The sequence below is a fragment of the Hippoglossus hippoglossus genome, chromosome 9 (genome assembly GCF_009819705.1).
Source record: "Hippoglossus hippoglossus isolate fHipHip1 chromosome 9, fHipHip1.pri, whole genome shotgun sequence".
Lineage (NCBI taxonomy): Eukaryota > Metazoa > Chordata > Actinopteri > Pleuronectiformes > Pleuronectidae > Hippoglossus > Hippoglossus hippoglossus.
In genome coordinates, this window is record NC_047159.1 from 16,294,041 (window position 1) to 16,366,129 (window position 72,089).

At 42.0% G+C, this 72,089-nt stretch overlaps 1 protein-coding gene across 1 annotated transcript; it reads left to right on the top strand.

The window, feature by feature from the left end:
* Window positions 1-4,071: 4,071 nt before the first annotated feature.
* Window positions 4,072-37,193, top strand: si:dkey-40c11.2 (drebrin-like protein A). The gene is made up of 16 exons (XM_034596066.1): window positions 4,072-4,459; window positions 22,823-22,878; window positions 23,007-23,119; window positions 24,549-24,623; window positions 30,024-30,167; window positions 30,451-30,528; window positions 30,663-30,814; window positions 30,955-31,009; window positions 32,608-32,682; window positions 32,778-32,886; window positions 33,036-33,566; window positions 34,058-34,486; window positions 34,616-34,714; window positions 34,811-34,950; window positions 35,876-35,927; window positions 36,042-37,193. The coding sequence occupies exons 1-16, from the start codon at window positions 4,368-4,370 to the stop codon at window positions 36,176-36,178; spliced, it is 2,337 nt and encodes a 778-aa protein (XP_034451957.1). The 5' UTR covers window positions 4,072-4,367; the 3' UTR covers window positions 36,179-37,193.
* The last annotated feature ends 34,896 nt before the right edge of the window (window positions 37,194-72,089 follow it).

Sequence of the window (72,089 nt, forward strand, 5' to 3'; positions counted from 1 at the left end):
GTCACAGATTTACACAGGAAGGATGTGATGTGGATCAGGAAGGAACTCATTAAATTTTGATGCGACTCAAGATCAGGTATAGGGCGTTTCTCATCTTGTTTGTTGATTTCTTGGAGAAAAGCTCTTGGATCTTGATGACAAAAAAAATATTTGAGTGTGTGAAATTTGGTGCAGAACCAAATAAATATCGTGATTTAGTCAATTTGAATGTGGTTTTATTTAGGGCCTGTTGGGTGTTGGTGGAGGTTTGTGCTCTCTGAGTGCCATTCTAGTTTTTTAAAGTCATCCACTTGGACAAAAAACAGGAATGAAGGTCAGTCTGAGTCTGAAAATCGTCTTACAAAAATTCAACTAAATCAAATGGCACTTTAAAAGGTTGGACACATTCCAGCAGGTCATAGTGTGAAACAGTAAATTCACCAGACACTGGGATAATGTCATAGGAAGGCTATATTTATGGCTACTTGAGCAGGAGATTTTAACTGTTCTCACACACGCGAAATATGACAGCACATACCCACACATAATGATGCACGGTAGGTCCTGGCCTCTCAGAGAGGAGCAGTGGGAGCATATGATTAGTGAAGTGTAAAGACAGAGGATAACGATGAAGGTTTGACCCTTGAACTCAAATTGACCTTTTAACACAGCCCATAAGGTCTCGGCACATAAAACCGTCACGCAAGCCTTGATTCCCCCCAACAAAACAAGATTTGTACAAAATCCACGTCAACAAGGAAGTGTTTTGTTTCGAGGAGGACCTTTATTTTGTCAAATCAGAGGGTTTTGCTTTGTATGTTGTATACGATGCCACTAAAAGGGGGAACAGTCACAAGGACCCCAATGAGTCCATGGAGTCAAAGAGACATGTTGATGAATGGACTCTGAATTAAAGAGTGCTCCGAGAGGATGTTGCCTGTGACCGGACCAGTCAACACTCTGTCACCCACACTCTCTTAGATTAGTCTACGGCAGGAAGGCAGGAAGCAGAACAATTAGAGAAGTAAATGAAGAGAAAATCCCCATCAACACACACACACACACAAAGGTCCAAAATCCCCACTGGACATACAATCATCCCCACATTTAGACCCCATCTTCAACAAACTGCCGCCGCACCCCAGCAGAGGAAATGCCTAAGTCCTCTGAAGTGGAGCATAACAGCTCGGCAGTTCACATCCACAGCGAGTGGGGCTGAGAGGCTGGGAGGGCAGGAGAGCCTCTAATAGCAGGAAGTTGTAAGAATAATAGCGGCATGAGGATGTCATGGCCCCCTGTCCCTGTGGCATGCGAGCTCTGGGCCAGAACAGCGTCAGAGTCTGTGCTTCATGCTTTTCTTACACAGATAATGCAACATGTCTCACACAGCTTACAGTCAGGGTTGACCACATGTGGATATTTTAGGGAGAAATTACCTTTCCAAGCAAGAAGAGTTTGTGTGACTGTTCCTACCGCCAACTAGAATGGTACTTAGAGCGCATACCTCCACCGAGGCCCAACTGTCCCCTCACTTTTAATCAAGCTGCACCAAATGTCACACGCTAATCTCAGTTCCTTAACATGCCTGACCTTTTTCATCAAGATCCACGAATTAATCCCTGGGAATCTTTTTTTTTTTTTAATTGCCCTATATTAAAATGATAAAGAAAGTGAATAAAGATTCCTGGATCTGCACCAAAATGATTCCCTGACTCATAAAGCACTTCCTTCCACCAAGTTTCCATGGACATCCAAGCAAAATAGTTTCAAACCAACCAGCATACAAACAGCTGGGGGTGAAAACATAGCCTCCTTGGTGGATGTAATTGGACATTTTTGAACTCTCACTTCCTGTTTTTATTTTGTTTGTCACTCACTCTGGTCATGGAATCCAGCTTCACTTCCTCCCATTGTTCGGTTTCCTTCCACTGCACTCACCTGCACCTCATCACCAGTCACCCAGTGTATGCACCTGCTCACACAACACCTCCCACTAGATTGTCTCTGTCCTTCATATCGAGCTCATGACCATCGCCTGGTTTTGTGTCTAGGACTATATGCTATGTAAGTTTTGCTTCCTTGTTTTTTTGACTTTGCTTGTTTGGATTTTGTGATTTCTTTTTCATGTGGATTCCTTTTAACCTTTGCATCTCTGACTACCTTCCTGTGTATGACCTCTGCCTGCATTGAAACTGAGACTGTTGATCAGAATTCATGAGATTTGCCTGATTTCTGCAAGTAATTCGCGGATTCTTTAAAATCAGTAGAGAACATACCTCCGCCCAGGCCCAACAGTCCCCTTCAGTTCAATCACGCTGGGCCAAATTTCACACACTCATAGAAACCAGTTCACTAAATGTGTCAAGATTCTTTTTTATATCAGAATCCATGAATTATTCCCTGGGAAATCAATGAAAAAGGATTCAAACCAAAATGTAACACTTTCTGTTACCAAGTTTTGTGGAAATCCATCTTGCTGACAAACAAACAAACAGGGGTGAAGGTAATTAGACATTTTTGAAACACTAGATATCTTTTTACGTTACAATAGCTTGGTCTTCTCTTGATCCTGAAAGTGTTAAATTATGTAAGAAACTGCTTTGTACTAAGAGCAAAGACTTTTATTAATTATTAATAATTACTCTGGCGTTATCGTAAAACAGCTTCAACCCTGACAATAAGAAATGAACCCAAAGGCATGAATACAGAGATGAAGATGGAAACTCTTTAGGCTTCAATGTGAGGGGTTATTCTCATGTGATTGTGTCAGGTGACTGTGTCGATCCAGATTTCACCAAAGGATTACTCAGCTACAGTGAACCTTTTCCACACCTCATTCTCTTTTAGCAGCGAGGAGCCTGGTATTTGGAAAAAATGATCTGAAATCAGAGTTTTTGCGCAGCGTCAAATCCAGCCTGAACCTGGCACATGTGAAAATAAAAACCTGTGACTTTTATCCTCTACATCTGTCCTGGATTATCTGAGAGTGGCTGCTAAGTAAATTACAGAGCTCAGGAACATTCCCATAATCCAAGATCTTAAACCCCCATGCCACTGACGCACAAATACCAGTGCATGAGTGTGTGTGTGTGTGCATGTCTGGGGGGCAGTTTGTTCAGAGTTCACAGCCTGTGCATCAATGCATGGCAGTTTCTTGTGTGTGGGTGTGATGGTGTGGTCAGTCTGAGTGTGTGTGTGTCACTGTTGGACAGCCATTGAACAGACCCCCAGCTGTTCTTCAGCACTGAAGCAGCCTCCCCTGCTCCCTCTTTTCTGTGAAGCCTGCTTCGGACTCAGTTCCCATGAAATTGGCCCCTCCTGGCTGCCCAAACTGTAAATGGCTTCTCTGGAGTCTGCCAGGGGTCAGTGGGGCCAATTCAAAGACAAATAGAGACAAAAGAGAGACTGACAGCTCCAGATCCTGTCGCCCCTTTATATCACATCAACAATTCATATTCTGCATTCTGCCTCAAATGAACCACTACAATTATATATATAAATAGTATTATACAAAAATAATTAGCTCTATTGGATTGATCCTGGCTATTGATCATCAGCAATGGTTACTAGGCGATGTGAAGATAACATGGATGCCGAATCAAAATTTTGAGATTAAAGTTGATAAAAGTAAAGCAAAATTATGAGAAAGTGAGCAAAATCATCATGTGATGAAAAGTTGAAATTATGACATAGTAGGCCTTAATTATGAGATTTTTATATTTCTTTTTAGATCCTGGGTCATTATATACTAAGTCATTATTTTTTAGCAAAATAGCCCAAACCATTATTTTTTGGAGACTATGTCGTTTGAGTTGTTAAGTCATTATTTTAGTTTGTAAGTCATTATTTTAGTTCAGTCATTATTTGAGAAAGTTTCTCATCCCAATGACTGTTTTTATTTTAAGTGGCAGAAATGAGCTTCTGCGAATAACAGAACAATGAGGATGCATGAGACTTATTTTTATGACCCTCTGCTGCACGTGTTGCTTTAGTGGCTGCATTGCACTTTTCCTCCGAGTCACCCAGCAGCTTAGTGAAGTCATTACGCTTTCCACTCTCTCAACGGGAGGTGGGGCTTTTTGCTGAAAACTTATTCTACCCCGCTGCACAAAGAGCAGTGTGCAGCAGCAGCCGCAGTCTCCTCCACGCTGTGCGTAAAGACACGCAGCCAGCGCCTGCACCACAGATCGCCCCGGTTCGGACCTACAAAGCCCACACTGCATGAACCTGCACTCAGCTCGCTGCAGGTTTCCTCTCGGCCGTGAAAGACCCTCGCTTTTGCCGGCTGTGGCTGTTTTTTTCTTCTTCCAGCAGATAGTCCGAGCCCGAACAACATCGGGACCCGTGAAGAGAGAAGCTGCGCGAGTGGTCTGGAAACTTTAGTCACGATGAGCACGCAAACGGTCAACCTTGATACCTACAGCCTGTCGCTGCTCACGGCCAAGGAGGACATCCTCAACCCCCGCTCCTCCACCAACTGGTAACGCACACGCCTGTAGTGCCTTTTAACAAACCTGCATCACCACAGACCCTGTAGAGTATCTGAGCTATTGCATTTATGATTCTGCATCCCTATAGAGTAGATTGAGTAACTTTTCATGGCGTGTTCGTGTTCTCCGTGTTGTTTCTGGTGAATGAGCCTGAGCTGTTTACGCACAGCCACGGGTTCTGTTGCGTAAACCCAGGCTTGATTTTAATCAATCCAATGGGATATAGGGAGGTGACCAACACGCAGACTCGCCTTTCTACACAAGTCCTGCAGTGACAAATGCATGCAAACTGGTTTAGTGGCACAGGAATGTGTTGACCCTCCTCTCCTCCTCTCGGAGAGCTGATGTGCTGGTGTGGCTCAGGGTGCAACACCTGGCCGGCGGCCCGCTCTCCTCACCCCGGGCCCTGAGCTCCATGACTTTGCTGTTCCCCCCCCCCCCACCCCCCCCCCCCCCCCTCAGGAGCTGCGAGGCGTCATTCTTTGTGCCAAGGATCATGTTTCTGCTGGTGTGCTGATCTCTGACAGGGGTTGTCTTTCAGGGAGAGGCTCGTTAATTTGACAGACTGCCTGCATGAGTGTCATTAACCAATAATAGGCTACCAATCAACTAATGCTGAGCAGGGATGTTGTGAATAAAGGTCATTTAGGAACAAAGTATTGAAGAGCAGCCACACAGAGGGGTCTGCATGAACATAGCAGCATTTAGAGCATCAACACAACTGTTTTACCATAGATAAACAATATGGCCAAAAATTATATCAAGATCTAAATGTATTGTATATTGTTAATTATCATGATAAATGTCACATTATTTCTTTTAAGTTTAAAGACTGAGTTTTGCTCCTGAGTGAATGTTGTAGTTTAAAACCTTTTCGAAATGAGCAGACAACGACAAACACTTTTAAACCAATCTGAGGCAGATCAATGTGTTTTGCCACAATGTGCTTACACAATGCATAATATCAATATATATTGAACTTTTATTTTATTTCTGATAGATGAAGATTATAGTGCGATACTTATTGATATTGTTTTATCGCCCTACGTTCCGACATGATGACTCTAACAGATAGAAAGGAGAACTTTTATTTAATGTTTTCCTGAGCACCTGAAATATGTCTTGTTCTGTCCTTTTGACACAGTATGGCCTGTCTGTCACTATGGTGCCCAATCCTTCCTCTCCAAACAAACTTAGTCTGCCCGTCTCATTCCCATTCTCCTCCTTTTATACTGTGTGTGTGTGTGTGTGTGTGTGTGTGTGTGTGTGTGTGTGTGTGTGTGTGGTAATGTAATCTGCAGCTACAGACGCATGTTGTCACTAGTTATTCCAAAGTAGAGCTAGACACACACTGTGACCCCCTCTCTATATCCACTCACTTTGAAGGTGAAGCTATAGTTCATAGAAGTAATGACAAGACCCAACCCCCCCCCCCCCCCCCCCCCCCACGTGTGGTCATGAGGAAGTAAATGACTGATTCTGTCCATCTCTGTTTCATCTCCCTCTCTACCACTTTTCTTCTCATGACGCCATGCCGACTTGAGGAAATGAGAGTCAGAACGCCATGTGTTAACCTCGACAAGCTGAAATATGCCGTCTTCACGACTCAGTGTGGAAAGAAGTTCCCCCTTTTCCAGGCAGAACACGTTCATTTAGTTTCCACTCTTTCTTGCGTTTGGAAAAAATATGTCTAAAAGTTTCCATGTTCAGTATCACTACGGAGCTTTTTGTCCCATGGCAACACCTCCATAACTTCACTGATGCAGCAGTTCCTCATTCGAGAGCGTTTCAGTGAACAACAGATCTGGATTGTGCCTCTGCCAACCCTCTACCCAAAATCTGTCTCTCACCCACACACACACTCACACACACACACACAGATCCCAGCATTCATTAAGCCCACTTTAAAAGGCTAAATAACTCTGTTGGGACTGAATGGAGGGGTGTAGGGGGACACGATGATGTCATGATTCCCACTCTCAGACCAGCGAGACAGACACCCACCATGTGTGCGAGTGTGTGTGTGTGTAAGTGTGTGTGTTTGTGCGTTAAAGGGATTTTATTTCCATGCGTGGCGAGTTTGCATGTGAATATATTTGTGGCTGGATGTGTGTGCGCATCTAGCAGAGAACACTCAAGTGAGTCGGCGAGCGTTGAGAAGTTTGCTTTGGAGCTTGTGTTGTTGAACGATCCCGCCCCCCCACTGCATGGCCTTGAGGTCCCTGCGTGTATTATCTAATGACCTTGTGTCCTGAATGGGAAGCAGACCCTTTGTGGGTGAGACTCTAAAGAAAAGAGGAGCAATTTCAATGCGTCCTTCATTCAGACCCCTCTGCTCAGCCCGCAGCCTTGGAGGTCTCTCCTCAGTCTCCCAGACCACTGAGGAGAGGACTACAAAGTGTCTCGCTCGTAGGCTGGAATCCTGCTCCGTCCACATGTGTTTTGTGTTTGTGTGTGCTCTGACAAACAGAGAGAAAGAGAAACAGTTAAAATGCATGTTCCCAAGGACACTGTCCAATTCTCGGAGCAGGAAATACTTCTAATTCTTAGCAGCAGGAAATCATGATTCATGTCCAGTTTAAACCAAAAATAAACGACTCAAATACACACCGTTGCTAATGTGGCCATGCATAAAGCAGCTATTGTAGACTGACAGTTTTAGTTGTGGACGCAAACGTAAAAGAACACCTTGTTCCTGACAATTCACCAAACTGCCTCTGTCAGTGGTTTGTTCTGCACATTTTACACATTCGCAGCTCAGTCAGTGAGACAGTTTAAACGAGAGCAATTTTCCAAACCAGCACGTATTCCCAGAGGTGTCTCCCTGCCAAATATCTAATAGATTGTAGCAGCACCAGCTCAGCCAAACATGTAAAGAAGAGAGGTTGATGAAATCAGCTCAGTAAAATGTTTACAGCATTGTTTTAAGTCTGGCTAAGTTTATCAGAAGGGAAGCCCTGCTGAGCCGTGGAACAGTTTGACCTCTTTTCATCAGAATTGGGTGTGGACTGCATTTAGACATCTGTGAGCCTTGGTGACTTTGAACACACCTTCTTTAAAGACGTCTCTCTTGAAGTCCACACTTTGATACTGTGCACAGTGCTTGTGTTAAGTCAGTACCGACAGTGACGCATTGAGTAAATATCTGATTTCATTGTTTCAACAGTGTGATTCTGTTTAGATAAAGTACTAAGGGGGCGATCCATCTTGTCCTCGTTCATTCTGGGTTTAAAGTCTAGTTCAAAAGACAGCGTATTAGGGCCACTTAAAAGGGAAAAACTGATTTCGGAGAATAAGGTCATAATATTAGGAGAATAAAGTTGTAATATTATAATAATATTGCAATAATAAAGCCTTAATTTTAGTCAGTTTAGAGGGGGAATATCAGGAGATCAGCCTGTTGCCTGTGTTAAAATGGGGAATATGAAATTCTAGTTTAGTTTACTTTAAGTTTACTATCCTATTGTAATAGAACTGATTGACAGACACATACAATGGATAATTCCAGTTTTATTGGTTTTTTAGTAGACCGCGTATTGCTTTACCAGGTAGAAACAGTTCCTCATTGATTTGAAAATGAAATATTCACGAGAAGTTAAAGAGAACTTACTGTTTTACGATGTAAAGCCTTTACTGGTAATTCAGTTTTTTAGCAGAAGTGTAGCTGGGTTCTGTCACCAAACGGTAACCTCTAGAAACACCTATTTTTAATTCCTCCACTTTATTTCAGTAACAACTTTGTACATCGTGCTCAAGATCGTCCTCTTCTTCATTGAAAACATGTCATTTAACCTGCTGAATTCATTACGTATGCAGATTTGGTTTTATTTATACCTTTATCCATCTTATCATGTGGTTTTGGCAGTATGTCTGAAATTTGTATAAATCTTTCATTACAACAACACACAACCCTCTCCTCTCCAACCTATTGTTGATGATAAATGGAGGAACCTTTATTTCAGCTTTTATTTGAGCCTGTGGTGTTTGTGTTTCTGCTGTTTGCCAAAAGTTCCCCCGGCTCATGCATGATTAACCGAGGCCCAAAGAGCTCCTGTGTATAAAGTTACCTGCTGGATGGAATAAACCTGTGGGTGTGGGGGAGAGGCGGTAACATGCAGGACTGCCAGTGTGTGTGTGTGTGTGTGTGTGGATGCACATCACTGAGTGCCACTGCTTGTGTTTACTGTAGGTGTACAGTGTTTCTTAAATCCACAGGGAGATTATGTGGAAGTGCAGTAAATCAGTCATCTTGTTAGCAAACATAAACAGCCATTATCATCATGCTCTTATCACGACGTTACCCCGACCTGAACTTCCTAAAACAAGTTCTGTTTTTTATTCAGTTCCTTAAAGATTCACAAAGACTCACCTGTCCAAAAAAAGAGACCCAACAGTATTAATACCGGTTGCCAACACACAAGCTGTTGTGTAATCCTCATCTAGTTTCGTGTAAAGGCTGTTGCCGTTTTTCCGCGATGTAACAAAACCTACTGATCACCTGACTCCTGACTTCCACAGAAGGCAAACAAGCCGTCTGGTTCGCTTCCTCCGGCCGGTCAGGATAAGGCTTCAAAGGCCACACACAGCGTTGTGATGAGGCTGAGTGAGAGCAGGACGTTTGATCGATCCCTGATATAAATAGCCAGATACTGCAAATGGGAAGTCAGAGGACAGGAACACTGAAGCCAGTGCCCAGACCAAACACACAGATTATTAACTCTTTCTAGAGTTGTGAGGCCATAATACATTGCCAAAACCTAAATGTACACTAAACTGAACAATCTCAATGAAATGCCTAAGTGTAACCCTAATCCATACACTGACCTAAATCTAATTCTATAAACTGAACTCCTGACATTTTCTTTAAATTATCCAGAGGTGCTGTACGTGAGAACCCAAATGTCCGAGTCAGTTGCTCCAGAAATTCTCTGGAATCCCTGCCAGCCGCCAGTAAAATGTCTGGCAAATGTCCAAATGAGCCCATGTGAGGATACAACAGGAAGATTCTGCTGAATTTACAGCAAGCGAGTAGATGTGTTGATGACTTTTCTTTTGTGGGCCGACGCCAGTGTGGATGTGCCCCAATCAAAAACACTTTACTTTCCGCAGTAGAATTTATATGATTGGTCCTGCCTCCTGCATGCTGCACCCAGATGCCACCCCTCACCTGACTGAAAAGGCATTTTTATGTTGTGAACTCGTCTGACCTGGACAATCTCCTGCTGTGTTGTCTGAAAATGGCTTTTTTTTGTTGGTGTACAACAGAACATAAGCACTATTTTGGGTTGAGTAGTATTTGGGCCATAGAAGCTCTCCTGGTGTGACATTAAGACAAATGTTAAGCATGCAGTTGCCCCATCAGGACACAGTCATACTGCCTTCTGGTTATATAAAGTTGTTTTTTTCTAAAGCTTTTGCACAACACCAACCTGACCACAGCAGTATGTCGGTTGGTGCCTCCTGCAAAACTACCCTCAGCCGAGTTTTCTTGTGTGAGGAAGTCTGTGGGTGGCATGTTGGAAGATAATGACAATAATGGCTGTTATAAGCATCTCTGTTTAGTGAACTCAGAGAATGATTCAAGCAGTAATCAAACAACTGTTTACTACTCTTAAACACTATTTAGATTCAAGACAAACCTGTAAGATAATTGTGGGTCTGATAAAGAGAAGGTTGCACTTTATGTGTGTATGCTATTATGTGTGTGTGTGCCTCTGCGTGATTTGGTTCCTTAGCATGGAAACTGTTGGGTGCAAGACCACAAATTGACACCGTGTTGAAGTGTGACTGGTAATTGCCCTGTAGAAGGTTGGTAATTAATGTTTCATGACTTGGTGGCACCATAGTGCTGTTAAGCGTCTTGGTGTCAGTTTTCTATTGGACACAAAATGACTTAAACATTATCAACACAAAACAGTTGAGACATTTTATCCTGCAGGTGCAGCATCTGTTTGTTGTCGTGAAGGTTTTTGCAAACAATAAGCATTATTTTGTCAGTCGTCCTCTCTATCAACTCTGGAAAACGTTTCTTTTTTCAATGCCGACAGCAGCGGACGAAACAAATACATTCTTGTTGTACTTTGCAGCCCAACATGAAGGCTGAGACCCTATGCAGGAAAACGTCGGCCATATCTTTATGAAATGTGATGATGAAAAGTGGAAGCAGAATGAGGGATGTTGTTTGTTTAATCTAACTAATGGGCCTTGAGTGTAGCAGGCAGAGTGGTGTGTCCAAGGGTGTGTCAGAAAGCTGTCTAAAACATCTGTATTTTAGTGTTTGTTCAAATATTGGCAGAGGGATGGAATATGGGGATGTTGTGTGTCCGCAGGCTCTTTTAAAGCATATCTGAGCAACAATATATCACAGAAACAGATTTTAAAGTCAGAGCTGCTGAGTTTTCCAAATATATAATATGTGAATCCAAGCTTTGGGCACTCAAGTACATTGAAACTCATATTCTAGTATTACAGATGTGAGAGTGGCCTTCCTGTCTTAACATTGCTGCCATGCGTGGAAGTCCTGAAGCAGATGGTGAGGTAGAGTACTCTGGTGTTGCCTCCACAAGTTTGCTCCCACAGCTGCCTCATTGCTAAAGAATGAAGAGACACATTATGCTTTTTCAGTTTTCCCCTTTCCCTCTAGTGTGTTAATAGGTTTTCTGTACATGTAGAGCTCCTCCCAGATGAACCTGAAACAACTTGTCAACAGTCTGGCCAATACTTCCACAATTTGCATAATGTTTGGCTAGCAGCTATTCAGGAATGTCCCCTAACAAAGTTACTTACAGCGATAGCAGAGGCCGATATTTCCTACGCATGCTGGAAGCCATTGACCAATGACAACAGAGTAGGCCAGCTGTCCAATCAGAGCAGACTGGGCTTTTTCGGGAGGGGGGCCTTAAAGAGTCAGTAGCTAAAGCCCAGCATTTCAGATAGAGGTTTAAAAGAGGTGCAGCAGCAATTGAGTGTCTGAGGACAGTGATGTGTTTTCTGAACATTGGAGCATGTAAAGCTTTTCAAGTCATAACCCAAATCAAAATTATGAACCTGACTATGAGCGTGAGACGTCTCCTTTAGACTTAGATTGGGATCAAATCTTGTTATTGGAGAGATGACAAGTGTCTTGCTTTAGCTTGTTTACAGAACTCAATGAGGGCCTGTATCTCAGGTCTGCTGAACATGAATGAATGTTGTGAATCTAACATCTCGTCGTGTTGTGACACATTTATTAGGTGAGCGTGCCAAGCAGAGCACCAGCCACAAATCCGCTGTCTTTGCCTTTAATTACAGTTAGGAGACTAACAGACATATGTTCTGAGACCTTAATACATAAAAACTTGCATTGACACATTCAAATACATACACACACATAAACACGACACTGGACCAATTCAATAAGGATGTCCCCTTTCTCATTCCCACAGCTGTCCCAAGACTATTAGGTGTCATCAGCTGTGTTTGCCAAGTTGCTTAAGCAGTTGCTCCCACTTCACCATGGCTACCAAGCGCACCACACTTAAAACCATGACAGTTTTAAGGTTAACTATTACCATCTTGCTGCAAAGTCACACTTGGTATTGGGCTGGAACCTCCACTTTCCTTTCTCCTGTCTTGTTTGCTCACTTACAGGTGGCAGTATTGGGTTGTGGGTGGTTGAGGAGAGTCGGGGGGCCTCCGTTGTCCTGACGACCCTGGGAAAGCTAGGTTGTTTGTTGAGAGCGACTGAATGGGACGTGGGGGAGATGAGTGGAGAAGCACTGATGAGGCTGGGAAAGGGTTGCAAATGAATGGGGATGAGGACACTTGGTAAGAAATATAGAGGGATAAGGAGATGAGAAAGGACAACGTGTGAGAGGAAAGAGGAAACATTGCAGAGGATGAAGAGAAGTTCAGCGGGGCGGTCGTGGTGAGAGGTTTATTGGAGAGCAGAAGCAGAAAATGATTGAAGCTGGGCAACGTGCTGCGATGGAGAAAGGGAAAGATCGGGGGACAGGTGGGGGGGGGGGTGAAGAGGAACGAGAAAAGAATCAAAGCATCAAGAGAAGATGGGCCAAATGGGGTATAAGTGGATATGTGATACTTGAGACTTTGTTTTGTTTAACTGAAGGAAATGGTTGAAGATAAGATGCCATCTTGTGTTTAAAGATCACATAATAAGGGAGGATATTTCTCTGTGAGTGTGAGTGTGTGTGTGTGTGTGTGTGTGTGTGTGTGTGTAGCAGTGTGGGACAGCATATGCAGGAAATGCCAGAGTGATCCCAGTGGACAGCGATTTTAGGAGGTTTATCATCCCTCATTCCTCATCCCTCATTCCTCTCCTCTCCTCTGAACAATCCATAAACCTCCCTGTCATAACAATTTACCCCATAGAGACACGACAGTTCCCCTGTAATACCTCCACCAGGACACTTGCCCCCAATAACCACATACTCTTCTGCCCCCTTGGAAACCTCCTATACACTCTCTGCTGTTTCCCATTGTGTGCCTTTGTTAGATGTGTCCCTCTTAGCCTGCCCATTTTGTATCTACATCCCCTGGTGCTTTTCATCGTTTTGCCCAGTGTGAACTCTTATCTTTGAGTGGCTTGAATATATCCCTTCCTCTCCATGGGCCCCCCCCCCCCCAACACACAAAACGCCCCCTTCTTCTGTTAAACTTTGCTTCTATCACGCCTGTTTTTGCACTAAGCCCTTTAGCCCCTTTCTTCACCAGTGTGAGAACTGAACCATGTGACACTTCCACACAAGTGTCAGGTTTTAATGCATTCAGTCATAAAACACAATCTTTTAACATTGGTTAATGTGCACAGGTCTCAATATTTAAAAGTATAGGCACAATGTGGGATCTTCTCGGTTATCACACACACACACACACACACACACACACACACACACACACACACACACACACCAGAAAAGGTCTAGACTCCTTCCTCCCACTGAATAATGTCACAAAGCTTCAAGAGGAATGAGACCACATTACTGTGAATCTCTTTAAAACAGTAAAGCTGGGCTTAGACTACAGGAATTTCAGGCTGATTTAACCCTGATTCTGTGCCCTAGAGAATCTGAGGAGAAATCTGGAGCCTTGGTTGGTACTGACCAGACCCGACTGTCTGGTAGTGGGAGGGTTTGCAGAACCATTCATATTGATATATTGATTCAGGATGATTACATCAGTACTCTCCGAGAAGAACCACAACAGCCAATGAGACCGGAGCAGCTGAGCGTGCTGCAGTATATAAATATATATATATATATAAAATACTGTATATACTACACAATACAATACTATACTATATATATATATATATGTATATGTGGCCAACGTCATCTAGCGTGCTACTGTTCATTGATATTATAACTGAGAGTTGTGATCTCACCTGAGAACAGATACTTGTTTATTGCGTCTCTCTGATCATTTTCTCATCCAGACTCTCATTTATAAGGCTACATCCATATTGCTATGATTTCATTCATTTTTGTCCTCGCTCTGTATCTGCTTTGATCCTCGACCATACTAACCTGCCTGAAAATGCATATCACTCATACACTGGCCATGCGCATGTCGGTGTAAATTGGGATTGCTCGAATAATAGTTTGCCTCCTCGGCATGTAAGTAGTTGTATCATTATAAAATACAGAACTTTACTGCACAACAGCTGTTCGCAAAAACAACAGTGTCAACAATGCTTTTCATTAATTATTAATAATCCTTTCTGCACTGGTAAACACCCAATCAGCAAGCTGTTGTGAGTGTCATGTGTCTTTGTTTCTGGCTGTCCAGACTAACACGTATTCACAGGGTCAGCAGCGTTTCTAGCCAGGCTTCTCCATAACAGTGTTAATGCATTTTCAAATGAAAATGTAGTGTGGATGTTAAACTCCTGTTGTCTGAGCCCAGCTTAAGACTGTCAAGACTGTCCCAGGTTTAAAAAAGTGACCTGTCACAATACATAAATAAATTCTCACCTCGATGACACCCGCTTGTCTTTACTGATAGGTAAGATTATATTACCCAGACAGAAATATGTTAGCTTTAGTCCATGTGCAGCTCTACTTACACGCTGGCTAATGTTATCTGTGGATTAACTCATGGCTGTAACACGAGACCAACTGTTGTCCATGTTGTCTACATCCCCTGCCTGACATTTAATCACCTGACAACGTGGTGTTCACTGCTGTGTCAGCCCCCACGTCTAAACGCTTAATGATGTGTTTTGTCCGTGTTTGTTGTAGGTGGGCTGCTTCAGGACATTTTGACGTGATCAGCTATAAAGCAGCAACACACTTGTTGCCTCTCTTTGTCCGTCCCCCGCTCTTTTCCATCGGCCTCAGCACAGAGAAGGCTGTTTTCTCTCACTGGGCCTTGGCAGTGATTTAATTACTTATTTGTTTAGTTTCTCATATTCTAAACTTCTCTGGCTCTGTGTTTTGCTGAGAAAAGGCATTTTCCTCCCTCGCCTCCTCCTTTCAACATTCCATCCGGTCTCTCCCTCTGCCCCTCGTGCTCGGTTTGTTTCATTTAAAAAAATCAGTTTTCCTTACATTTCATTTAGCTACACGTTATGCTCCCTCTTATAATATTGCTCTCTTTCACCTCTATCATTTCTCCCACTATGTACCATTCTCTTCAACCCAAATAGCTTCAGCGGTCTGTAATAGTCTCCAGAGGGGTCAGATGTGTCCTCCACCCAGTCGAATAATATACTGATCAGTCAGTGTTAGTCAGAGGGTGGATTTGGACAAGTACTCCTATGGGTTAACTGCTGTTAGAGTTAAACATGATTTATCCTCTTTATGCCCATTCCTCTACTATAAAAGCAAATGTATATTTTCATGGTGACTAAGCACAGTTTACTTTTACTTGTCCCAGTCAATGTGTTGATAAAGTAACTGACCATTATTGGCGTTCCACTCATTTTTTACATGAATAGCCAAAGACAACAGAAGATAGGACACAGCACCTAAGAAAATAAATAGAAGGTTGTGACATTGTGATCTCATTTCCACCATGTTTCAACATCCTGCACACTGTCAAAGTTTTCAAAAGTATTTGAGGCATCTAAAGCTAGCAGTGCTTCTTGCATTACTTTTGCTGTGGGGTCAGTGGGGCTCTGAGAGTTTACTTGATGGTAGTTTACTACTGATACAGCTAGGCTATTTAGTCGAAATAAATTACCTCAAGCAGTTAACGACAAACCAGAATTCAAAGGTAATATTACAGGTTCATGTCATACCCCTCAGCTTCGTGTTGGTCTGAGCTGTAGTTAAGGTTTTCAACACAGTGTCTTTGTGTTGCCACTGTAGTAAGATGACTGTATTAGTCATTAGTGGAAGATCAAGTTTGTCTAAAGTCATTGAAGAGTAGTGGAAAATCAAGACTGTTTAGTCTTAGTCATCTGCAGTAATAGTACGAACTTATGAATGTGAAAGGTCAACTGAACCAAGCCCTGTGAGGGTGTGCGTGTGTCCAGTAGCAGTCTGGTTGGCCTGTGTTAATGCTGTTGATTGGGACTTGGCACAGTTTGGTTATTGGATCAAGGTTTCTGTTTTAGGCACTACCATCACTTAATAACACAAATGCAGACTGCCAGTGGTTTATATTTGGCCTTTCCCAGAGCTAACTTTACTTCTGGCACAAAAATGCACTTAGAATACAAACAGACACCGTGCACTGGACTTTGAATTTATATGTTTTTATGCCTCTGCGCATCAGTCAGTGGCTGAAGTTATTTTGTGTTTGGGTTGTCTCCCCATTACACCTTACAAAACACCTTTTTGGCAACAGCTTAGAAACTTCTTGAGGGAATTTATTCAAATTTTACGCAAACATTCACTTTTCCCTTTGACCGCCAAATTATATTCAAATCATGTGTGAGTCAAAGTCACTGTGACTTCACAGAACTCTTCTTCCCCCTTGTGAATGTGCTATCTCAAGAATGCCTTGAGACGATCCTTTCAAATTTGGCACAAATGTTCACTTTGACTCACAGATTAACTAATTAAATGTGGGTGCTCACAGGCCAAGGTCACGTTGACCTCACAAAAACAAAATCATGCCTAGTGATCTTATCAGCACATAAGCATTGTTTTCCAATGAGCAATGCATTCAGCTGTAAATTACATTTTTCCATTCAAATGATAATCAATATGACTGATGCAATGTGAAGTTGTCCTCTAGAGGAACTGTCACATCCCTTATCTCCCTCACTGTCTGTCTAATTCTTTCAGGCACTTTATCTCCAAGTGTATGGGATAGTTAATAAGCCCAGACATGTGTTCAAATAAACACAATTTCTTAGCAGCAGTCGACATTATTTTGACATGATTCATCACTTCACGAGGAGCCAAAAAGAAAGAACTCTGATTGGGTGATTCCAGTTTAAGTTGCTGGGAATCGTGATTGAAATTGAACAGTCTTCATGGCTGCAGTTTTATGGCCAAATTCTGTAGGTTTTCTTTTTACCAGAACAATATAAAACCCAAGTAAACTTGTGTAAAGTAAAGTGTTTATGCTTCCTAGCAACAACTTTCCCCACATTACAGCTAGAACATGCCTGTGGTTTACCTTGCAACATTTCTCAGTCATGGTGTTTACATTAGTGCATCACCTTAGAGCACCCTGCACCTCCCGGTAGGCCTCTACGAGCCAGACAAATTCTCTCTCTTTTTCCTACTCTTCTCTTCTTTGGCTTTATGCTCTATCAGTCTCTCATTCCAACACTTCCTCGCTCTACTCTCACTTCTTAAACCCTAGTCATTAACCCTCAGTACCTCCACATGTCTCCGCTGTCCAGACGGACAGAGGAATGCGTGTACCACTGGGGTCGCCACATGGACATTTTATAAGCAAAATGTTGAATGGGGGGGGGGGGGGGCTTTTTCAGCAGCTGGGTCTGGCTGGACTTCTTTTGCCCATGTTTGGCGAGAGGAAATGAGCTTTGTGTGCTTTGGGGACGTCTCCGAGCTCCCCACTCCAACACAGACGGAGACGAGGCTAAAAATAGAATTGGGAACCCAGGTCAAGCTCTGAGCCAAGAGTGAGGGGGCTTTATATGAAGTGATCAGAAAAACAATGTGCAGGGAGGTAGGTGTAATGAAAATACAGAACAGCAAGTTTAAGCATGAAATAGGCATTCAAAGACTGCACTGTAAAAACCACTGGCCTTGCCGTATGCTTTACATGGGAGTTGGTGTGACTGCTGTATTAATGCAGTGTGTGTGGAAAGGAGAAGAGAAAACTGATCTGATTGAGATCTAGTGAGTCCAGGTGAGAGCTCTCAGCCTCTCCATTCATTTTCTCACATCTTTCTCTTACGACGCAGTTCATCATATCACAACAGCGTGCATAACCACAAATCTTTCATATCTCCCCCGCTGGCAAAGATGGAATGAATAAATGACCTACGAGCCCACAAGATCTTTCTGCCGGAGAGACATGGGGTAGGAAGTGCGGAGGCGAGGGAAGAAAAGATGAGGATGAGATATTGCTTCAGCTTGTGACAGGGGCTGGGTGTGCTACAGGATTGTAAAGTAGGAGGGGAAATAAATGTGCTGGGTTCAGAGTAATGAATTTTGAGTAGTAAAGATTTTGAGATATCCACAAAATGTATGGAGAGAGTTGGATGGTGAAGTCACCAAGGAATATAAGAAATGTTAGTTAGTTGTTAGGTCCAAAATGTATTCCTATAGGTTCATTTTTGCTTATTGTAAGAGAATGCACAGTACAAGTACAATTGAATGCACTCCCTGAGAGCATCAGAACAAAAATAGAATGTATGTAAATCTCAATTAAGGCTCAATTATCTTGCCTTTACGTCCGACAAGAGATTTGTCCATTTCAAAATGATTTAGCCATCACTGCCCATATATTTCCATGCATCCTTACTGTTGGCCTGGTCGTTGACATTTCTTCCTTGTGTTCTTTGATTGTCTTGCTTGTATATTTGGCTACACTGCCCCCCATGATGTCTGGTGCTACTGCTCTTTTTAGCCAATATCTGTACACTTTCAGAAGATGTGCACAAATATGGGCAAAATGAGGGCAGAGTACCAACAGGAGGCTCCTTCCTTTTCCGTATACATAGCTAACATAGAGGATAAATGAGCCCTGTGTTCTTAGAAGTTATGGCTCACTGAGTTCATCATGCAATTACATACAAAGTCAATGCAAACACATAAATAGACGCACATCTTTTGTCACTCGCATTGGGCGAGTCGAATACAACTCACCAGAGACAGATCCTGGCACTGATCCGAGCTAGCAAGTCCTCAAACTGGCCACCGGTCAGCCTCAATAGCTCCTGGAAAAGACGGTGAAAATCCCCAAGCCGTGTGCACCTCTAGATGCTCTTGTGGAACCGACGGCACTGCAGGCTTCTGTAGTCAATTCTCTCCTCTTTTACGGAGGGGAGCAGGTACAAATTCACGAATTGCTCACGCAAGCACCGCGGGTAAACACAATGATCGCATGATCCTGTGGCCAAACCTGTGCAAGTTACACAACACGAAAATTTGCTTTGTGTTTAGCATTACAATACCAAGAGTATCTTCGGGTACTGTGTATAACCACAGTGAAATAGTTCAGAGTTGAGACTGGTGTAGTCAAATGCTTGGATAAGAGAAAACAAGTCCTTCTCCAGCACAGCTCACCATCTGCTTCTGTTATGTTCATCTTGGAATGGTAGAGTGTAGCATGTTTGGAGGTATTACAGGGGCTCTGGTAGTCCAAAACAAACCATCCTTATTGTTGCTGGCTCAGGCTCACTGTGTGTGTGTGTGTGTGTGTGTGTGTGTGTGTGTGTGTGTGTGTGTGTGTGTGTGCGTGTGTGTGCGTGTGTGTGCGTGCGTCTATGTTTATGGTCTGTATGGAGGCCTTTCTCTTTGTATACTCTGAGATGAATGGCTGTTTATTTGTTAATCATTGTTAATTACTTCAAAAATGTTGATGTTTCAGATGGTGACATCATTGTTTTCCCTACTCTTCTCCTCTGTCTCCCCCTTTTTCATGCCACTCATTCCCCTTAATGATGGCCTCTTTCTCTAAATCTCCTCTCCGACCCTCCCTCTCTCAGAGGTGAGGTCATAGCTGGCTGACTCTGGAGGTGGGCTGGAGCACAGACATGAGGGATCTGTTTTTCTCATCAGTCAGTGGAGCTCTGTAGAAAGTTACATGTGTGAAGGGATGAGGGTCTTTCTGCTCTTTTATTTGGGGGAAAAAATTTACTACTACTACTAAAACTGCTGATGTTCCTACAGCATAACAGTATAGCTAATCAAGTGCAGACAAAGCAAGAGAGTGTGAATGGCATCCCACTGGCTTACTTGGATATGTTGGGTCAGCACATAGACTGTTTATAAAGACACCCACTATCCAGAAATGAAGCTAAAATATCCCAGATACAAACGCTGTCATCTCAAGGCAATGACGTCATTTAAAGCGAGAGTCTGTGCAGCTGCGATGGGGGGATGGCGCACTTTTGGATTGATGCCTGTGCTCGACCAATCACAAGTCAGTCTCAGCTGTCAATCACGACGTTTCACCCCATTTTATAGTATCAAATAACTAATGAAAAACAAACTCACTTGAAAGTAATGAGCACTTGAACATACATCAGTGTGATTAGAACTACCTTAAATTACTGAAACCATCTTTGATGTGTATATTGGCTTAATAATTTGGCCCTTAACCCATCCACTAACATGGAGGAGGCAGGGTTTATGACCTATACTGCAGCCAGCCACCAGGTGGCAGTGGAAACGCTTTGGCTTCACTTTTGGGCAGCGTCATGCCATCCATCTTTATGTACTGTATATTGTCATCGACAGGAGAGAGAACTTTGACTGAGAGAATTATTGTCTTGCTTCAGGACACTTCAGCATGATAAACACTTGTAATGGGAACTTGAACCCTCATCTTCTGTTTGGAGAACTATATCCATTCATTCACTACACACATCCTCATTCAGTGGTTTACCACTGGTTTTAACATCATCCTCTGCTACAGTAAACAGCAGTGAAGAATAAGCTCAGCTTCAAAAAGGTGCAACATGCAGAACTGTGAACATTTGCAGATATTCCTGTCAAAGATAATCCATTCAGTTCATGTCAGCAACGAGAACGTTTTACATGGTATGATGTGTTCACCGAACCAAAGAAATGATGGAACATTTCATTTGAGTTTCAACCATGCAGTTAATCTTTTGATTAAACTATCTGAGGCGTGAGCAGTAAATGGAATGAAACTTTCTAAAAAAGAAGAAAAATGTTAACTTGATTCCCCTAAACTTTATTTTACCTTCTACAATCTTTAGCATTTTAAAAATGTGCATCCTTCTGCAAGTCAAACTTGAGGATCTTTGAAATACTCAAGTTTTTATACTTTCTGACCATTTTCATATTTTGTCTAGCTGTGTGAAATCACTGCGTTCTCAAACCCCTCGGCCTCTCTCTCTCTCCCTCTTAGTATCCAGGACAGATTAAGTAAAGTCCAGGCGAGAAAGCTGTCTGAAAACAGGAGCTTTCGCAAACTCTTAGCTAAAAGCTCTGGCAGAACAAAGAGTCTCCCACATCGCAGTGCATCGTCATGTGCAGCCTTGCTCACTGTGGGTGGAGAATTTGCACATGCAATTAAGACTCCTACAGAGGCACAGCGACCTTTGTCCTTGACTGCTTGTGAACGGTGACCTTTTGGAATTTCTTGCGGACCAAGGTTCAGTAAATGTGGCTCGGTGTCTGAGCTCTGGATGCCGTTAATGAGGGAGAGGAGTGTGTTGTATTTAGGTATTGTGACTGGACTTATCCATGTGAAGGATGCGGGTGACACAAAGCTTAATTAATCCTGGAGCGCTCTGGATAAGTTCTTATTCAAAGATATGTTGTGTTGCCTGACAAAGTCATAGATGCAACACAATCAGCACAATACAGAAACGAGAGAGCAGTGTCAGCCTGCTGCCTCGCACATGCAGGGCCAGCTTGCAGCTTGCTCAACAGGGCACACAATATGGTTATTGTGCACTCAGCAGACTCTCGAACACACACATTGATTGACTTTTGTCGCTCTTTGTTCTTTGGACACAGACTTGTTGTATCATGAAAAATAAGAGCTGCTAAAAATAAGAGGTAGCTGACCTGTCAGCCTGTACGCAACAACAGTGCTGATGTTTTTCACTGTGCAATTTGTATAGTAGGAAAAATGTTGAAAAGTTCTCTCTCTGTCTCTTTGTGTAACTCTCCTTGTCTCTCTCTCCCACTCGCACACATGCACACACACACACACACACACACACACACACACACACACACACACACACACACACACACACCATTCACCTTTGGCCCATTGTAATAGCTACTCGTGGCCATACCCAGCTCCAGATGTTATTGACACACCCCATGAATCCCACAGAGGGGAATTTAACCCTAACCCTAACCCAGACACACAGTCGGACACAAACATACACGTGCCCAAACACAGACAAATACACACAGTCGTAAAAAGTCTTAACAATGCATCCCTGCAGGCCACCTCTGAAAGTAACCAGTATCACTTCAGCCACACACAAGAAGCTTTTCATGACAAATAGTAAAGATAAGTGTTGACATGTTAAACTAATCGTCACTGTTTATTAGAATCTCTTAAGTCACATTTTTCTGTCTTGCAGATTCTTCAAGGCTAAAATACACTATCATGTTATCATCTCCAAAAAATCCATTCAACACTGAATTCATGAAAACACGTCATGTATCTGAGCTGCCACAGTGACCTGCAGTTTGACTGATGGAAGGGTGCGGTAGGACACGTTTTCACCTGCAAAAGCCTGTAGCAGTGAGCAGCACAGGCTCCATTTACTCCAGGAGCCATCAGACTGGAGGTTAACGCCATGAATGAAGGTTATTGTGTCACTGATTGCCGTCCTGTTTTACACAAGTGCTGTAAAAGGCCTCTGGGTGACAAGGGCTTGGAGGCAGATGGAAAGTTAACAAGTTTACTAGTGTGTGTCACAGATGAGGAGATTTGATTTTTTTTTTTTATAGTTGGTGCATTGTAGCGATGCCGTGCACTGCGGGGAAGCCTGTTCTCTTTTAGACATGTGGAGAAAACATCTGGCTCTCCATGTGTGCGTGCCTGTATGTGTCCCTTGTGCACGATGATGGACTGGACACATGCCGTGCCCGGCCGTCCACACGCTCATGCATGGATATAAAAGTTGTGGATGAGTCATTACTCTTGGGGATACACGAGTGGTTGTTTAATCCAGGAAATTAAACCATGTTTTCTAACACTGAAAATTACAGATGTTTCTGACATGTCTCAGCAGCTGACCTGTGTGTGTGTGTGTGTGTCCACAGGGCATTATTCACATATGATGGACTGACCAACAAGCTCAAACTTGCTGACTCTGGAGGTAAGGGTCAATGTTTTCTAGAAATGAAAATTCAGCTTCTTCACTTTGGCTTGGTGGAAGTTTGCACCGTTTTGAATTTAGCGTCCTTTTTGTCCAACTTGTCCCTGAATCTGTGTCCTCTCTTACAGCGGGTGGCGTGACAGAGCTTGTGGGGAAGTTTCACATATCCAAGCCGCAATATGGACTCTGCAAAGTGGGAAGTGGGGAGACAGGAGGCCTCCGGATCGCTATGATCAACTGGGTGAGTGGCAGACAGCCTCATGGGGCTTAGCTCATATTAGCATGAGCCTATCGTTACACACATACCAGCAGGAATTACAGAAACACGTACAGATAAAAAAATATTGCAGGTACACACACAAGCGCTCATGGTTTCTTTCAGTCAGAGCAAAGTCGTTTAGCGGCGCCAAGATAATGGGTTTAACATGTTAAGTCGTCGCATCCAGGGAAATCAGTGCACTTCTTAACCTGTAAAATGCCCCGGAGAAAATCCTGGCTTATTCACATTCTGTGGTTCTGTTTTGACAGAGGCTTACTTGGCATCTGACATGTGGGAAAACGCTGTGAGAATGTGCCGTTACGTCATTGTAGTAAAAAGAAGTTTATGAATCCCGAGCAGCAAACAGAACATGTAAATCCTCATGCACAATTAAACATGACAGACGTTTGTCAGACGTACGTGGGAAAAGTGAATGAATCAGAATAATAACAGTAGCGTGTGATTTTCTCCAAATCCAGCTTTTACAAAACATACTTATGAACTCATACACACTGAAGTATTAAGAACTAGAGCCCGACCAGTTTATTGGTCTGAAATTGGCTGATATGAGTCTTTCACAGACGTTAAGGTTTCCCGATATGCACAGATATGAAAACTTCTATTATACAGAATAAACAATGCAGAAGAGACTTTGTATTTGTATTTTGCGTAAAATAATGTTTTATTTTATTAATTCAAGTGGTGTATATACAGTATATATGGCTATGTTTGTGTCTTCTTTTTATTTATAGTTACTTATAATAAAGTTTTTGGTTAAATTATAAAATATCAAGCTTCAATTGCATTTCTTCGGGAGGGGATAAGGGTTGATAACAACATCTTGTCAAGTAATATTTTGTTACTCTTTTACTTGGTATCGTTATCAGCCCCCCCAAATAAACCAAGATCCAAGTGGTTTAGAAGTGAATTCATACGTTTATCTTGACTTGCTAAAAATGTGTTTACAATGTTGACATTGGATTATTTACATATTTTCACGTTGAAATATTTTCATTTGCATCTTCAGATCCGATGTGTTGAAACTGCCTCTGTGGTTCCCCCACAGTTACCTCAGTTTAAGTTCTCACCAGCTTCTTCACATGTGAAGCAGGAAGTGTTGTTGTGGTGAAGATGAACAGTAAAGTGCTGCTGAAGAAAGTTATCCATCTCCATCCTGTTGTTTCTTTGCATTAAGAGTGACCAAACCCTCAGGTTACAATAGTGTACATTTTCTTTCATTATGACGTAATGTTTGAACTCTTGACGTTCTCATGGGGTCAGTTATGTGAAATGCAGATTAGTATCCGGGCTGTAATTGTGAATCCTATTGTTCCTCGTCTTTTTTTAGTCTTGTCCCTCAGCGAGAGGTATGAGCTGAATGTCCGTGTCTACATCCTGTGTTTGTCCGCAGGTCGGACAGAACGTGGAAGACTACCGCAGGACAGAATGTGCCAGCCACATCCCGGCCATCAAAAACTTCTTCAAGGTGCAGTAGATGGAAATGTGCTCGATCATTAAGAACATACCTTTAGATCTGACATCAGCTCATGTTCATGGTTTCCCCTCTCAAGAGAATTCAAATATCACTTTACCTTTGACATATCTTGAGGACGGGCAGAAGCAGTATAGTCAAGGAAAACATCATAAACATCCAACTCCCAAATTCAAATATTTTGACTTGTTCTGATTTCTTTACCCCTTGATTTTAGACTTTGTACTCTCAAAATCTATATTTACACACACTAGTTTACTTTGTATTGTTTTGGTAGTTTCCTGTCCTCCGTTCACTTCCTGTTCTACTGGTCCTGTGTGTGATTGGTCCATCTGACATGTCATTACCAGGGGGGGGAGATTGTAAAGTTTGGGGTTTAAAGCTTCATTGTTTGTGGCGAAACCCAATGGACAGAAACTCAAGTGGTGATATGAGCGACAGGAAGTAGAGGCAAAACAAGAGAATAGTTCATCTCTAAATATTTTCACAGTTTATGTGCATGTTTGTAAAACGTAAAACTCCTTCCATTCCTATCTTATAGCTGCAACTTGTTTATTAAGTGTTTCAATCTGACGAGGAGATTTTCAGCTCACCCCCAGGTTTACTAGTTTCCATATAAAGGCATCACCCAGTCAACTGCAGAGGCATCTGTGGAATGTTTGTCGTTTTTCTTTTTTTTTGTCTCCCTTTTTAAACAGTAATTGTTAAGTTCAGGATTTTGTGAGCTGCACCATGAAAACCCCTAACCCTGTGTGTGAGTGTGTGTGTGTGAGCGTATGTGTGTGTGTGTGTGTATAAGCACCCTTGGGCCTCTGTGCATTTTCATGAGGGATTTAAAAAAGTCTGGAGAGATGATTTCATGGTCAGTATATGGAGGGGAGTGGAGAAAATTTGTCCTGCTGTGAATTGTGGGAGAAGTGCGACCTCTAACCTCAGCAAACACACATATATATGAACAGCCAGACTTGCGGCAAGACAATACAAATAACCCATGGTCACTTATATTGTATATGCTAAGCTCCCTCCTTCTGAATATACAAAAAGGAATAATTAATTTTAACTGTTTTTCTGACAGTTATTTAACAAGTTTAATTTTCCATAACCCGGCGATGGAAAGTAGATTTATTACTTACAGATAATTCAGACTGGAGGAGCTCACGCTGCCTCACCTTACACAATGGACATTACAGCCAAGCATGTGGATTGTATTTGCAGAAATATCCCGGCCCAAAGACTGTGGTGATGATGCATTACTGTTATTCTGTCTTTGGTTAATTCTGACTTTGCCAGTAGACATTTTTCACACTGTGTTGAAGCCACATGACTAACTGCTTTCACACCAAGTTGATTTTTCATGAACTAGAAGCAAAAAAGCTTGAGCATCAGGGAGAAATTGGAAAACAGCACAACACTGATACCTGTGGCTGTAAAAGCATCTGATGTTGGTGAGGAAAGTGGAATTTCACAGCCACCTTGCGAAAACAAATCATAGTTCAAGAAGTGACGCTGTATAAAATATGATATTGATGATAACTGATACATCAAGTATCTAATCAATCAAGGATTACAAACTTTAAATTGCTTATATTGTGGACTCTCTTTGTTTATTATCTGTCTTGTCCATTAAAACTGGTCGGCAATATAATGTTGATTCATCCATCATCATCATCTCTGTCTTGTCCAGAACAACATGTGGCTGTGTTGACGTTGTCTCAGAGAACCTGCGACATTAGTGATGTTCTAGGGATATTAGGGATATTTGTTTAGGGTAAAAGGAGAGTAAAAGCAGCGTCTATCTCAATATCTCACCCTGCGTATGTCAAGGCAGTGTTATATATTACTGTTGTCCACATTGAGCAGAGAATGATGACAATAACTGGGGGCTCAATTTGTCTCGACCTATTTTAAGCCCTTGCATACAGACAATTCGATTTTCCATTCGCACGTTGTTTCTGTTTTTTTATTTCTTTCCTTCCCTCTTTCCTTATCTCCTTTTCTCTCTTTATTTCTGTCGTCTGGTCTGCTATGCTGCAAGTCCCAGCTGGCAGCGAGGGCTTTGTCAAGGCGAGTCTGAAGCGGCAGCAGTTTTGGGTGTGTTGCATACTGTACTCTAGTGTAGCATTAAGTTATGAAAACTAAAATATGAATAGAGTGCAGATGTTACCATTGTTCTACATCTCCACTGACATAATAGCAGCTTGAAGTTCAGCCAGACGGGCACTGTGTGTGTGTGTGTGTGGGTGGGTGGGTGGGTATGTGCGCATGTGTATCTTTAGTTATGAGGGCCAATTTTGGTTCAATACCAAAATTGAGGACGTTTTGACGTTGTGAAGACATTTTGGCTGGTCCTCACAAGTAAAATGGGCTGTTTTGGGGTTAAGACTTGGTTTTAGGGTTAGGGTTAGTTTTAGGTTAGGGTTAGTTTTAGGTTAGGGTTAGTGTTAGGTTAGGGTTAGGCATTTGGTTGTGATGGTTAAGGTTAGGGTAAGGGGCTAAGAAAATGCATTATGCCAATGAGTGGGTTAGGGTTAGCGGGTTAGGGTTAGGGAGAGGTGTGTGTGTGTGTGTGTGTGTGTGTGTGTGTGTGTGTGTGTGTGTGTGTGTGTGTGTGTGTGTGTGTGTGTGTGTGTGTGTACGTGCAGCAGTAGAATTTGAAGTACAATCCCATGAGAAGTTTTGATTATAAGTCACCTTGGCTCCAGTCAGATATTTGAGATTTGTGGTGCAACAAAGAACAGTAGTTCTCTTGTAAAATAAGGAATAAGGCAACACATTTGGCTCAAGGCTCAAAACCCTGAAGCATCTGTCATCTGGCCTTTACACACACGCGCACACACACACGCACACACACACGCACACACACACACACACACACACACACACTTGAGAACAGAGGCTTTAGTTTCATGTCAACCACCACCAGCCCTTCATCACGCCTCCTGTGTTGTTTCAGACAATGAGCTCTCATTACTAAAGCAAATGTCATCACTTCTCAGAAGTATAACACTCCCACTTATTAGAGCAACAGAGTTTTTAGGGGTAGAACCCTCTTGTTTTTCACTCAGGTTTATTACCTCCGCCCCCTGTTTAGTCTGCGTTTGTCTGTTTGTTATTTAGCAGAAAACTACTCTAGTGATTCCCATGAAAGTTTGTGGAGGTAGAATCTAACAAATATTGGTGTGGATCTGAATCAGGGGGCGGAACCAGGATTTTTTTTTTTTTCACTTGCTTGAACATTGTGAGACTTTTTCAACATTTTCATTGATCTCTTAGAGAATAATTCATGGATCTTGATGAAAGAATGTTTAGGGGACAGATGTTTATGAGTGTGTGCACCAAATACAAATCTGGATCAAGTGAATTTAAATGTGGTTTCATACATAGAATGTTGGCAGAGGTATGCACGCGACTGTGGTCTAGTTTTGTGGGTTTTTTTCTCACAGACACAGGGAGAACATGCAAACCAAATATAATTTTTGATTTTTACATGCAAACAATGAAAATTTCCTGCAAGAATTGCATCCTTCAATCGAGACAAACTTGACCTGGGGACACTGAGAATATCCCATATATCCACCTACTGCCTCTCACAGTCTGAGCAAGTGGAGAAAGAGACTCCTCGAAGCAGTTCACTTCCAGAGCAGAGAGACAGTTTGTGCAGAATTGAGCCCAATTATAGTGAGAAAGTAACTCCCAACCTGTCACATCACCTCCTCTTCCTCCCAGAGAGTTTGCTCTCATACCCACAGTGACTTTTTCTTGTCAAGGTCATCAATGCCACAATTCCTGAAAAAGATCGTGCATGCATCCTACTCGGTCAATTTTTGAGATTTTTCAATGAAGAGAACATAACGGCATGGTTATGACACCTAAATAGTGCTGTTAGCTATTACCAATAACAACAGCACAGCAATACTATGAGCTGAAATCAAAAAGCTTTCTGTTTGGCACATGTGAATTTATCGCATTACTGCAAAACACATGTTATGAGGTTGACAGAGAGTGAGAAGAAAAGGGAAGAATAAAGAGGAAGGTAACAGATTGAGAAGAGTGTAGGGTCTTTCCTTAATGTGAAACACTTATGAGTTATATTTAAAAAAACAAGAAGGTAAAACGATTTTATTTTGAAACAGGAAAGTCTGAGGATTTGAATGCAGTAGAATGACACCCAGCCATGTTAAACAAACAGATATGAAAATAATATAAGGTGATATTCATATCAATTCATCAGTATGAGAGACGCCTGCTTAGAGCTGTCTGACCCGTGCATGCTTTTACATGAACCATCATGCATTTGGTTTCAGTATTAGTCATGCAGGTATTCATTGGGCAGTTTCTGCACCACCTCCTCTACACAATGAGTTACAGTACATGAAGATGCAGGTTGAAATCTAGTAGTTTTCTGTACTTGCACTCTGCAGAAATGAACAGCACACTGAGTCACAGTGAGCCTTTGCTGCAGATTGTTGTTCTCTCCGGCTCTGTGATTTTCCCAGTGTCCCATGGAAGCACTGCGGGCTGCTTGTCTGGTCTGGACTGTGTGTCATGCAGTTGGCAGTTAACAGCTAGAGTGATATGGATTTTACACTGTACTGACATGTATTATTGGGCACGGTGAATGCTCTGTGCAGTGTCAGTGTCAGCGGTGTCACTCAGATAAATCTGTGGTTTCCTGTTGGAGGCGGGCGGGCCTGGCCCTCCTTCAACAAGCCTCGAGTGGCGCTCCGAGGAATTTATTCTCAGGTCCTGGCCACGCACAAATGTAGAAAAACACAGATGTGAGTTCAGCCGTGTTTGACATCTGTCCCAAAGGGCAGCAGCGGAACAGTGTTTTGGTCTGTGATTGTAGAAAATGCTCTGTCAATAGTCTTGTTTTTCTCATATCTCTGAATCTCCCCCTGGCTTGACTTCCAGTTTTTGAGCAAATGTTTCTCCCTTTCCACCTTTTTTATTTTTTGCAAACACACATTCACACCCTATTTTTCTCAGTTTCACTATCTGACCCACAACTTTTCATGCCCTCCCATTGCTATCCATAAGCATCCAAACCAATGCATTCCTGTCCCAACTCTTAAACCAGGGACTGTTTTTGTTCACTCCGTCTTTATAAGTGAAGCAGTTGCACAACTGTTTGGCTCCAAGTTTGCATAACTTCAAGTCAGACCAAGAGAAAACCACCAGAGGGAATGTGTGTACTTGTGGATGGATTTCTAGCCTTTGCGTGTGTGTGTGTGTGTGTGTGTGTGTGTGTGTGTGTGTGTGTGTGTGTGTGTGTGTGTGTGTGCGCGCGCGCGCGAGTGGCCACAGTACAGCATATGAGAGTGGATTAAATTCACATCTGTCTAAGTCTACTTGTCATCTCCTTATTTTCATTGCGTGCCCTCCGTGTTTCAGGAAGCACATGTGTTCATTAGTGCGGAGAAGGCGGACGATGTGACGGAGGAGAAGATAAGAGCCGAGTTCAGCAAGACACAGGCCCAGGCTCCTGCACAGTGGGCGAGGAGAAGCTCCAGGTCTGCTGACAAGGAGGACTTAGTGGTGAGTCTCCTGAAATACTTCATCTGTCCATCAGATGGAGGCAAAGACTTAAAATACACCTTGTGAAATAGTTTAGGTGTAAATTCAGTTTTTTAGGTTACTGTTACAGTGAATTTCACTTTTGCATTTACTGTTTATTCAGTCAAGCTCATGAATATGTTTTTTTTTTTTAAATATGGCATTTAAAAAAGGTTTTACTTACTGAAAGTGATACAATATGATAGAGTGACATAAAATGCACCATTGGAAAGTTTGAGAATTGTTGTCTCCATTTTTATTACAGGGTACAAACTACAGAAAAACTAATGCTGCAATGGAGATGAGACTAATAAACAGAGACTCCTTCTGGGCACGTGCAGAGGTATGCCTCATTTGGCCACATTTGATTGGCTAAAATGTGCAGGAAATGTTTAAAGAGAGACATACTTTCATTTGAAAAAGAAATGGAAGTCTACTATAGTCTATAGTCTCACATTGTGCCCCTGTGTGTGTCAGCGTGAAGAGGAAGTGAGGAAAGATGAGGAGAGGAGACGAGCAGTGGAGGAGAGACGGCGCCTTGAAAAAGAGAGAGTTCTGAAGGAGCGAAGGGATGCAGACGAGAGAGACAGAAAGATGAACGAGAAACTACAGATGATCGAGGAGCAGAGGTTAGAGCCATGTCTGTCTCCTGTCAGCACTGCCCTCTAGTGGCTGTGTTTTGTATCGTGTGGATGAACAGAGAACATCCATGTGCATATGGGTGCATCACAATAACTTGTGCTATTTCATTTGCTTCTCCGTGTCACAGAAGAAAACAGGCTGAGCAAGCAGAGGAGCTGCGCAGAAAGGAGAAATTCAAATGGGTGAGTAAAGAGATGTGTTTAACTTTGCATACAAAATGATGAACAGTATGGAATTTGTCTTTTGGCAAAATCAACACTATCTCTGCTGGGCTGTGGCCTAAATGTGGTCAGACTGGTTTGAACTCATGGAAGAAGTGGACTGACCACAGGCTGTGTGAGGTCTGGCTCTAAATCTTTAATTGTCCCCGAGGACTTTAGAGCTTAAACCCTTGATCCATGTGAGGGGCACATTTGTTGAAGTGCAAAGACTAATTGATTAATTCTACATGAACAAAGGTCTTGTTCAGACCCGGTATTAACAACGTCCTGAGAGATCCGATCACAAGGGAACAGCGTAAAGTACGTGAGAGTGACCATTTGTGATTGGATCACTCAGGAAGGATACTAATACCAGGTCTGAACGGGGTCAAAGACAACAATAGACTGATTTAAATTGATATGGGGAAGTGGGTTGTGTACCAATTAATAACTCTTTATAATGCATTGTACCGTTGATAAGAATATAACCTGAAGCTAAGCTAACGTGACACTGAATCCTTGTTTCACACTCTCAATGGTTGCTATACATACAAATAGTTCAAAATAGGAATGCATTGCAGACTTCTTTACATTTTGACATACAGTTTGCTGAATGTACAAACTTTTTAACTGTGCAACTGAAAAGATGACGTGTCTTCAGATTTTATGCCACCGAAGTCACTATGACTTCACAAAACACATTTTTGCTGGACGCAACATCTCAGGAACACATTGAGGAAATTACTTCAAATTAAGTTCAAACATTCACTTGGCCTCAAAGATGAACTGGATAGATTTTGGTGGTTACATTACATTACACATTTCATTTAGCTGATGCTTTTATCCATCTATGGTTGAAGGTCAAAGGTCAAGGTTACTTCAAATACTCCTCTAGAAAATCCTTTCTGGCACAAATGTTCACTTGGACTCACGGAGTAACTGATTCGATTTCAGTGGTCAAAGGTCACAGTGACCATTAAGGTTGTACAAATGACTTTCAATGTTTTTCTTTGTGCCAGCTGTTAATAGTGGTCATCATATTTGCATAGGTTACTTATTTCCATATCACTAATTAGGGCTTAATATTGTGAGACAGGCTTTTCCTCCTCGGCTTCATTATAACTTACTTCAGGGCTGTAGGTAAAGTAAGAGCATGGGGGCAGTTTACAGGTTTAATGTCCAAATTCAAAATATGGGACCTGAATCCCTCACAACCAAAGGTGGCCCATCACATTTTATAATGATATAACTCTGCCAATGTTAAACATATTACATGCACGTAAGTTGTGCCACATTACATAGTTCCACGTCTAAATTAAGGAGGATAATACACTATGTATACTGTATACGTATATATTAACCATCAACTAATTTATGTAAATTCTAAAACATAAACAAAATAAATATCCCAAAAAACAATGTCTTCATCTTACATTCTACCCCTCATTTCAAAGTTCATGAAAAATAATTATCATCAAAACACTAAAGTTTCTCATAATCTTTATAATATATTAAATGAGGAATAATAAAACGTGTGTGAATGTGTAAACCTGAGTGTGGTTTGGTGTCTGTACTTACAGGACGAGCAGCAGAAGGAGCATGAGGATGATATGAGGGCTCGTCTTAGAAGGAGTGAGTCTATCGAGAAAGCAGCAGTAAGTTAAGATCAGACTTCTATAAACCTGCAGCTAACATTACTGTTTGATAAGTTCAGATTACATTTACCAACTGTGCATTCACTGACCTGTAGGAGGCAGCAGTGTTAGTGTCCCAGCGATCCATGAACCCTCGGGAGTTCTTCAGACAGCTGTCATCATCCTCATCGCAAAGTCCCACCAGCCCCGGATCGTCCCGCACTGGTATGTGGTCGTACGTGAGCTTAAACATGGAGAAATGCCACCGCTCGAGGATCCACATGACCTCATTGAAACTGGATCTATGATTTTTGGACCTATAATTTATTCTTTCATTTTCTCGACTACTAACAAACTTTTTTCTTTCTCTCCAGGCAAACCATTCCGACGATACCAGCGCAGCCTTACAGACACGGCGTTCATCTTCTCTAAGGCAGAGGAGAGCACGGCCTCCTCACCTCGCAGTTCCCCGCTGGTCTCCCCCTTCTCCCGGTTTCCTCCCTCGCCCATCTACCGCACCACGTCCCCCCCCAGAAGCCCCGATTTCCGCCCCGTCACCTCACCACAAAGCCCCAGAGCCCCCCTGTCACAGCCCACGTCACCTTTTCGCCCCACCCCTCCACTTACAGCCCTGCCCAGTGTCCCACAAACTAACAAACAAGTGGAGGCCGCTGTTGAGCCCAAAGCTCCGTCACCTGCACAACCCTCTGCACCCCCGGCCTCCCCGAGCCTCTTGGCTTCCTTGACCTCCAGTTTAGTAAAAAACAAACCGTCACAGGCACATCCAGAGACCCTGCCTGCCTCACCCCCAAATACCCCAACGCAGCCAGGGGATTCAGCTTTCTGCTTCGAGCCTCTGCAGGTTCTAGCTGCACCTCTTCCTGACAAACCACAGCCAAACACAGGTACAGTATTAACTTCAGATCAGATTTTTGAACAAACCTGCAGAAAAAATATAACAAAATTCCCATTCAGAATGAGTCGGTGAGAGGAGTCTATAACTCTGCTTATTTCGCATTTGTTCGCCAAGGACATTAATCATTTGACATAAAATAATGGTGGTTAAAATTTTTATTACAGGCTAAAATGACTTAGATGCTTTGGCCAAAAACTACTCCACATAGTCCAGACTGTGTAAAGTAGCCAAGACTTATGAATCAGAGGCTTATTATACAGAAATGACAGATTATTTTTATATTCCAGTCACAATTAAATATTCCTAAAGTAACCACACGTACTCTTAGTCATGCCAAGCTTAACTGAACTGTGCACCCAGACGGTTCAGCTTTTCTGCCTCACACACACAAAGTCCATATTCACTTTTTCAACATGTAAGCTTATGAAATGTACATTTTTCTTTTTTGTTTTAATAACAATGTAATTTGCTACTCGATAGACCTCAACAGTGCCTCTCCTGTGCACACTGAGCTGGTCTCAGACGTTGGCTACAAGGTACAGGCTGTACTGGTGGAGGAGGACGAGGAAGATGATGTGGAGGAAGAAGAGGTTACTCGACCGCAGCTTTGTACCGTTATCACAGAGCCAGTCCAGACTGAGGTAGAGCAGGAGAAGGTAGAAGAGGATGGGAAGGTGAAGCAGGAGGAGGAGGAAGAAGAGGACAAGGGAGAAGAAGAAGAAGAAGAAGAAGAAGAAGAAGAAGAAGAAGAGGAGGGTTTGGAACAAGAAGCTGAGTTTGCATCTCATGAGGAGTCCTTGGAGGTGATGCAAGAGGAAGATGAGGCAAAGATTGATGGAGAGGAGATTGACCAATCAGAGGACAGTCAGGCCCCTGCCAAGTTTTCAGAGAAAGAGTCAGCAGTGACAGGTAAGCCCCTTTTTCTTATATCCTGTCATCTAGACTAAATTAACATTTAATAATATTTAAAACATCTTAACATTTTCGATGAAAATACATGTGTACACAGTTGTAAACAAGTCACCTTCATTATTTAAGATGCTGAGCCAGTTTGTCAGGGAATCAAACACGAGAGTATCATCCTGTCGACCAACGGGATCACAAATGGAGAGGACGCACAGAAACACAACGGCATAGGTTTGGCAACATTTCAGTAAAAATACTGTGATACATTAAGACATTCTTCAAGGTATATTGGTTTGTGGCTGATGGATGTTTCTCACACTTCCTCAGAGCGATCTCTGAGTCTGTCTGACACAGAGCTCAGCTCACCGGAGCTGGCGGTGTGCTATGATCTTCATGGCACGGCAGAGGAGGAGGAGGATGGTGTCATCGAGGAGAAGGAGCAGGAGATCTCAGAAAATGGAGAAGAGGTAGTGTATCTACAGACGCGTGTTGTTCTTGTACAGTGTCTTCCACAAATATTAACAGTCCCAAAAATGTCTATGTTCCTAATTAGAATATGTGATTAATTAAAAACTGTATTCAAAGAGCACAGTTAATCACACAAACACAAGAAAGTGGGAAAAAATGTGTCTCTTTAATATATTCACATTCAAAACAATTAAATGTGTATTTAAAAACTACAGTAAAATATATTCTACTGGAAATTACATATTTTATTTATGACTTAGTCTATCCTCAGAGGAGGAGGTAATGTCTTTGTCGGTTGTTAGTTAGTTTGTTTTTCATGAGATGTTGTGGAGGGGTGGGGCATGACCCGAGGAAGAATCCATTGAATTTTAGTGCCGATCCGGATCAGGGGGCGGATCCTGGCTTTTTTTTTTTTTTCACTTTCTTTAAAATTGTGAGGTCGGGTGTTCAGCAACATTTTCGTTGACATATTCAGGGGACTGATATTTATGAGAGTGTGCACTTTGCTGCAGATTCAAATAAACATGCTGATACGGATCTGGTGAGATTAAGTGTGGCTTCATAAGGGGGCTGGGCTTGGCGGAGGTATGGGCTCGACTGAGTGACATTCTACTTCTTAAGTTTTTCTTACTGTCAATAAATCACACACGACCAAAATCCAACAGTGTCAGTCTGTCAATACCGTGTGACTTCTCTTCCCTGTCTCTGCTGCTCAGCCCCATAAGATGTAGATCTTGGTCACAAACATGTTTAGTTTCATGTTTAAAAAAAGGCTCAGTAATTTCCTAAATCAGTTGGTTACTGTAGTTTTCAACAAGTTCCCATGACAAGGATTTTGTTTTTGTTCTTTCCACCATGTGAATTTTGGTTAAACAAGATGAGTATTTGGTGATTACAGCCTTTCTCTGAATCCATTTTCCACAGGTTCTAACCGAGCGACAACTGTGCGTCCGCGCTCTGTTCGACTACCAAGCAGGTAGGCTGCCATTTAGGGGATAATCGGCGCGCATGTGCACACAAAGTGCCTCCACTTACAGTAATTACACTGTGATTAGCGGGTCTTCACCATGTTATCTTGTGGTTCCCACAGAGGACGAGTCTGAGATCTCCTTTGAACCCGGTGACATCATCAGGGACGTGGAGACGGTGGACAAAGCCTGGTGGAGGGGGTGGAGCAAAGACGGCCGTCAAGGACTGTTCCCTGCCAATTATGTGGAGACCATATAGACCGACAAGAGACACACCATCACACACACACACACACTCAGGGACACCATCTCCCCTTACGTTCGTGCATGTTTTTATCTTAATCCTCCCACTTAAACTTTGTCCTCGCATTAAGAGGAACTCTCAGTTCTGATGGGTTTTATTTTTTGAGAAAACAAAATATTCTCACAAGTATGCAGAAATTACCCAGCCTCATTTACTTGGATAAACTAGCTTTTTTCCTGGACCAAAATAACTTATTTCCTTTGAGATACAGTAGGAATGTTGGTGGGAGGGATCAGATCGTGATGACAGATGATCACAAACTTGCTTTTCCTGTAGGAAACACAATTTTTTAAAAATAGTTCTCGTTTTGATCCACACGTATAACAAGCGTTCCATTCTGCTCACTGTTTGCTTTGTGTGTTATGTTGCTTAAAGAAAAATAATGTACTGCTCTTGACTGGTACACTGTATAATCAAGATTCATGTATCAGACATCGTGTTGTAATCATCTTTTCTGTATTTCCTGAGTTATTTTCTCTGTATTTGTCACTGACAGTCTCACAGCACATTGTAATTACCCAGACCAGAGCGGCAGCATAAAACATAAAACAAGCAAAGGAAAAACAAGGCACTGTACTGACACCTGTTATTCTCTGTCACTCTTTGAAGGGGCTGTATTTTATTCATATGTTAATGTCCTTCTATACGTTTCGTGATTGTCCTAATTTCTCCTAGATCATAAGAGATTAAAACATTGTGTCGATACGCAGATGATATGAAACACAATCCTCCCGTTTTAGTTTTCTGTAACGTCTTAATACTCTGCAGTGTATATAATAATGTATAAAAAGATCTATCTTTTTCTATACTTGGCTTGTATGTTTGTATGTTGTGTGCTTGTTTGACGGTATGTATGCTCTTTGTATTTACTCCAAACTTACAAATATATAGCTTTTACAAACTCTCAACTGCTTTCAAATGTTTGTTTTATTGTTGGATTATATTAATATTCAAAGTAAACTTGATTCAATAAAGTGTTTTCCTTTATTTTGCTGAACATATGCGTTGAGCCATTGAAGGGGGGGAGGGGGGTTGTGTGAACTGCAGTGCTGTGTTTGTACCTATAGGTGGAGACATTGCCTTTTCCCGTGTGTCAGCGTGAACCTTGAGGAGGCAGAGCTCACTGAAACGAACAGATTCCTCAGGACAAAAGGCAAAATATTTTGACAGGCAGAGAGGAGGCTCATTGTGGCACACGTTTTAGAAGCGGGATATCCAGACAGTTCCAAAGCTAAAAATTGTTAATACTGCTACACCTCAAACAGGATTTTCCCCTTAGGGTGGTAATGATTGATTGAATATGACATTAATATTTCTTAACCATACACCTTTAATATTTACGGGGGTGGGGTGGGGGAAAGGTTATGCTCTTGCGGTGCCAGCTCAATAACAGTATTTGGCAGATGCGCCTCTGTTCTGAAATAGAGAGGTTAATGTCTGACATGGGGTCTCATCCGGCTTGAACTGATGCCTGTTGACAGACTTGACTAAATCTATCCAGGAGACTATTCTGTCAAGGTTCTCCCACAAGGCTAATCATCACTGATATGTGTGAAAAGGTGATGAGCCTCTTATGAAAGACTAATTGGGGAAGGGGAAGGAGACGAGCGTGAAAACCTCAAATGAGCAAGATTGAGAGATATAAAAAAATGTTTTAATTTGAGTTCCAAGAAGGGAAGAAGGGGGGAAACTTAAACATTGATATTATACCGACTGAGTAGACTTACGGAATTTTACATGTGTGTGTGTGTGTGTGTGTGTGAGGAGGATAAACAGCTACAGAGAATGTGAAAGCAAACTAGTCTGGACAGTTGCGTCGCCCCCTTCTCCGGCGTTTCCGTATCCCCCACTCCCAGGGTCATCCCTACAACTCAGGAGACTTGTTGTCTCTTCAGATTAAACAGAGTGATGGGGGAGACACGGGCTAATGTGCCAATCAACCTTCACTACCCTTCCCCTCTTGTCTTTAGGCAGTTCCTCCCTCCTGTGACCCTCATCAAAAACAAAAACCCCTCGACTGGGGTGCTAAACTAACTGAGGAAACTGCCACCCACCGTCAGCCGACTCCCACCTCTCCTGACTTTCCCGTTATCTCTTATTTAACTGACAGAGCCTATCTGACTGGTCGAGCTCTGACAAGTGCGCTACGGCCGAGGTGAAGTGGCAGTAGGGAAGTGCCACTCATTGTCGTATTATCAGCACAAAGGCCAAACGACAGAAACCTAATCTGACCTGGCTGCTGATGGCTGGTGGCTCGTTGGCTGGGGTCTCTGCTCTGAAGCAGATCCTGGTAACCCACCCCCCACCCCGAGATACTTGGAAGGGGAGGATAAGCACAGGCACACAATAATGCATGGGCATGGATACACACATGAAACACACATGCATGTTCACACAACCGCAGACGTGCACTATTCTTAGAACCCAACCTCCTTCTCCTTGCAGCTCCTCAACCCCCCTGCCTGTCAGTGTCTAACTAATAGTTTGCTGCAACTTTTTGTGATTAATTATGTGTTTGGGAGAGGTGTCAGTTTACGGGAGATGAAAATCTTACCGCAGCAGTAACTCCGAGCTCAGTCTTCCATCTTTACTGCGCCGTAGCTCCAGGCACCTGTGTGCAAGTGTGAGTGAATGGGACTGTTTCTTTTTGGCTCATTGTTCTGCAGGAGGAAACATGAAGGACAGGGTCACCATGTCTCTCCACACCTTACCAATTCTTGTGCCAGAAGACTGCCCCGTTGGAATTCTCCCATTCCTAAGTGCCATGAAACTTACATTCACTACCCATAATATTCTTTCGTAAAGGTTTTGGCAGCGCTGAAGAATCCAGCGGTAGTCTGAAAATACTTATAAGAAGCGCATGTTTTTCATCTCCCTTGCGGAAATAAAGATCAGTTTTTGTAAGCACCTGTAGTGCAGGGAAAATGGGTCTCATTTTCTCTTTGGCTCTTTGTTCCGCAGGGGCAACAGTTACCACAGGCAACATTTCAACCACCGGATCAAACATCACCCACCGGCAACAGAAACTCCATCGCTATAGCCTTGGTGTTGTGAATCCACCACTGATGCTTTTCTGCTTCTGAGATGATCTCAAGGCGTAGAAAACTATTATGCTTCCCCAACATAAATCAGCTTTAGCGCGGCAATAATTCCATCTAGTCTAAGTCTTGATTAAACCTTTGCTTTTAGACGTCTCTCTTGTTCTTGACACTGTCATTTTCTGTTTTCCCTTTAAAGATAATCTTCAAAACCGCTGAAGTAGATAACGCCGCGCAAGCTCCTGATGGCTCCAGCCAAGATTTTACTGTCAGCATAGAAACCGGCCCATTAACTTCTGAAGCCCTCTTTGGCAAAGCTCCCTTTCCCCTCCATCGCCATCAAAAAGCTATTTCCCTCGGCCAGTCCCACACAACCCTAACAATGAACAGAGGATTAGAACATCTCTCTGTCTTGAAGCAAACAAAAAAAGAAAGAAGTAAAAATGGATTTAAAAAAAGAAAAAATCTCATTGGTGAAGACAAGTTGGCAGCATTTCCTCCCTGGGATTTTTCCTGACATGATTCCCAAGGGGCGGTTTTTGCTTTTACGATACAATTCCTGCACTTGCAATCAGCCAACATGTGGCATTGTGATCCAATCACAGAGATTGTTTTCCCCCCTCAGTTCGTAAATGGTTAAGTCTCTCAGTCCATTGTGAAGGAATCTTCAAAGTGTCTGGGAACCACAGGGGATCATTGGTAGTTGTTAATTAATGCAACAGACCCTGTACGAATGCTTTATTTTCCTGATTCTAAAGATGAAATAGAAAAAAAAATTCATGCTTTGAATATGGCAACAGGCGCGTCCAACTCTCTTACCTCATCCTAGAGCCGTTATTCTGAACAATGAAATGCTGCTGTTTCTCTGAAAAACATGTGATTTGTATTTACTCTGCGGTGGTTCCAGAAGAAATACATCTCGCTCTGATTTAGGTTTATTGGATTTTTGCTCGCGCTGATCGTTTAGGTTTCCATTGACATTAAACGTGTTTTGCTAAAATGATCTTCTCTGGTCTTTGTGTCTATCATTGAATTTGAAAGAAGTGGGAAACCTGACAAAGGCTGTGGTAGCCGCTGAGAGGCGTCTAAAGCGAAATTGGCCAAGATAAATGATGGATAATATGGTTTAATCTTAAAATTCTCTAAATTACTTTCAATCCAGTAAATTACTTTAAACGTTCTGCTTTGCTTTTGATTGTGCACATTTTCAGATTTATTTAATAAACAGCAACAGTGATAATTGCACCAAGAATAAAGAAATATTGTCAAAGCAAATCACGAGCTTAAAGTGATGACTAAAACATTTTTCAGGAGTCAACACATTAATGCAGGTAAAATCTTGGAGGTCAATAATGGGGTGAGCTGTCTCTTACCCTCAAGACCATCAGGGGTGAAAGCCCCTGTCTCCTTGTGACTCACACGTGCAAACACACACACACACACACACATGCACACCCACGCACCCGCTCTCTTTCACACACACACACACACACACACACATTCTGCCTGTGGCACCACAATCACTGCCAGATGCTGTGACTTTCTTTCAGACAATTCATTTAACAAGTATCTCTGAAGGAGTGATGCCAATGGTGCCATTTGAGGGAGAAAAATGTACCTAAATCTGCATGTGTGTGTGTGTGTGTGTGTGTGTGTGTGTGTGTGTGTGTGTGTGTGTGCTGGGGATATGCCGGTGGCAGTGCGTGAAAAGGACACATATGAGATCAGATAGACTTGAGACTAATTCACAGCTTGGCCTGAGGACACCAAGCAGGATAATGTGAGACATCTTTTCTCACACCATTTAGGCTAAGCCCATGGGGACACATTGTTTATTCCTTGGCTGAACTACATGATTTCAAGCAATAAGCGGAGTTTTGAAAGACATAAAAAACATGGCATGATTTTTATGTTGCTGAAAATAAAACACACACACAGCAGTAACAAAGGCAGGGATAATGTTTTAAGGGAAATTAAAAAATTGCACTAGCCGAAGCTAGTCACATTTTTTGTTTCCCACCCTGCGATGAGACGTGTATAACAACTTGGTGCTTGCTGTTCCAGCGATTGTGATGTTAACCATGCAGATTTATAGTGGATGAGACACCCAGAGCCAGCCCTTGGCAGCCCAGGCATGGTGCCCGCCCCAGGGGAGGGGGATGATGGAGAGCAAACAGCTAATAATTAATACCATGATTACACAGGCTGCAACAACACAGGGAGACAAACCTTCACACACCCGGGCAGGGACCTGACCAAGACTGATAGCACAGGAGCACACACACACACACACACACACACACACACACACACACACACACACACACACACACACACACACACACACACACACACACACACACACAAATAAACAGACATGGGCATGCACACACTTTATTTGCTACAGACACACAGACTAGCAGCAACCAGGGGAAGCACTCGCACAATTATTACAACGGCATCTAACATCTCTTTGTTCGCACAAAGATCAATTACAAAACGTGAAAGCCACACAGGAGCATTTGTTAGAACCCCCCCCCCCCCAAAAAAAAGACAGCAATTTTATTGCTTTGCTCTGGTTTTAGGCCTTCCATTCTATTCCATTCTATTCCATTCTATCCTGCTCTCAGGTGAACCACCGGTGTTTGCTGTCTCACTGTAAACTGAGAACCTGTCAGTTTGGCTTCTGCGAGACATTTAAAGTAAATAAATCTTGCTTGCTAACCAACCACTAAACCCTACCTGCTATGTGTTGAGCTGATACCATAATTCAAAAACTAAAAAGACCATAAAAAATGTGTTTAGGCTGTAACAATACCACCCAGACCCCCCTGTGTGTGTGGATGAAACCTCCCTTCCTATGCAGCCGTTACCTTAGCCACACAGTAGGATAACAACATTAAAACGTCACGGTCACACTCATTACCAGCCGGCCTGAAGTTGCTTTGATTTGTACGTGCATGCACGAGGTCGGCGATGGCTTCCATATGGGCACCCTCTCATTTTTTAATATAACCGGCATCACGTTACTCCAAGATGAGGTGATCCCAATTTCTCCAAAACCTCAAGTATTTTTCTAAATGTGCTTGACATGTCCAGGATTTCCTACCATTTGAGGAGATGCAGGGGCGGTGTGTGTTTTCACTACGGTGCGGCTCGCCTAACTGTATGTGTGTGTGTGAGTGTGTGTCAAATCCTGAGAGCGAGAGAAAGACAGTTTCTGTGCAGTAATATACGTGAAAGTGTGTGTGTGCGCATGTGTGTGTGTGTGTATAACGAGATGCCAACCATGGAGGGGCCGTGCAGGGCCCACGGGCCCACATCCCTTGGCCACCACTTCCTCCCTCTCTGTGCCACATTGACTCTGTTTCCATTACCACAGTGGAAGGAACAATAAAGGGCTGATGTGTGGATGTGTGGTCTACTTGCACAGCAGAGGCCTGGACAGCACAGGACAGATTGGACTTAGCTAGTGAGACCTGGAGAGCTTTGTGTGTGTGTGTGTGTGTGTGTGTGTGTGTGTGTGTGTGTGTGTGTGTGTGTGTGTGTGTGTGTGTGTGTGTGTGTGTGTGTGTGTAGGGGCATACTGAGCACTGACAACAGCTTGTCAGACACAGGAGAGAATGAGGATTTAGTCGAGGACTTCAATAATCTTACATGTTTTTTCCCTGGTCTAATTTTAACACCTCAGCCAGCTCATGTAAGATAATACTTGAGCTTAACTTCTATGTATTGATGCATCTGCTGTATAGTTTTTATTTGATTCCACCTGGATATTGGTCCAAATCCATTTGCTCTTAATATAATCTGTCTTGAGTCAGTGGCACATGTGAACAATATAATGTTCAGAAAGATGGACACACCAAATAAGCCATTAATCAACAGTTAGTTTCTAAACAAAACCTCCCCTACAATTGTCTATAAGTATTAAAGCTAAATCAAAGCTGAAACACGAAAACATTTTAATTGATAAATAAATTTGCTCACACAATGCGTATGCTACAAAAATTTCTCACCTCTTTGTTTCTTTGTTCGAGGAGATGATGACACATTTGATCCTGTCTCGCAGCATCACATGTCAACATCCTCATGCCCTGACAGCTCACAGCCCGTGAGGCAAAGGATCATGGGTGCTGTGTCAGACACAGCAGGGAGGTCGGAGGAAGGCAAGCTAAATGCACGACGTGTGTGTGTCACTGTGCGAGCATGTGTCTGTGTGTGTGTGAATATGTGAGTGTGTGCGCGTGTGTCAGTCTGAAGGGATGGATGCATGCCAAAGGCGAGAGCAACACCATGTCAGAGTGCTAGCAGACGATGCCCATTTCAGATACACTAATTCAAACAGTCAGCTCAGCCATGAAACCATTTCCTCCTCCCAAGATTACTCCACTCCCACTCTCCACTCCGTATGTGCGACAGCAGGGGATTGCAAGGTATAGCGACAGTCTAAAGTAAAAATGTTGTTATTTTAAGATTATCAGGTAGCTTCCTTCAGGGAAGTGGATATTAATCTTCGCAGTTTTCACCGTCCCTGTTAAAAACATGTTAAGTCAATGGTTTGGCTGAGACTTAGATTTTTTTTAGACATGATTTGGTTCATAACTTCATGACTTTAGACGTCAAACGTTTCAACACTGCTGACATGACTGGGCCTGGGGGGGGGGATGTGCAATTTAAGGATTGTTATTCATCTTGAGCTTATTAAATTTTGCGAGTGGACCAAAACGGTCACATGGCTCATTCAGTTTGATGTGATGTTTAATATTATACAATATACCACTTGTCCTATGTTTTCACATAAAAATTGATGGATGTTCTTCTCAATTAACTGCTTGCTATTCATAGATATTTGTTCTGCAGATGTAATGTAAATACAGTATTTGTGAAAACATGTTTATGTCCATATTTTCCTCCGGGTGTGTTTTACTTGCCAACTTTAACTGTGTATGTGGTTACTATAAAAATCCACCGAGAACTGACAACAACTGACAGATAACAAGCTTGTTCAGCATGGGACAGAACCTACAAAACTGTTCAGTTCACACTTGGCTCAGTAAGTTGTTTTTCTTATCTCTTAATCATATCTGAAAAACAATAACTGTGGCATAGTTCATGCAAGAAGATTGGAAATCACCATATTACTTTTTACATTTTGTCCAACACCTGTACGGAATTCCAGACCTTCAGCCCTGATATTATGGGATCTACAGACTTCTCCAGATTATGCCAATGCCAAACAATTAAATACGCTGAAAGATTTTGATGCTTATAAAAATATAAATCCTCTCTGTGTCTTCTGCATCTTTACTGTGTTCAAGTGAGACATCCAGGTTTTATGCAGCTGTGGGCAGATGTGGCTCAGGAGGTAGAGTGGGTTGTCCACTATTTAGAAAGTTGGTGTTAGATTCTCGGCTCCTCCAGTCCTCATTCTGAAGTGTCCTTGGGTAAGACACTGAACCCCACTTGCCCATGATGTGTGCGAGTACAAATGTGTGATAGAAAGGTGCTGCATATAGAAGATCTTTGTCTATAGGTGTTGACTGGTTATCTTACCACGTTCATCCATTCGAAAGTGTTATATTTCAAGTCTTGTTCACATACACAATTAAACATGAAAAAGAAGAAAAAGTCCCTTAGTTTTCAAACTTCATGTGTGGTTTCCTCTCTCAACACAAGTAAGTCATTTTTCTCTGTGTGGAGATTTGGTAAAATAAAGTGAAGAAATCCTAAATAACACCATGCTAGAATGAATGAGGTGTCATTGCCATGGCAGCGATGGTGTTGAATAAATAAATGACTGGTCCCGCAGTGTAATAGCCCATTAAAGCCTGAAACATTGCATGATTATGAGATCTGTCCAACAAAGACCATTCTGTAGTTTCAACCAGAGAGCAATCATATTATATACAGGGCTAGTATGGAAATTATGATGGCCTCATGCAAAGATATGAATAGTAGGCCTGTAATAGTTGTGGCTTTGCCTGAATGATCCCTTTTGAACCAACAGTTGGTTATAGCATTGCTTTAAAATCACTTTAGCTGTCCGCCACTGTCACACAAAGAGAGGCACCACCCACTTTCAGTGTTTTGGTCAAGATATAATGTGTTTCACAGGTGTCTCTGCGTGATTGGTAATGGGCAGCGGCAACGTGGGGCCCCTGTGAGCCACCTGGAGAATCACACTGCATCCGCCAACCGCCGCCCATTTACTCCTCCAGCACTCACCCTGACTCTCACACACACACAAACACCCACGCACGCACAGTAGTCATGCAGAAGGATGTTCCTTGGAAGCAGAGACACTGAAAACTGGCTCTCGAAGTGCATGTATAAATAGTCCTCACACTGCTCAACATGTTCTGTTTTGATGTAATTACGGAGCAGGAAGAGCCTGGTTTAGCAGGGAGCGTTCTTGGGCAACCATTGTGGGGTCTTTAGCAGGGGATTTGGTGAGAAAAACGCTTGCACCTGGCTGAGCGTGGTGTGCTTTGGAGCAGGGAGTGAAAGGAAAGAGAAGACAGTAGACGTAAGGAGGTGGAGAGTGAGACAGACATGGAGCGAGAGAAGGTGAAAGACAGAGAAGGCTCTCTGCAACACACACACACACAGACTGAATCACAAACACAAGCACACACACACACACACACACACACACACACACACACACACACACACACACACACACACACACACACACACACACACACACACTCTCTCTCTCTCTCTCACTGTAGCAGGAACACCTGGACTTGATGAGGGCCAGATGTTCTGACCAGTCAGGCCTCCTGTAAAGTGGAAAACAAAGAGGATTGAGGGCTAACACAAGCTGCGGCATGAAGCAGATACTCAATCTATAATCTCATTTAAATGGATCATTTAGGCCCCCCACACCACTCGGTGTCACATGCCAACATGTTGGATTGATTCGGTTTGAACAGAATCCCCGAAGAATGATCGTCTTGTTAACAAAAGTTGAGGAGACAGACATTTTCACTGGCAGACGTTACCTCGTTGTCAGACAATCAAAAGGAGGATAAAATGAGGTAATGTTTGCGGTGCAGAGACTAAGAGGAAGAGGTCAAATTGATGTGCAAAACATTGTGCAGGTAACCATAGTGACAGAATGCAATATCATTTTAATGTGAGCGAGAGTGCCATTCCACAGATATGATCATAGTTCATGAAGCCAGATTGAGACCGGTTTCACAAGCAGGAGTATGAGTGCTAAACACAAGGGGGCGCACTTATCCTTTCCCTGTGTTTTCCATGCAGTCTGCCATTACTTCAGAGCAGCAATCTTTTCCAGTCCATTGTTCCTTCTTATAAATCTTGAAGTCCTGAGTATGTGTGTGTGTGTGAAAATATACCAAACACAACATATCAGCCTAATCAACCTAATCACACCCACCCATACACAGTGTAAATATTGAATATTGAAAAAAGCACCTCTACAAACTTTTCAAAACACAGAGCACTCAACCTGAATACTGAAAAAAAAAAAAAAATTACGAAAAAAACCCCAACACAAATCAAATAGTGAATGAAAGCTGAGACCTTTTCAGGACATGTAAGGCAACTGTAGTAATTCCATAACACAATAGCCCATCAACGTGCTCCCTCTTAACACTTGTTCAGGCCCGTGGCAGTGAATGATTTGAATTCTTACTCTGGTGAGTTTCCCCCTCTCTATGAATTAATTAGTCTTTGCCAAAGCGGGCCACATTTGTCATTCGAATTTATGCTAATGAGTGCCGAGGTCTCGTGGAAGAGCTGATAGGCCGGAGCAGCTGCTCTGTCCTTGCGGGGCCTAACTGTCTCCCCTTCTCTTTTTCTTCTTTTTTTTTAAACTGCTCCATCTCTCTGTCTCCTCCTCTGTCTGGTTCCTCATCCCATTTCTCTACTTCATGTTTTTGTCTGCTTGTCTACAAACCCCCCACCACCACCACCTCCACCACCCAGCTCCTTCTCTCTCTTTCGCTCTCTCTCTCTCTCCTCCTTGTCTCTCCTCCTGTGGCCTTATCATCCCACCTCCTCCTTGTCTCCAACCTCCCGCTGGTCCTGGGCTCCATGACCTGTCAGTGGTGAGGAGGCTGCCCGTGTCCCAGGCTGATAAGGCAGCTAATTATCCAACACTTCAGACACACCAGGGGAAGCGGATCGACATACAGACAGCCACACACATGCAGAACTATATGGGCTGCAAAAAAAAACAACACTGTCAGATATATGCATACACCAGCAGGATACAACATACCACAAATTAATAAAGTTAGATAGATAGATAGATAGATAGATAGATAGATAGATAGATAGATAATAAATTGGTTAAAAATAAAAGGGGAGTCCAATATTTTGGACATAAACACCCGGAAACAAAGAACAAAAAGGTGCCTTCTCTCCACTCCTGTATTATACTGTTGTAAGAGAAAAGCTGGTTAGAAAAGTCAGTGGCATGTCTTGGCAGCAATTTTAGGAGCTGAGCACTCCAGTCCAGCCTCCCAGGCTCCAAGGTTGATGGAATCGAAATAAGCACTTTGGTGCTTTTTCCACAATATTCAAAATGCACCATTGGTGAAGGGAGAGGTCCATGGTCTGTAATGCTCTATTTTGAATTTGCTTCCACAAAGTAGTGGCAAAGTGATTGAGGCAGTGTGTCAGAGGACAAGCGATATTAAGAAATGTCCCTTTTGTTGTCCTTCTCCATAGCAAATACATCACAAGTTTCCTGACCTGTGGTCTCACCCTGGTCTGGTTTTGGTTGTTGGGGCACATTATTGAATAAAACAAAACGAATCAGGGCTATGTCAGGGCTAAGGAAGCTTGTATGACACCACAGGAGCAGTATGAAGGCATTCTATGTTTCTTTTCTGTTGTTTTTTTTACGTTTGAAGACCACCAGTTACTTCAATTGTATTGGATTTGGCTGCAACACTATAAACCCCTGAAAGTGTTTTGTGGACTCAAACACTTCACCCAACCCTCCATCGGCACAGGGGTGATTAGATAATGAGTGCATTTAATTTTTGGGTAAACTATCCCTTAAGAACGTAACTTTTTTTCTACTTTGATTGAGAGGACATCCCTCGTGAGACAGACTAACCTGCATGTGTTTCGTTAATCTGATTGGTGCTTTCACAGAGGTCATCCGTTTCGAACAACACGATTGGTTCAGGGGCGGGACTAACAGAGGGCGCGAGGAGACGGTGCGTGTGTGACGCACCTGTGGGACGTAGTGTGCGCACAATGCTACCAGCTACCACAGTAAGCGAGATATTTAGATTTATGTCACTAAAGCAGCCTGACTCATTTGTAAAAAGTGATTATATGGCTGTTCAGTGCTTGCTTTGAATGTTTTACGGCGTTTAGGGAGCGAAGCGCAGCTAGTTGAGCCGTTAGCCTGCTGATTAGCTGTCGTTTAGCATCTCTGCTAGCTCGGTGCTAATGGTGTCAGGACTTTGACACCTGCACAGAGCATGACCAGACAGCCCACTGTGTGACCAGGAATCATAATAATCATTTTCTTTGTACAGCACTTATCTAAACAAGGTTACAAAGTGCTTCACACAGAATGAGGAATGAATTACAATAAAATGTTCAGTTCAATTTTAAGAGCCAAGGTCAAGACCTTAAATCTATAAAGAGACCAAACAGTTCCCAACACACTGCGGCAACTCTGGCTGCTAAAGGGACCCACTGGTGACCATCATGACCATTAGGCCCAGGAGGACTGTTTGGTTCTTTTCTCTCTCTTTGTCATCTGAGGACGTAAGGACCACGTTTGGACAAAGTAAGGAGACTGCCATTGAACTGCGAGTCATGGAGGAGTGACCTGCTGCTGCTCATTGATGGAAGACATCATCATCAGCTGCTCTGAGGTACCACACACATCCTAACATGGCATCAAAGATGCACAAAGGCCTGCAACGGGGGTTATTCCTGTTTATGTCTGGTTTTGGTTTTTTACTTACTCAAGTGGGCCCACTAATGGTGACGCCAAATAATTTAGTTTTGGTATGGTGAATTTTCATTGATATTGTGTTTCATCGAGTTTTTACTCAATACCAGTATTTTCTTTTGAGAAACCTTGTCAAAGATAAGAGGTACCATTTTTGAAGATGTTGCGTCTTGTGGTTTAGCGGTGCCATAAAGAAATTCTAATAGATTAAAGGGTACTTGGGTATTTTCAACCTTAAAAAAAGTTGTATACATTTTTTCTTTTATATAATTTTTCTCAAACATTTCAGAGAAAGATATTTCATTTTATTCTATGTCGTATTTATATATACAACTGTTAAGAAGTAGAGGGATTCTGACCAATAAAATCAAAGGGTTAAAATAACACATTCCCATTCAATAACTAAACTTTACTTAAAGGTTTAGTTTGTAGGATTTAGTGACATCTAGTGGTGAAGCAGAGGATATAGCAACATAAATGTTCCACTATACCTTTTGACTGCTGAGGAAGTCAAGTCAAACTATCATATAGACAAAAATTCATTTACTGTAGAGCTTTTAATTGGCTTAGCATGGAATGCAGAGCAGACACCATATTTATACTTTTTAGACTTAATCAAATTACATTGGGAACTTTATGTGTTTATCACATCGTTCCCAACACCCTAGAGTGTCTTCAGTAATTTGGCTCCGCTACATTCCACCTACTCAAAGAGGAGAGTGAGGACTAATGTCATTTCGAGGGGATTATTGTGATCTTTCAACACATCTTTGGGGAGTTAAGCATGTTGTTAAAGAGAGGAAGGGAACAGCAAGAAAAGTGATAAAACCCCACCATAGAGCCTCTATTTTAACTTTCACGTCTTCTCCCCTCTCTCTCCTCCGATCGCTCTCGTTTTCTCCCTCACAGCACCAAAAGCCATATTATGTGCTTGTCAAGATGGATAAACCCCTCAGCCAAATGTTCAGATGAAAACAAATAAGTAGGAGACGTTCATGTAATCGCTTCTGCCAGAGAAAGGCTTTAAGAAGAACATAAACACTTTCTGGAAATGTGCCTCGCATATACTAATTCCCTCACGCTTTTGTTTGAGTCTCATTCAACTTCAGGACCATTTCATACTGTGCCATGATGAGATGTCACCATCGGAGACACGCTTAAAACTACTTTGCAACACGGTTTGCAGCGATGAACAAAAATATGAGATCATATTACCTTGCTTCTCGTTAAACTGTCATGATTATATTCTCGGGGGAATTAAGGAAAGGATTCTTTAATTAACCTGGCTGCAATTACAAATGTGTAGAAGGTGAAACAAATTATTTAAAAAAAAAAAGGGTGTCTGCTGCTAGTTATTATTATATATTTTTTAAATGATCAAACTCAGAGTTCCTCATTATCGGGTCACGGATGCTTTTTGTTTGTAGTGGCGTGTTTTTCTATGGAGCGGCTGGGCCCTTTTCACATGAGAAAAGTCCCCCAACTGTCACTGCACTCCCACAATGTTTCCAGCCATCCCCTCTAGTGAAGTTCCCATGGTGGTCCTTGGACAGCTCACAGATGAATGCTCCAACTGCCTCAGTTAGATAGGAACTTTGCTTAGGACGTCACACAATAGTGAGTTCAAATTCTGGTTGCATTACTGGCTCACTATACACAAACAACTGTACTGAAAAAATGTGGATTATGTCAAAACATTTTCTTGTGTGCATTTTATGCAGAAACTGTGAATATTATTATTTTGATGAGAAAGTATATTTGGTTTGTGAGGTTCCTTTTACTGTGTCTGATGCAAAATATTGTCTCCTGCAGTAAAGGTAATACAGAAATAGCTGTGTGTGTGTGTGTGTGTGTGTGTGTGTGTGTGTGTGTGTGTGTGTGTGTGTGTGTGTGTGTGTGTGTGTGTGTGTGTGTGTGTGTGTGTGTGTGTGTGTGTGTGTGTGTGTGTGTGTGTGTGTGTGTGTGTGTGTGTGAGAGAGAGAGGTTTGGCGAAAGAAAAAAAAAAACATACAGTGAGCAAAAGGATGATGAAAAGTTTTAGAGAAAAAAGCTCTCCTCTTGTTAAATATTAAAGTGAGAGGACATGCAACTTTCCTAACAACTTCCCTGAATGTCTTAAACTCACTCAGCATATATATGTAGAGTACATGGAGTCCCTTTCTCTTCTGAATCCTGGCCTGAAACTAAAAGGTCAGTATCTTTGCCTTGCCTCACTGATCACAATTAAAGCATTAAAGAAATGTCTGTTCCAGTTAAATGTCACATCTATATCAACAAAATCAAGGAAACCCTACATGACTTTTAAGGGTAAATCTACAATCATTTTCTGTTTATGTAGTGAAATGGAGCAGTTCGGGATCGAAGCCTCTGCAGCAGTCGCATGTCTCAAAAGAAAAGTAACTCCATGTGATGTTGTTGGAGTCTTAAGGAAAAGTGTAAAAACAGGCGATGGGCAAATTCCAAAAACTAACACTGGGCTTGTTAAAAGGGAGCATTGAGCAAGTCGGTGCTTTGGACTTGCCTGATTTCAAAGTGATGTAATACACACAGAGCGCAAATAGCAACTGGATGAAGGACTGTGGCCGTGACCTCTCTGTCTAGGGAACCCATTTTCATAGTAACTAAACCCCAATGAAATGCCTTGCTTGGAATGAGCCAAGCCAGAGCACCAGCCATCCAATAAAAGGGATAGGGATACGTAAATATGCTGAACAGGAAATGATATTAGGGATGTAAAATGAAACTGCACAAACCTGTACTGATGACCTCTTTAATTTCCTCCAAACTCCATTTCATCTGTCGCTAATAAATGTATTGAGAATATTCTGGAGGATTTGTTGAAATATGAAATGCACCACTGTCTGCTTTTTGAATCACTTCAATTTAATAGAGCTGATAACAAGCTTCTCTTTGAGCATTCATTTGCCAGTGCAGAGCGATTGCATTTAACTTCCCTAACCTCAGCTATCCTGTGGTTAATAAATAAAATATCCTGCTTTTCCAACAGGATGACATTATCATGCACTAAAAGCATATCACAATTTGAACTTGTATTATGATTCAATTCAGTACAATTACTCCTCAATAGGACAGTCAAAAGAACTACACGCCATGCAAGCCTGGTTTTAGCCCCGTGGCGTGTTAACTGATAAGCAGGGAGAGCATGTCAAGCTTGTGGGCCAGCTGGCAGGGCTCTAGTGTTTGTGTTGTGCTAGTTGGGATGTCAGGACTAGATTGGGCAGAGAGGGGCTGGAGGGGCTACTGGAGGACCAGGCCTCCTCCAGACTTGGCTGCTCCAACTAAATGGACCAGATCAATCACATTGGACGGCCCTGTGACAGTGAGTTAAGGTTCTGCGGCACGGCACAGCGTTTTTGGACGCAACGGCCCTCAGCGAGGATAGCTGGCTGGCTGGCAGACACACGCCACGCTTCCTCTCACTTTCCTTGAGCTCACCAAGCAGATGGCGATGGCAAGGACGGCGGGCGGAGGGCCTGCCGTCAATCCCAAACCCCCATCCATCCAGAGACAAGTGATGAGAGAGATTAGGGTGTGAGAGATGCAGAGAAGGATGGAGTGGATGGCGTAGATGGAGGGTGGACTTGTGTCAGCCAGGTCTGGCCTGGATCACACACAGCTGGGCAGGGCTGGCCTGGCCTGAGGCTGGATGTATGAGGCGTGGCACTGGATAGTGGTTTGGGGATACAGTGGCAATGGAGGTCCCAGACAGTGGTGCAGTATGGTAATGGTAACATGTCTGAGGTCTGCCTGGCACTGCTTCTGTCGGAATGTGTGTGTCAATGACTGTCTGTGTGTCCCAAGTGGTATGGCCAGCTCTGTGTTTGGTGGCATTCAGAGATGGGGCAGGGCTCATGCTGAGACACTCAAGAGGCAGAGTTGGAGGAAAATATGACCTATATTGCCATAAGGGAAGAAGGATGCTTAGCTTTCACATTCACAGAGGCGATCTGAGTACTAAACATGTACATTTATCACAAAGCAGCACAAATTCCTAAGCAGCCTGAATTTTCCATTAAAATACCGTATATTCTGTAAACAGCTTTCTTCTGTATGGTTTTTATTGTATTATATTTAAAGTGACAGTGTTATTTGTCAGTTTCACTGCTTTTGGTATAATATACTTTATATATCAGAGAGTATGACCTGATTTTTTTAGTAAGTGTCTGAAGCTACATGGTTTTCACAGAGTAAATAATACAATCCAGTAGAATACAGTCACACCAGATGGAGTTCCTTGGTAAGAACGTTGGAGCTTGCAATCCATACAGTTGGAAGGTGCATGTAAAATGCTGTAGGCATTTTATTCTTAATCCAGATTTGATCTGATTCTTTACTGTGTTACAAACACAGTGGGGAGGGGTACTGGCTTGTCACACTGCTTTGTTTACTTACTGACAATGAATCCTCCCACTTATTTCTATGCAAGCGGCAATGAGTATGTTCTTTTTTTTCTTGAGAAGCCAAATTTCAAAGCTGAAAATCTGCACTATACTCTCACCATGCAAGAGGCTTTGCTGTATTCATTGATTTTTCTGTAATGATGCTGTCAGAATTTATTTTAATTATTATTCAATCCACATCAATCCACATGCACCAAGAGAGTCTAATCTAGCCATTGTAAATTCATAATTCCTTTCAATATGTCTGTTTGAAATCATCAAATGGACTAAAATGAATGGTGTTGCAAAAATGATATTAAACCATGCGCAGTGGCACTAATATTGAATCCTGGTAATATTTCTGCTCCTGCAGCAGTAAAACAAATGGACACCTATGAGATTTAATGTATAAAAAGAAAAATAACTAGAAAAGAAAACAAAAAATGTAATTTCATATAAGCAGATAATTTAAAGAAACAACATATTAGGACTTACTTCCTTAACTGTAATCACTTTCAAAAAGATGTTTTAGAACAAGGCGTTTTTTTTTCTTCCACTTATTCTACACATAACTTATAGTTTGAAAGTTTGGAAAAGTTTTTAACTCATCTCCTCTAATAACCTAGGATGGTACTGAGCGCAAATGGGTACTACGACATTACAAATATTTATCAGAAGCGTCACAGCCGCCAGTGTCTCACCATGCTCTGGACACTGTAACTAATTGGAGATCCTTTTTTGTTATCACTCCTCTCTTGGTGGGTGAAATGTAAACAGGGTGTTATGAAAGTGCCCTTATGGCGTGGAGGAAAGCGAGCGAGGCCACTCTGGCACTTACACGGCATGCCTTATAAATAAGTAATGGTACTGGACGTGTAGCGGTTAGTCATAGAGGAGGAAGGTCTGCGCATCAACCCCACCTCTGTTTGCCTTGTACATATTTCATAAGATGCTGGGGTGGAGGGAAGTGGGAGTTGTGGGGTATATGGAAGGGGTGGCTGAAATAAAAGGCGGCTCACACAGGCTCCTCTCTGTTCACTGTCATGGGTCTGTTACTATTAATAATACCAAGTGTCCTCTCTCTCTCTACTGATACGATTTCATGCTGTTTTTCTCCTCCCTGCCTTCCTGTATTTGACAACAAAATAGAGCCAGCTGCCGTTGTGCCTACTGTAACCCAGGGATAACACAGTGCAGGTTGCGCAGTGTTAGTTTTAACAATTAAGACAAAGTTTCCTTTACAGAGTCCAGATGACCATTTCCTCCAGGGCTCTGATCAAAGTTGGCATGGAAAAGAACACACAAGCCTTTATTCTTCAGAGTGAAAAATGCAATGGTCGAAGTCCAAAGACCGTAAATGTGTTTAGAATGTCTGGTTCTGTTGAGTGTCCCTATAGGTTCAGTCTGTTAAGTTATGACCACGTTACTTAGTAATAATTACCTTTTAGAAAAATGTTTGTGGTCAGTGAGTTTTGTTATTAGTGACTTGTATCGCTTAGAAACCGTAGGAAGCAAGTTGATCCCCTTACCTCTCTATTCACAACCATGTTGCCTACTAAACGGAGCTGCAGATGGATCAGCTTGACATGCGCTAATGTTTCCCCACCAATCAATGACCTTCATGTCCTCATGATAACATAATGGAGGTCATGTCATCCGAATAGATCAGGATCCTGTTTAGTGTTTACTCACTGCCCAAACAACACCTTGAATTATTGATTTGGAAGGAAGGAGGAAGTCCTACAGAGGGACATCATACAAATAGTGCGAGAAACAAATAGGATATCATTAGCACAAACAGGTGAAAAGCTGAATTTATTTTGTTGTGTTTTCTTATGTGGGGGATTTACCATGCTCACCTCACCAAATGTTCCACCAAAACAAGTTCCCACTCACCTATTTTGCAGGGGCACCTTCCTTGCATCCGGAGATTCATGCCACCCAAAAGGGTTGTAATTGGTTTAAAGAACTATAAACAAGAAAGAACATGGTTCCCCAGTAGCAGAATTACACTGGATACAGCCATACCATTCTCCACAGCACTGCCAGATGGGAAATGTTGAATCTTACCAAAGGCTTAAAATTATCTTGTTTTGGGGAAAATAATTGTACATGAGTCATATGTAAGAAAACAAATATGCACTTTCATAAAACACAGAGGCAATATTTAGATGAATGGGTTTCTGACACTGGTTAAAAATCTAGCCACATTGCTGACGCAAGTAAACTGAGCGTAGCTCGTGAGAAAGATTCAGAAGCACCACCTCTGAATCCCTCTTTGTGACTCCTACATCCTCCACTGGCTGGAAAGAAGTCAGGTGAGAAGAGATCACACCAATATTAATGTTCATCATAACAAAAAGAATGCGTAAACACAGATATAGGATCCATATATTAGTATACTCATTATTATAGCTCATTATACCGTAATTAAATCATTAAATTATCAGACATTAAGGGAATTTTGGCATTATTGTGGGAACTGTTGGGTTTCTCTATAGATTTTAAGGTCTTGACCTTATGTTATGATTTGGCCTTTAAAATTTAACCGAATTGTATACCTTTTATTTGAGTTCATCTTTTTGCCATAGATTTCTTTTCTGAAGCACTTTGATACCTTGTTTAGATAAGTGCTATACAAATAAATAAAGTTATTATTATTGTTCACATAGTACAAAGAGCAAAATTGTACATCTGCCAACACTGCACCAGCATGACAAAATAGCCATGCAACCAATCAATAACAGACAAAACCATGCTCTCATACAAATGTTGGCCTGGAATAATGTTGGGGATAGTGTTTCAACCAGAACGGTGGAGCTGAGGGAGCATAAACATGCCACATATCTGAAAACCAACTCCTAAGTTCAAGTGCTTATCTAGGCCACAGCTTTGAAAATTACAGGCAGCATTTGTAGATGCAAGTTTTCTCTTCCTCCTTTTCTCTTCCTTCTCTTTTTGGTTGACTTTGATATTAGTTTAAGCTCCCACTTTCCCACCTGACAATTTTTCTCATCGATGCAAATTCAACTGCACACACTTGGACAGTGTTTTTGCCAGAGTCAGTGGGTCTACCTGAAATTTTTAACTGGAAATGTGTCTTATTTATTTATTCTTACATAAAAACACAAAATAAGTAAAGAGTACCCTACTTGTTGCCAGGTTACTGACAGCCTGCGAGCACTGCCTCTCAAGGTGGAACAAAGATGGAACAGATAGCTAGCAGAGCCTCAGTTGTGCACCCTCTAAATATAAAGTCTTCAGCTCCTGTCTGTTTGCAGTCCTCTCCCCCCGCTTTGGAGGAGGTTAATGGGAGGCAATGGTTGCGTGTTCTGTTGCCATGGGCAAGCAAGCCTCGGGCCACTACACATCTAACTGCCCTTTGTGAGGTGTGTGTATGTGTTTGTGTGTCTTAGTACGTTCAACTGACCAGAATATGACCACTGTGGGATTTTAAACCTGCTTTTGGAACAAACTACTATCTCACTAACTAAGGAGAAAGCTGCTTCACAAATCAACTTCATGGTGATTATTCCTGGCTTTTAATGCCCTCAGAGGTTAATGGGCCAGGTGAGGACAACCTGTTAAAACATGTAATTCAGCCACAACTTCAAAATCCTTTTATTTGTGCATTATTCAACTAGACTTATATAATATTTTTGAGTTTATCAAAGCAGTGTATTAAGGAAACAATGTCACCAGTAGTGTTAGTTCAACTACAAGTAAAGTACTATGAAACTTAATGTAAGCTTGTACTATATTGTACCTTGCATTTAGTTATGTGGGTCAGACATTGTGCTCCTGGGGGCCAATTCCAGCCTGCAGCTGAGGGATTTGGCTGACTCAGCATCTCCAGTCCACTCTCTGGGACCGGGATGCAGTGCCTGTGTTCCGCTGTGACTAGGCAACCAGCCTCAATGTTATGTGCACACATGCAACTGCTGTGCCGCTAATTTAAGTCTGGATGTGTCCCACTTTTACCTCAGGCCGTCAGTACAATAGCTACACTTTGCAATATCAGTCCACAAAGGTGACTTGTGCAAAGAATACATACTGTGCATTCACTCCTTGATCTAAATTCTCGTCGCTTTTGTTGCACTACTATGTTCTCTCCTCTTTTCGTATACATCCCGATATTTAGGTGATCTGAATCTATATGAAATTTAGAATTAGTTTTATGTTCTCAGTGATTGCAGACAAAATACACAGCCTTAGTCTGGTGTCATATCCTGAGGAGGATGATCACGTCTTATAGAATAAATTTTCTTTTTACCTGACTTGGATTCAAATGAATATGATTAATTCCTATGGACACTAAAACCATCTCACACCTTTTTGTGTAAATAGATACCGAGTTGACTGGAACCAGTGAAAAGGGCGATGAAAATTCAGCCGTAAGCTTTGCCCACGTACCTCACTAATTAGGCACCTTCTGTTATTCATACTGGAAGACACAGTGCTCATGATTTTCATGTGCAGTGGCAAATATATATAATCATTCAGTGGTGTCAAATGTGATTGATGAAGTTAAATTATATTTTTGCCATTAAAACAGAAAATTAAATAATTGAAGCTGTAGATGTACAAACACGAAAACCCCTTTTAGTTCCTACAAAAGTTAAAATCTTGAGGATGCAGAGATTTGACAGTGGCCTGACGAAGGCTGATATATAGAGCTCAATTCTTAATGCTGGGGATGACAGAGGACGGAGTTGTTAGGGTGATGCAAATGGATATATTGTGTTCAGTAGTTCACCCTGCCAACCTGTGATAAATAATACAATTTTATTATTTTTCTCCATCCCTGGTTCTATGTGATGAAACCTCACACCGACGTTTTCGCCATTTCTTCTTTATGATAGGATACATGCAGGTGTCAAGGAAGTCCAGAGAAAATGGAGGTTGCTTAATGCAGGGATGGCAGCTATTTTTTGGGGTACCAGTAACATTGATGTAAAGGTTGGTTATAAAGAAATCATAGTGCCGAGGTGAGGAACCAGAGGCTTTCGGGAAAAATTTCAACTAAGCCAGTTTTGTGGCTCTCTAAACCTCTCAATGATTCAAGATTCAATTTATTGTCATTTAGTATTTCCATACACACAAATGAAATTCTGTTTCTCTCAAACTGATTAAATCTAGCATGCTTCCATGAACCTAGTAAACAATTTCCCTGTGAAATTGTTTAATAAATAGACACTAATAAACTTCTTCTCAACCATGTTCTCGTCACAAAGAGTTTGGACATCCTCTCTCGCAGATCAGATGGGGCCATATTATACAGATATTACTTTTCTACTTAAAGGTTACCGTGGATACAAGGCTACTACTTAGTCGCTCAGCTTGTGGCATTTAGAGCCACTGCTGCTTGGCCCTATAATTACTCACTTCCAACAATTCCGTCCATTGCTCTTGTTCGGGCTGTGATATGAATAATTGTACAGAGAACTGTCTCCAGGCCCAGTGAAGTGCCCTGGATCCTGTTATGGTCATTGTTATTAAGAGGTAGTGAGTAATTGTAGGAGCCTTTTGAGTCAATTGAGGTTGATAGCATTGGCTGTCACTGTCCATCTGTCCTCCCTGCTGAATCAACACATTGGTGTAAGGTGATATCGTATTGTTAGTCTTTGGTAGTTATTTGGATTGAGCAATTTAGTGTGCTGTTATTTTATCTAACAGGGACACTGACATGTGTAGAGACAAACAATCTCAGTCCTTTTGTTGGCTTTTTCAACATGTCTGCAAGCAGATTTCCAAAGCCTAGACATCAATATGATTTTCAATATTTTAAGCAGAATAAACACACCACCTCTGTCTCTCATTTGCATACATAATTCACACATTTGCACACATGCACAGTCAGAGGGAAGAAGAAAAACACACCATGTATTTGTCAGTTTGGGCATATGTCTCATAAAGTCAATGTGACGAAGTGAATCAAGACGAAAGCTAGCAGCAGTGTTTCATTACATTTCATTTACAACTGCTGCACCATCAGCACGGCTTTATGGGCCCCAGAACTCCTTTTTGTGTGGCTTTGCTACTGCATACTTCTTTTTGTGTGTATGTGTGTGCGTGTGTCAACAGCTCACATTTCAGAGGCTGCCCGCTTTTACAGTAACTCCTGATGACAATGCTGTGGTACAGAAATTACATACGCATTTTATTTTCTCCCAGCCCTCCCCACAGGAATAACAATTTGTTTCACCCAACATAAACACAATGCCATAATAAGGGCTCATTATGAGGCGACCAGATTCATTTTGTCTGTAACAGGAGAAAACGCTCCCGAGATTTAACATGACAGGTCCTTTACAGGGATAAACATTTTTCTTTGATGCATTGCTGAATTTTTTACATGGGATATATTCTGCACTCAATAGCATTTCATTAAATTATTGGATGGAAAAGAAATGGATGTGTATACTTCTCGTTTGATGAGAGATGAGTCATTAAGCACTTGATTCAGTTCCTATGGTTACGTCTTAGATCAGTCATACACCGGGTGATGTAGTGGACCAAGTAAAGGGTAACAGGTTTTTTCTAGATTGGATTGATGCAATGTATGTAGTTGAATTATGATCGGACTGTAATGTGACAACGTACAATCCAAGTAACCCAGATATAGTGAGTGTTAAATGCTCTCAGTAAACTTGGAGGCCTTCAGTGGTTGAAAATCAAAGAAACTGGAGCTTTCCTTGCACACCCCCCTCTGCGCCTTTTGTCTTCCTCTAAGCCCATGGTAGTCCTCGGCAGACGAGAGCAAGAGGCCGCTCGCTGTTAATACTCTTCAGTGGAGAATTTATTTGAGCTGAGATACAGTGCATCAAGCCAAAGGGACGACATCCTGACCCACAATCCGCTTAAGCCCCGACCAAGGGCACAGTGAGTTACTGCTCCCTGCAGCACGGTGTCATGGAGAGAGGCATAGAGAAACAGAGGTCTGGGGAACAGCGAGGCGCGTGGCAATCGATTTCTCCTTGGGGGAATCCAACACAGACACTGTCGTCGCCTTACTGATTCCTCTCTTCCACCTCCCTCTGCCCTCTATTGCACTCTCTCTTTCTCCTCGCTCTCTATTCATTTTCCCACTCTTTCCTCTCTCTTTCTCACCTTACTCAGGCCCACTTGCCAGACTCAGATCTGGAAGGGGTTACTTCACATGTATCTGCTTCCCTCGAAATCCAACCGCCTGAGCTTTGTGACTCGGGCCTGACCCAGCCCTAATTAAACACAATTAGATAAATCCCATGGACTGTGGCGTAATCCTCTGGACTGCAGCGGGAGCAAGAGAGAGCACAAGCGAGAGAGATAGTCAAGGGAAAGAGGGAGCCTTGGCAGGGGAAGGGACAGCACATCCCTGCAGAACAAAGCCAAGCAGAGCGTCTAATGTATCAAACACATGGATTAGCGGTTAGCTGGGAGAGCCGGGGCTGAGCAAGAGCCTGCGGTTTCCAGCTTTCTTGGAGGCTGACTTGGCCCAGTGAGAGACACAGGGCCCCAGTTAGTCTTTTGGGAGAGAGAAAATCCGTTTTTGAATGTGTAAATTGACAACTTTATAAAGATAAGTAAATATATCATAATTCTGTCTGGTAAGATTTATTTTTGTTTGAAAAGACAGGTGCCGTGATTATTAGTTTTCCACATTCATGTAACAAGAAACCCATGATGAAACATGGAAAAAAGGAAAGACCAGAAGGCTGGGGTTGGGCTGCAGATATACTCATGCCATGCTGAACAGAGGCACACTTCTTCCAGTGAAAAGTAATCCTAATGCATTTCTTTAGTTTTAAGTCGACGTACACCAGAGTTAGCTTTTAGTTTCGATGGATAAAATATTATCTCTCAACTGTAACTCCTGGAGCAGCATTTTAGAAACGACTCAGAAATCCAGAAAAAATTGATACAAAATTGTTCATACTGAGCACTAACTGTGAGCCTGCTTCATACGGTCATCTTCTCACCTCTGCTATTGTGTTACGAAGGCTGCAATATTTTCATAACCGTGGAAAGATAATCTCGCACTTGACTCCCAGTATTGAGTCATTTCAACAGACCCACTTTTGGCCATGTATTATTCACGGGTATTCAAGCCCCACTCTGGCCCAGGGAGGAAGTGCTCTCTCCCAGCCTCCGTCACAGGATATCAGCCTCTAATTCATTATTCAACATGCTGGAGCAGGGCCACTCAGTCTAACTCAGTGATGCTGCCCGGACAGGAGAGGATAGTGTGGGACCACATAGGCTGGTCTGAGGCCTCCAGTGATTTCTTCCCTCTACTCTTTAAACACTTTTTTGCCTTTCTCTCTCTAGATGGACGGATGGATGGATGGATGGATGGTTGCATGCATGGAGTTGCTGTCTATCTGGGCAGATCTAGTCAGAATGTATGCTATGCAGTGCCCAGAAATCACAGTTGGTTACTTACCTGATGATGACAATGATGGATAGATTAGAGACTCTGATGATAATGATGATGCAGCTGTGGCTGCGGCTGCTGCTATGACAATGACAAAACAATGATACTAATGACTGCTATGTTCAACAGAGAAAAACGTTATAATTAATATATACAAAGTTTTTTCATCTTACTGCTGTTTCTTTACTTCTACATCTGCAAAATCATTTATCAGTGTTCACTGGCTTCTCTGATGAGCACTCAGACAGACTATAGACCGCTACATGTAGTGTCTCTGAATCTATAAGATGATTCCTTTATAATATTACACAGGAGCTGAGCAAAATACTTCCCCAGTGTTCTTTAAAACTTTGTTTAGATTTAAGGAAGGTTGTGGCGATTACTGTACTGCAAGTTGTATTGATATATAATATTAATTAATGTTAAATATAATTGGTTTTGTTGGATATAGGTCATTGGATTTTGCAAACAAAATGACACATTTCCATACTCAACATATCACGTTCACCTCATTCAAAATCTCCTCGGCAATGAATTTAGAATCTGTAGGATTTGTAGTTTGTTGTTTGGGAAGGTGTTTTAAATATTGTATTGACATGTAAATATGACTGCAGTTTGTTTCCAGTCTACTGTATGACTTTGAATTCAATCATCCAACAAACAAAGTACCTTCAGACATGCCATATATAGAGTGAGGCTCAGGTCGCAATTTTCTGTCTGCGCCCCAGAGAATATTCGCCGAGCCCGACATGAACCTGTCATTCTTTCTTTCTTGTCTGAAAAAATACATTTATAAAACATACATTTGTTCAAGTAAATAATAGGAATAACCATTTTAAAACGGTAAAATCTCCCCAAAAGAAAGTTTCCAATCCAGAATTGTAAATGTGTGGTGGAGAAAAGTGGTTAAAAGGTCACATTTGAAAGCTTGGAAAAAGATCAATCAGTGTAAATTAGGTCAGTTCCATGGTGGTCTCGGGAGGTGGATGACAGCAGGGAGAGTTTCTGGTTTTGGGTCATCTGTGCCCCTGACTGAGCAAGCCGTAAACCGATGGGCAAACAGCTGACCACCATCCATTTCCATGCTTCCTTCCTGAGATTCTCCTCCGGTGCTTTCGTATATGGAGCTCTGTTCCAGTGCATCACCATCATCTTTCATTTATCCTTGGTATCTCTCACTTCCTCTTCTCATTCCCTTTTCTGCCCTATTATAATCACCTCCTCCATATTTTAATCACTTCTCGCTAAAACCATTAAACTCTTTTTGTCCATTGTTGGAACAATAAATTAAGTAAATGGAAAGAATATACATCCATTTGTTTTATTCATTTTCAGCCAAGCTCTGAACTTCTCCTGGAGATATTGTGTTTTTAAGATAAAATAGAAACAGTCGGTACACAATAACATGATTTAAAAAAATATTGAAATGGAATGAAGAGCAAACACTGGCACAAAGGTCAGACATATTTGATGTATTATATGCATTTGGATAGAGCCAGTCTACCCTGCGTACACCAAGTCAAGCTAATCATATCCTGGGTCTAATTAAACAATAAGTACAGGCATGAAAGTGGTCAATGTTTTCATCTAATTCTCTGTAAAAAATGTTTAGTTTTTAGTTTTTGTTAATTTGTCCTGAAAATTACACTTTACATGATTTTATGTCATTGGAATTATACCACGTTTAAAGCAAATAAGGTCTTGGTCTATATCTTTTTTTTTACTGCGCATTGGATGAACGTCAGATGGGTAGAAATTGCAAAGTTGAGGTTGTAATTGCAGTTTGCTTCACAGCCATCCCCGAGCATCTAAAGCACAGGTGCAGTAGGAAGGGGGGCAGGTACCAGATGTGTCCCAACCATAGCCTCTCTCTGAACAGATAGGGACAGGCATCTCCTCTTGCCTCTCGTATCATTCATGGCTCATTAAGTCCACACTGTACACTGGACATCTGCTCTGCATTTCCGTGTGATGGTTACTGTCTGTAGTTTTACTCACAATCTACTCTGTGCTATTTCATCTCTGCTATCTTTTCCTCTTCAAAAACACAAAAATACCTTTTTTCTCCACATCAGGGAGCATTGCTGCAGCAAGGCATCAATGGAGATGAGAGAGAGAGGGGTGTGATATGGGATTGACCGAATAGGTGTTGGGGATAATTGAACCTAAAGGCAGGATTCAATGATCCATGTCTTTAGTAAGAGTGATCTTACTCTGTTATGAGGAAGACGAGTCTCTGTTGAAAAAGGCCACTGGTATTGTGCAAACTTTTCTCCAGAAAATGACAGGTATATTCTCCTTAGTGGTTTTTGCCAAATCATGCATAGGGGGATGGACACCTGAGTGGATTATGTTTGTTGGCCATGTTTTTTACAACCATGAAGTGCTGAACTATGTATTGAATTTTTTTTACATATTACATCTTCTGCTTTATGTCACCTTTGACTGAATGAAGACCTGAATCATTCCCTATAATATAATATCCCTAAAATATAAAAGTAATTTGACTTGACTATTCATAACCATAAAAACATCTACCGAGCTCTAGTTGCCTCATTTGAACTGAGAATTTTATTGTGACTTAAATAAAGACAGGGAAATAATTCAAAGAGCCATTCATTTTAATGTGTAAAGCATGTATCATCCTCACCAAATGAGTTGTTGCAGTGTGCTTTCCCATGATGTGCTGAATTGGGTTTATTAGGCCCTATTATCAAATGTGTTTATTTCGGGTCATCAGTAGCAAGAACATTTTTATCTCTTTGTTAGTCTATCTACTTATTTAGAAATGTCAGATAATTCTCAACTGTTTGGTAAACCAGTAGCGGCGCAGCAAGGAAGTAACTCAGCTTGTGAAGCTCTGCGGTTTTTAGAAAACATGAAAAAGCTGTTTCCATTCAAAGAGTTGTTCTAGAATCCATTATTATTGGCATGGCTGAAATACTTTTGTTTTCTCACTTTGGTCACATAATTTGTCTCAGCCCAAGCCTGTCCCCCCATCATACTTGTAAAATGATCATTGCACTATAAAGCACCAACCACAGTTCAACAACATCCTGTTTTATAATACTGCCCTGAAAAAAATATCTGGAAATCTAGACCTACATGTTAAACTGCTTTGTAAACAGGAGAAATGTACCCATACCATTAGGAAAGTGTCCTAAATTTTAAAATGGGTAATTGTTCAATTAAAAGTGTGGACAAACGCATTAAAAGACAAAATTATGCAAAAGAAAGCAATCAACCAAATGGTCAATGAAACTAATCTACACAATCATCTAATGCTACTTAATAAAATTAATTTTCATAAGTGAAAATAGTTTGTGATTAAAACTAATTTATATTTAATTTCTATCAGAGCTCACTACAGCAAGTATCATTGATGATGTCATGTCCTTATGAACAAGCTCAGAGTAACAGACACCTCACACTGTAAACTTTGTAAATCTTCCCTGTACTCATTAAATAGTCAATGTAGTGATATTTTGGCAACATGGTCGATTAAGTGCAAATAGGCCGTGAAATCATAAATATTAGTTTTTTTTCAAACACACGATAATTAGATACATCAGCCATACATTAATAAATTGTTTACTTGCCTTAGCAGGTTCCTTATTGCGCTAATAGGGCATGACAGATTTTGCTTGTTAATAATTCTGCCTGTTGCCTGCTAGAGATGATGGATGGGGTGCAAACAGCTGTGGTATCAACATGCATTTCATGTAAAACAGGGACATGAAGACATGTGGTGTGTGTGCGAGTGCGTGTGTGTTTGTGTATATGCATGTGTTTGTGTATGTGTTTGCACTGCGTTGTTTGGCACATTTTCACGGAGGGGTGTGTTATCCTTGTCTTTTGGAGTCAGACCGGAGGCTATGTCTAATTGGAGTCTTCACACTTTCAGGCTTGACTCACACTGACACACTCGACCTTGGCTCTCCTCCCTTTGCCATGAAAAGGGAAAACGGTGACACAGAAACATGCCTCCTTCTTCACCGAGAAGAGAAACTTTGTTGCTACTTAGTTGTTTTTTTTTTGTTTTCCCTCTGCCTGCCTTTCTTCTGCTCTCGTTGTCGTCTTCAAGACACTTCTACAGTCTTTTCTACGTTTGAAGAGATGAACTTTTCAACCACTGAGGCACGATCTAAGAGACAAGCTAGAATGTCATAACTGTCTCTAAGCACCATGCTGCAGCTGGACCGTTTCTCTATCTTAATTACATGCACAGTATATAGCAGATCACTTGTGGACATATGTGTATTTACCAGCACATAATACACAGGTACACAGTACATGCATATTAGGGTGAGAGCGAGTGCTATAGAGTCAAACACTTCTACTTCTCGGAATTCAGCCATCAATATACCTCTCACCATACATTTCAGTGCTGTGTCCCTCAGGTCTCTCTCCCCTTTTAGCATCCAAGGGCCCGTTTATGGGGTTGATTTTCTCTTCCCATCAGGCAGCATTGATCAAAAAACACACTTAGGGTTTGTCAAGGTGGACATTACTACTGATGGCAACTAGAACTGGCAGCTACAGTGTAAGACCTATGGCCATTATTCACCTGATTGGCCTCTCCTCCATCTCTCAGTGTTAGGCATTTCATGATTCGGCAGGTATTTATATCCCCACAGGACCAAATCCCCCTCACGGTGTCAGTGGTGAAGTGCATGCTTTCTGGTGGAATCAATTTAGTTATTTAGCACTGAGGAGGGACAGGGGGTGGGTAGATGATTGTAATGATGTGTTATAGTTCGGCGTGGAAATGCACTTCACGTGTTGGGTTGTCTGTCCACCTGCCGTGTTTCTTTCTTTCTTTTTTTCTTTAACTTGTCAGCTACTGTTAAAGTTTCCAAATAAGTCCTATTAAACCATTTTAATATGCAATTGATACATTAAAGGTATGATGTATATTTAAAAAGATTGTGTTCCATTTGTTGGAACACAAGAGAAAATTAATTATAGTAAAATGCTGTAATTATTTTGCAAAGAATGGTTGAGAAAACAACTTCTTAATAATGTTAAAGATCTTTTTGCATGCTGTTTTTCAATTTACAAAAAAATTATTGTGAGAGGTTTTTCTAACTGTACATTGAACTAAAGGATAGTTTCATTAAGCCACCATGTTAAAAATGAGCTTGCATGTATAAAGAAAAGGTCAAATCTTCATTACTTTATCAGTGATTTAACACAGCGACCATCCCAAATCAAGCACACCTGCCATGTTGCATTAACCTATAGCTCTTGGTGCATGCTGTGCCTGGCTTAAAGCTAAACACTGACTGGGGATTCCTCTGACTTCTACATTCACTTCTTCTGTCAGTGAGGTGTGGACCACCTGTTTGCACTTTTTGATGATCCCCGTTGTGACTGCAGAACTTATTCAGCTCAGGGTTTGAAAACTTGGAGGAGTGAGACAGAGAGGCCGAGGGGATATGTTTTGCATTGAGAATGAACCAGCGCAGAAGCTACTTTTAGAGCAGATTGTGGAGGACTTTGTGGTGCTCAAGACTGACAGACTGACGTACAGACAGATGTGTGCAACAAATAAATGACTGGATGTTGTGACTCACTGTACAAAGGAGAGCACCAGCAGCTTCTGTGTTCTCTAGCAACGTAGTGTTTTGTCTGTGTTTGCCGGCTGCAGCCGCCTTGGAGTTTATGTTGTTTATAGATACATTTCATGCTGCTTTATTCTGCTGTTAATTCCATATGAACTGGCTGGTTATTTGATTTTTTTAGGTTAACATCACTTCATAGAGTACCAAGAAACCTGCTTTATTGTACAGGTGTTTGCATTTAGCCATTAAGTGCTATGAATGGTGTATGGTTTATTGTTTCCAACCTGGAAAATGTCAGGAATTCCTCACTATTCACATTGTTGTCTGAATCAGCATCAAGTGATACAATAAAGCTCCCTGTAATTATTCATTCATTAAATAATGCTATTTTAAGTTATTTGCTCCTGTGCACATCCAATGGGCCATTAAAACTATTTTCCATAAGTCAAGTGGGCTAGTTAAGATCATCAGTCAGGTCATGTGAGTACTGGCTCATAGATTTGCCCATGATGTGAGTACTAGGTTTACTAAAATTCACTACAGGTCCACTTGTTTCTCATCCCATAACATTTAAATTTATTACAGTGCTGAGACCAACCATTTATTAAATTTATTAACTGCAGTTCTCACCAAGGAACAACCTATGTGTAGGCTTCTTCCAGTAGCCTTAAAATTAACAGATTAACTCTGTCTTTACTCAGAGTACATTTTAATTGACTTACTAAATTTAAGTAATTTAACTTTTTTTTCGTAATTCATATTGACAAACAGTACTTCACTTGAGTACCATTTTCCAGGACTCTCTCCAACCCTGTGAATAACTTAACTCTACCAAATACTTGGTTAATGTACCGTATCTAAATGTGGCTTTATGTTGTTCATCAATGCCAATTATTCATCAACACGCAATCCTCCATTCCGGCAGTAGTGAATGCTGGGTTGCTTATTCACATGTTTGCATTGTTGATGTAATTGTGTTGATAATTTCACTGATGAAAGTGATTAAACAGCCGAGATTGGGTTTTGGAGAAAGCATGTTGTTACCAAGGAGACTGCGACTTTTAAATCCCTTCCCTTGTCAGTGTCCGTACGTCTGTCTCTGAGCAGGAAAACAACATTCCTTTGCACCCCATGTCTGCTTTCACTTGAGTCCCATTGGGCAAACACACTTGGTCTGCGTAGGCAGATGCACTCTGTAAATAAAGGAGCAACATACAGATGTAAAACTCTTCAGCAGTAGAAGTAATAACAGAGCAACAATGGTGTGCTTCTCTTGTGGCCCGGGGCCTGCAACTTCACATCATAGTCCAGGCATCATGTGTGAAAGAGATTGACGGACAAGCAGCTTCAAACTAGCAACTGCCCCTTCAAGCAATTCTAATGCATGTACCATTTGATGTACCCAAAAAGAACCTTGAAAATAGCAAAGGTTTGTGTTGTGGGGAAGTAAAAGTTCTTTACTTCCTCTCTGCTCCATATTCACATTCTTCACTCACCAATCTCATGCGTTTTAAGAATGAGGCTGGAGTGCACGAAAGGCTGAGCATTATAGCTAGTAGCTGTTGATGTCAGTCACAAAGGGTCACTCGCACCCCTTGTGTGCACTTGCGAGTGAACCTCTCATTAGCTCTAAATAGGGATGTTGTGGTTGTTGATGGACATGTGTTCAGTTAGAAGTGGGGTAAAAGGAGGACACAGGGGTAAAACCAAGACCTTTTCTCTCTCACACTCTTTGCCAGCCATCCAGGGTGAGTTCCAAACAGACAGCCACTGTGTCCCTAAATGTGTCCATGTAACCAGGAGTTGGCATAATAGACCCGCCTCATTTGTTTCCTGGGCGTACAGTGACACAGTTCACCATGACCTCAGCCTTGACAACATACGCTGGTGCCACGAACTGTCCTTTGTAGCGGGGGGATTTTTGAAGGGTGCCCAATCTTTTCAGAGGGCATTGTGACACAGATTAACATTGTGATTCTTTGTGTGTGTGTGTGTGTGTGTGTGTGTGTGTGTGTCTGTGTGTCTGTCTGTCTGTCTGTCTGTGTGTGTGAGTTTATGTGCATGCAGAGAAAGTTGTGTAAATGTCAGGGCATCTGTACAGTGACCCGTAGTTGTGGTAAGCACCCCTTTAACATCCAGAGAGGCAGAGAGAACAGAGGAGCAGGGTTTTTTCTATCTCCACTTTTGTTAGATACATTCTTTACGGCATGCTCACATAATTGAGGACATTACACTAATTTCCGTGAGACTTACACAAACCTTGAAGATAACTACTACTAGCCTAACCTTTTCCCTAACGTTAACCTTAACCTAAACTGAACCTAATACAACACACACTATTTCTTTTTTTTTGTTGACATTTTTAGTGTCAAAGTCACATTTGTTCACCAACGCCAAGACAGACAATCAAATCAAATGGTAGTGATATTCTGCAGTCCCAGGGAAAATCCTTTTTGCATTTCCTCTGAAGATTGGGAAAATTTAGTTAACAATGTCTCATTACATTCCGACTAAAGGAAGGGACCTTTGGGGTCTGATCCACAGATGAAGATGAGTACCCTTGTTCTGTCGTGTCTCGCAGAGATGCATAGAGGAAAGGTCCTCAAGAATATCTTCCTCGCACTTGGACAGGAGGTGCAATTATGCCTGCCACGATTTCTGCAGAGACGCACAGATACCCGTCATGTTGAGTGGGTTTGCAGGCTGTGGGCGTCGTGCCAGGGGAAGGTCAGAGTGCCCATCTTGTTTCCAGATTTGTCGACTCTGCTCCTACATGTGTTTTGTCAGTGCTGTGCGGTCCAGAGAAATCTTGAAATGATAGTGCTGATTGCTATGATTGCTGCAGTCCTGTACACAGAGTGTAGCATTTTTCAGGCATTGTGTTGGTCAAATAGTTTTCTTTAATGTATTTCAATTAAGTTGCATTTTTTAATGAAAAAATAGAACAATGATATATCCAGTTTGACTGGTAATAACAGCATCACAGGCTGACTTTCTTCTGTAAAACACACCAAAATAAGCTGATGCACAGAGAAAAGCTAGCACATAGAACATAACACACTTTGTATTCAGAGCTCTACACAATCTTTCTCTGAGTCTGTTCATAATTCATACAGAGTAGGCTACTAAACACACCATGAAAGTGGGTGCCAGAATGAGGAGGGTGCTCCCAGGGGGATTCCGCTCCTGTATTTCCACCTTATCCATACCTTTTCTCAGGTCCCATCTGTTTGCCTGCTCAAATCCCCCTGGCCTGTGCTAAACACAGTGCTGCGCTCTCCTCCACGCTTGGAGAGGGAGAAATGAATGGGCAATATTTGGTATTTAAATGTGGTCTCTGTGATGCATGGTATTGCTCTTATGAAGCTATATCCCCAGAGTAACATTTAGCTACTGCTGAGCAGGTTACACATGCGGCTGGGTGAGTTAGCGGCACCCACACACTCTAAGTTGAACAGACTAGAAAATGAATAGCAGAGGAAGTTGAGAGGGAATAAGTAATGCTTCACCAGCAGGCTCTCGTTGTTGTGTATATGAGTTACTTTGTAAGACAGATTTTTCTCTGAGGATGCTCATTTCCTCATGACTCAGTTCACTTTGTGAGGCAATTACCCTTCCAAAAATCCTGAGCACCCAGCCTTGTCAGCTTCAACACAATGCAACATACAGGCGAAAAACACAGTACTTCTGTCAGGTTGAACGACTGATTATAGATCTGAAACAGACGCCATGATGATCACTGTACGCGCACACCTCAGGAGAGGGGCGTTCTCTTGTGTTACAAGTGAGACACTGTCAAACCACCTCCCCGCCGTGCCTGACAGGTGCACGGAGTTAGGGTTTTCTTGATCCTCAGCGGGGGCATTGGGCAGGATATCACGCCCTCTGATCCCACACTCTGTCCCCTGCCGACAAGGACGACGCCTGCCTTTTTGTTTCTAACCCACTGTTGACAAGTACCTCTTACTGCCATGTGGTCTCCTGGGGCAGCTGTCATGGCGAACAGAGCACCCCATCCTAGACTACACTGTATAAAGACCTACAACTCATTTTACACCCATTACTAACATGGGGAACGTGTTCCCAGAGGATGTTTTCATAACCATAGCAGCCAAGATCAGTATGAACATGACAAATAAATTCAAAAGGAGGTTCATTATGTGACCAATTAGAGAAGTGGGGCTTATCTCACTTGTCTTGGTTGTAACATAAGCATTTGGATGGGCTTCGGGAATAAAAATGGAAATAGGCCTTTTGTATTTGGTCTCTAATTAATATTGTAGGATAAAATGTGAACAGACTAGACATTCTGTCGAACCAAAGTGAGACCTGTTTATAATATTTAATAAAATACAGAGTGCACTGGGACTGACGTATATCACAGCCCTTCAGAGAAACTATTACTTTAGTGTCTTTCTCTCTGCTGATTCCCGGTGATGCATTTATGTGGGCTGTTCCCAGTTATTGGAGGCTAATGAGGAGCAGAAATGTGG

Coding starts and splice junctions, on each gene's coding strand:
- si:dkey-40c11.2 (XM_034596066.1), top strand. CDS start 4,368: ATGAGCACGCAAACGGTCAACCTTGATACCTACAGCCTGTCGCTGCTC. Junction 24,624..30,023: donor CCATCAAAAACTTCTTCAAG/GTGCAGTAGATG, acceptor TCCGTGTTTCAG/GAAGCACATGTGTTCATTAG. Junction 34,951..35,875: donor TCTCAGAAAATGGAGAAGAG/GTAGTGTATCTA, acceptor CATTTTCCACAG/GTTCTAACCGAGCGACAACT.